General features: G+C 38.1%; 3 protein-coding genes across 11 annotated transcripts in view; 1 reads left to right on the top strand and 2 right to left on the bottom strand.

Moving 5' to 3' along the window:
- The window catches only part of LOC138880203 (secreted RxLR effector protein 161-like), a 1,943-nt gene extending 129 nt beyond the window's left edge, over positions 1–1,814 (bottom strand). Inside the window, exon 1 of the mRNA XM_070159878.1 lies at positions 1,472–1,814. Coding sequence (XP_070015979.1) covers positions 1,472–1,814 — 343 coding nt within the window. The remainder of the gene's footprint in view (positions 1–1,471) is intronic.
- A 17,903-nt stretch (positions 1,815–19,717) lies between these two features.
- Positions 19,718–40,709, top strand: LOC104215429 (putative late blight resistance protein homolog R1B-12). Of its 9 annotated transcripts, none has more exons than XR_011402656.1 (6): positions 19,762–19,951; positions 22,604–26,740; positions 26,821–27,989; positions 28,165–28,455; positions 39,698–39,763; positions 40,281–40,709. XR_011402656.1 is itself a non-coding variant. In XM_009765234.2 (6 exons), the coding sequence occupies exons 4-5, from the start codon at positions 22,656–22,658 to the stop codon at positions 27,977–27,979; spliced, it is 5,244 nt and encodes a 1,747-aa protein (XP_009763536.1). In that variant the 5' UTR covers positions 19,764–19,787; positions 20,989–21,114; positions 21,492–21,694; positions 22,604–22,655; the 3' UTR covers positions 27,980–27,989; positions 28,165–28,949. The 9 variants fall into 9 exon arrangements, 7 of the variants coding, with proteins under 7 accessions (XP_009763538.1, XP_009763534.1, XP_070014590.1 ...); XM_009765234.2 differs by lacking the exons at positions 39,698–39,763; positions 40,281–40,709 and adding exons at positions 20,989–21,114; positions 21,492–21,694 and having other exon boundaries at positions 19,764–19,787; positions 28,165–28,949; XR_708189.2 differs by lacking the exon at positions 40,281–40,709 and having other exon boundaries at positions 39,698–40,015.
- Positions 30,590–43,460, bottom strand: LOC104215428 (putative late blight resistance protein homolog R1A-4). The gene is made up of 5 exons (XM_070158490.1): positions 43,306–43,460; positions 36,578–36,633; positions 32,559–36,467; positions 31,301–32,475; positions 30,590–31,181 (listed from the first exon to the last, which is right to left on the bottom strand). The coding sequence occupies exons 3-4, from the start codon at positions 36,353–36,355 to the stop codon at positions 31,311–31,313; spliced, it is 4,962 nt and encodes a 1,653-aa protein (XP_070014591.1). The 5' UTR covers positions 36,356–36,467; positions 36,578–36,633; positions 43,306–43,460; the 3' UTR covers positions 30,590–31,181; positions 31,301–31,310.
- Positions 43,461–72,089: the final 28,629 nt, after the last annotated feature.

Genomic DNA, 72,089 nt, shown 5'->3' with positions numbered 1-72,089 from the left:
AGTCAAGTAGCTAATTTCAATTCCCCGGCAACGGCGCCAAAAATTTGTTGCGACCAAAACACTCACGAAAGTGTACGCGATAGACAAGTAATATAGTAGTAAGTAAAGTATCGTTCCCACGAGGAATTGTGATCAACTTATCGACTGATGTAAACTCAAACAATTATCAATTCAAGCTAAATTATCACAAAATATATAAAGAACCAATTTACAATTTACTTAGTAATTGCACAATAATTCAACACAAAATTACTACACCAATTTCACAATATGTTTATAACAAGTTGGATAAATATATTCCCGGGTCATGGACTTGCTAGAAATTATGCTACTATTTTAGCTTAAAATGAATTTATTGAATTATCTGGGTTATTGATTATAGGGTTAATAATATTCATAAGAATCTTTCGAGTTCTTATGAATCTATTCAAGTTAAACTAATACATATATGTCTATGGTATTAATATTAACAAAAATGCGTTTACAACTCCTATTTTTCAACCAAACAAGGCAATTAAGTATATGTTTATCTTAATTGCAAATTCTTCACCCGATGCCCGAGATTCAAAACATGTTCTATTTGATTATATATGCAACCAATAATTTCCTTTGTCAAGTTTAATTCAAGATTCGTAAATAATATTTCACTGTTAGCTACGCAGTAAAATAATTAGAAGCAGAATCAAATAAACAGCCCATAATGATAAATTCAAGATCATCAATCTAAGCTTCAAATAACATAAGTATCTAACATCCATGACCCAAGAATACTAGAGTTTTTAGCTACTCATAATCATACAAAAATCAAAAATAAAAGTCTTAAACATAATATAAACAAACAAATAGAAGAAAGTTTAGAAGAACTCTTTGAATCCTTGCTTCAAGATTGTAATCCCCTTTTTTTCTTCACTTCAAGATTGAGTCTTCTCTTCACTTTCTCTCTCTAAAATTATTTCTTCCTCTCAAAACTCTGATCTTCCTTTCAATAATGGAGCTTTACTTTATGTAAGTTGAGTGCATCCTCTCAGATTTCCCATTTTGCCCCCAAATAATTGATTTTCCGGACAGGACTAGCGCGGGAGCGCATGACCAGTGCATGACCCATGCTAGTGGGGTTTCTTTCTGTCTAAATCACTGAACTAGCGCGGGAGCGCATGACCAGTGCATGACCCGCGCTAGTGGGGTTTTTCTCTTGTTAAGATGTTGTTGCTCAAATTTTTGTCATTTGACTGCATTTTTCACTTGATTACCATCATAAATCCTCATTTGTTTATTGAACTCCTGTGAGACATTAAAGTCATGATTAGAGCCAATATTTGCATTATTTGAACATTTACAATAGTAAACCATCCTTAAGTTGAGCTAAAACATAGGCTATATTAAACAATTTAGCCTATTATCAATAAGGCCACTGAATTTTGTTTTTTAGTAGCCCATAACACAAGACATGAACCAAAAAAGTGTGTCATACCTGAGGTGCTCTTTCTATCCACAAGGAAACATGCATAATTAGCGTCAACATATCCCACTAGATTAAAATTACTACCTTTTAGATACCAAAGGCAAAGGTCAGTGGTGCCTTTCAAGTATCTCAATATTCTCTTGACATCAGTCAAGTGGGACTCCTTTGAATTTGCCTGAAATCGAGCACAAAGACCTACACTGAAAAAAATGTCAGGTCTGCTAGCATTAAGATACATTAGAGAACCAATTATTCCCCTATACAACTTCTGATCAACAGATGAACCAGGTTCATTTATATCTAACTTTGTGGCTGTTGCTACAGGAGTATGGATTTCTTTTGATTCTTCCATTTTAAACCTTTTAAGCAACTCTTCGCATATTTCTGTTGATGGATCATAGTTTTATTTGAATTTTGTTTAATTTATAGGCCTAAAAAAATATTAAGCTCACCCATCATACTTATTTCAAATTCACTCCCCATTAATTTAGCAAATTCCTTACTTAATTTATCAGTAGTTGCTCCAAAGATTATGTGATCAACATATATCTGTACTACTAGAAGGTCTTTTCCTTTTTCCTTTAAAAACAAAGTGTTATTGATTTTACCTCTCTTGTATCCATGCTCAAGCAGGAATTTTGATAATCTTTCATACCATGCTTTAGGAACCTGCTTGAGTCCATAGAGTGCTTTATCAAGTTTGTACACATAATCCGGACAATCATTACTTTCAAACCCTGGAGGTTGCTTGAAAAACACTTATTCTTTTAAATAGCCATTGAGGAAGGCACTCTTGACATCCATCTGGTGAAGAGTAAATTTCATACAAGCAGCAAATGCTATGAGTAGTCTTATTGCTTCCAACCTAGCGACTGGGGCAAAGGTTTCATCATAGTCTATGCCCTCATCTTGGCTATATCCTTGAACCACTAATCTTGCCTTGTTCCTTGTAACATTTTTATCTTCATCAAGTTTGTTTCTGAAGACTCATTTTGTGCCAATTACTGATTTGTCCTTGGGTCTTGGAACCAGATGTCAAACTTGACTCCTTTCAAACTGGTTGAGTTCATCTTGCATTGTATTTACCCAATCTGCATCCTGCAAAGCCTCACCAATATTTTTAGGTTCAATAAGAGATAAGAAAGCATCAAAAGCACAAAAATTCTTTAAAAAGATATAGTTTTAATTCCAGAGGTTGGATCATTAATTATGTTCTCAATGGGGTGAGAACTTTGGTACTTGTAATGTTTCACAACCCGGTGATTTCCTCTTGATGTTTCTCCAATGTTTTGTTGCTGAGGAACAGGCTCATGGACAAGTTCCATTGAGGTATTAGATTCAGGTCCTCTTTGATCAGTTCCCCCTGTCAGGTTTCCCTGAATAGAAGAACCTGTTCCATCTCATGTTCCTTATTCTAGTGCAGCTTCAACCTGGGTCGTGATTTCATTTAAACTTCTTACCAGCCCAATTGCTTCATCTTCGTGTTCCTGTCTCTCAGAAAGAATGTTAGTTTCATAAAAAAAACCACATGTACAGTCTCTTCTACACACATAGTTCTTTTGTTGTATACTTTATAAGCTTTACTATGTGAAGAATATCCCAAGAATACTTCCTCATCACTTCTAGGATCAAACTTACCTAGGGAGTCTTTTCCATTATTGTGCACGAAGCACTTGCATTCAAATGCCCTAAGATGGAATTTATTTGGTTTTCTCCCTTTAAGTAACTTATAGAGAGTCTTCTCTAGAAGAGGTCTAGTCATACATCTATTGATGATGTAGCATGCAGTATTTACAACTTCTGCCCAGAAACTACGGGGCTGTTTACTAGAAAAAAGCATAGTCCTAGCCATATCTTCAAGTGTCCTATTCTTTCTTTAAACCACTCCATTTTGTTGTGGAGTCCTAGGAGCAGAAAAATTATGATCTATGCCATGCACATCACAAAATTCAGCAAACTTAGCATTTTTAAATTCAGTTCTATAATCAGAACTAATTGATGCAAGTTGATTACCTAGTTGTTTCTAAGTTTTTCTAACAAAAGAAGTAAACATGTCGAATGTTTCATCTTTAGATGTTAAAAACAAAGTCCAAGCAAACCTAGAATAATCACCAACAAGCACCATCACATATCTTTTACCATATCTGCTTAGTGTTCTCATTGGACCACAGAGATCCATATGGACCAATTCCATCGATCTGGTGGTGCTTACCACTTTCTTGCATTTAAAAGAGAATCTTACCTGCTTCCCCCTTGCACAAGCCTCACAAACTGTCTTTCTTAAACTTTATGTTAGGCAGCCCTATCACTAGGTCCTTGAAGACTAATTTGTTGAGTTGACTCAGACTTGCATGTCCAAGTCTCTTGTGCCAAAGGAGAGGATCATTGTCGAGTTCATTTTTTGAAAATGTGGATAGATATACAATGTATATATATTGTTTACTCTTTTTTCTTGCAAAACAATCTTGTCAGCGGTAAGATTAATCACAAAATATTTGGTAGAGGTGAAGGCTACCATACCTCTATCACACAATTGTGATAAACTGATTAGACTGTATTTTAAGCCATCTATCAAGTAGACATTCTCAATAGAGTGAGAATCAGTCTTACCTACCTTTCCAACCCCAATGATCTCACATTTCTTCCCATTTCCAAAGGAGACATCTCCTCCTTTGAGGTCCTCAAGTAAAAGGAACTGGTTCTTACTTCCTGTCATATGCTTTGAGCAGCCACTATCTATGTACCATATTTGGCTGCTCCCTTTTACTTGGACCTACAAAAGGAAATCAGGGGTTAGTCTTAGGAACCCAAACTAGTTTGGGTCCTTTTCTATAGGCAAAAAGATGAATCAAATTCTTTTTAGCCCAACCTGGCAACCCACTTTTCCCGTGAACAAATTCTTCATTCTTTTGAGTAGCCTTTTCTTTTGCAGTACATTCACTTTTATAGTGACCAGTTTTACCACAGTGAGTGCAAATTTTGTTCTTAGGAAGTGTGAGGTACTTGCTTTTGGGATCCCACTTAGGTGCAGAGGTCTCGTAGCCAAGTCCTATCTTATTGCTACTATGGTGCTCATGTAGCCATGAAAGTGCATCGGAGGACCTATTCCAATTACAGGTTTTGTTTAGCTCGTGCTTGACCTTACTTAGATCCTTCTTTAGGACTCTTATTTGCCAATCTCTTTTGTACAACTCATCTTTTATTTTTCCTAGGTTTTGCTCTAAAGTGAGTTGTATGATCAACTTTATTTCTACTTGTTCCTAATTTTAGTTTTAGATTTTTAGATCTAAGATCTAGGATAGTGGTGTCAAGTTCAAGAACCTGGTTCTTTAACTCAGCATTTTTACTATCACTTTCACTAGCCCTAAGTTCCAAATTTTTGCACTTAGCTTTCAGAATCACACATTCCTTATACAGATGTTCCTTTTCATTGTTTATAATCTCAAATTCATCAATGAAATCTAGAAGTAAATCAGATAAACTTTCTTTAGACAAAAACTTAATCTTGTCTTTGAGATGAATTATATTTACCTCATATTCCTCATCGGATTCTCCAATTGCCATAAATGTTTGTTCATCTCCATCTTCATCCTTTGAGTCATCATCTGAGCTTTCTCCTAAGGCAACAACTATCTTTGTTGATCCTTTGTTCTTCTTGGGATGAACCTGTTCCCTCTTCCTGTTTCTTCGTTCAGCTCTTTCCTTCATCCATTCAATTTTCCAGGGAGGACAGTTTTTGATTTGGTAATCAATCTCCCCACACTTGTAGCAGCCCTCGTTGGTTTTCTTTTCAGAAACCCTTGATTTGTTGTAGCTTGCACCTTTTGAGGAACCCTTTCCTCTCATTAGGTACTCCTTGAAGTCCTTTGTGATCATAGTCATTTCATCCTCTTCTAGATCGGCACATTCAGTTATTCTGAGTGATAGGCTCTTTTCCTTCTTGAGTGCATCGATCTTCATGGTTTGCCTTCTAAGTTCATAGGTAATGAGATTTCCAATTAGCTCATCCAACCTAAGAGTGACAATGTTCTTTGATTCCTGAATGGTAGTAATTTTGCTTTCCCAAGTGATTGGTAGAACCCTTGTCAAAATTTTCTCAACTTTGTCCTCTTCAAGAATAACTTTTCCAAGAGACTTAAGTTCATTTGTTAGTGTGGTGAACCTTGTATACATCTCTTGGATAGTTTCGCCTTCCTTCATGGTGAAATTCTCATATTGAGAATACATCAGTGTTCCTCTTAACCTCTTCACTTGAGGTATTCCTTCATGAGCTACTTGCAAAATGTCCCAATTTTCTTAGTAGTGGTACAACTTTGAATTCTACTGTACTCGTATGGACCAAGTCCACACGCAAGCCATTTCTTGGTCTTAGCATTCTTTTCCCATTTCCTCAAGTCCTCAGCATTGCAGTCAGCCCTTGTTTTTGGCACATCTACTCTTTCAACATTCTTCTGCATGGTAGCCAGAGGACCATCAGTGACAATGTCCCATAGCTCATAGTCTTCTTCGATGATGTGATCTCTCATCCTATTTTTCCACCAAAAGTAGAATCGGCCATTAAAGAGTGGAGGCCTAGCAGTGGATTGCCTTTTCCAGTTTTCAGGTGGTGCACTCATCTTGATCTATTCCTAAGTTGTTAGCCTATTTAAGTATAACCCGCTCTAATACCAATTGATTTTTTAACTTCAATACCACACAAGAGGGGGTGATTAGTGTGGTGTCCAATTTTTTGCTTAAACTGATTATGGAAGGACCTGGTTCTTCTAAGTGTTCTTTAACCTACTATTACAGAAATAATAAATGCGGAAAGTAAAGAATACAAATATTTTACATGGAAAATACTTGGCTCAAAAGGTGAAAAAACCACGACCTACTTCTCAGTAGGATTTTTCCAAACTCTCCACTAAAATCACTGAGCTAAAAACTGCATTTACAAAATACTTTTGTAAACCAAGGACTAACTATAATCCCGTTGTAGCATACAACCTCTAACTGTTGCGACAACTTCAAGTTAACTCTAACTTGAATACTTTGAGTACCTATTATAATTGAATCTAGATAAAGCTGAAAGGTACAATATGAAAACACCTACTACAATTGAACTAGAATAAAAGACAGACACTTGGAACTGGTTCTTCTATCTGGTTCACGTAGCTTCAGGTTTGCACACTTGAATCACACATGAACTGCTTGCAAAAAGCCGTGCTATTTTGCTCTCAATTCACGTTTAAATTCTGCGTTTGTGCATTACCTGTAAATGAGAACATCCTACAATATATAGAATTAGTAGATGAAGAAATAACTAGAGTTCTAATGCTACTCTTCCTTGGTGGAAGAGCTCTAGTTGATCTCAACTTATAACTCCTTCCTTATCTTGGATAATGTTCTCTTTGAGTAAGGAGTCCTTCTCCTTATCAATGCAACCTTTTCGATCATGAGATATCAATTCTGTCAAGTTAGGTTTATCTCCTTCACGTGCATCCCTCGTGCTCAAATCTGCCCGTTTCTATGCTCACAAGGGATGGACCTGGTTCATGCCTGAGTTCTTTTGTCAGTCTTCAAAACTAATCTTCACTTTGGCCAACAAGGTATTTATGATATATATTACCATTGAGTCATGAAATATGCTATTTATTTTTCCTCTCTTTTTCTTTCAATTAACACAAGATTCTCTCAGTTTTCTTCTTCTTTCTCTCTCTCTTCCTTCTCTGTCTTTCTTTTAATTAACATATGATTCTCTCTCAAAATCCCAATAAAAAATTTCTTCTTTCTCTCTCGCTCTTCTTTCTCTCTGTTCGAGCAGAATACCTGCATAGTTTATACGTCAAATATTGCAATGGATTTGTACTACTTAGTTTCTACGTCAGATATTTGCAATGGATTTGCAATGCAATATTAGAAAAGAAGAGATTGCGCCTTTCTTCTACGTCGGTTATTGCAATGAATTCCTCTACACGGATACTTCAATATTTTTTACGTCGGAGAAGATTTGAGGGTCATAGTTTTTGTTCGTCTCCATTTTAAGTTTTAAAACAATGTATATAATATTTTGCTTGGTCGAAAAATACCATTTTCGACGAATTTTCTTCCCTTCTTTGCTATTTAGTCACATATAATGATACAAACACATTGTATTCTGTACAAATTCACTCAAATACATTATATTTTTTATAAGTACATTATTTTTTGCCTGTATTTATGTTTTTCGAAGGTTTTTATTTTTTTTAATAAGTTGAATACACATGTATTCATGCATGAATACATGGTATAAATATTGAAATACACTAAATACAAACATTAAAATAGAACTGAATATAAACAGTGAATACATTTCATTTTAAAATATAGTGAAATATTGTAAAATATACAAATAGAAATATAATGAATACAACCAATGAAATATACCGAATACATCAGTAATAACATGTATTAGGAATAATTAAAAATATTGTTGATACAAATTCATTTGAATACACTGAATATAAAATAGCAAATACAGTAAATACAAACATTGAATCTAATGAATGCAACAGTAAAAAAAATAAAATTGAAACGCACTAAATACAAAAGTTAAATACAACAGTTATATACAGCTGAAAAATTATTCTAATTAATTGGGTTGATAATGAAGCATGTAAGAATTAATTTTGTTGAATTATATTAATAGTATATAACGCTAACTGATATTATTTTTGTTATTAGACAGCTGGACATACTTATTTTTAAGGTGATTGTCGTTATTGTATTCATGAATACATGGCGCAAGTACATTTTAATACATACACGTACAGCTGGACTGCCCTGATTTTATAAGCTTTTTGCTGTTGTATTCATGAATACAACAGCGCAAATACATGTGAATACATGTGCGTACAGCTGGACTGCCTTGATTTTAGGCGTTTTTTGCTGATGTATTCATGAATACAACAGTGTGAATACATGCACGCACAGTTGGACTGCCTTAATTTTAGGTGGTTTTTGCTGTTGTATCCATGAATACACCAACGCAAATACATATGAATACATGAGCGTACAACTGGAGTGCCCTGATTTTAGGCACTTTTTGCTGCTGTATTCCTGAATACAGCCGCGCGAATACAGCGAATACACTATCATAACAACTGAATAGTAGCTATAGGAAGTAATTATGCAAATGGTAGCTATAGGAAGTTAATAGCTACTAAACAATAGTGGTTTATGAAAATTCCTCTAATAAGAAACTCTTTTAGCTTTTTGACTGACCAACCCACTCAAATTTGTGTGGAAAAGTTGGGATCTTTACACAAATAGCCGGACATATTCATTATTTACTTTTTTTAGTCATAGATATTGATTATACATATATAATACATAAATTATGCATATGTATTATACATTCACCGACTATTATTAATTTAAGTTGTTGGGTGGACAACTATTTGGGTTAATTCTTCGAAAGCTTTCGGCAAAAGACAAAATCGGTCCATCGGCCAAAATTAATTGTATTCGGGGCTTTTGCATCTATATTTAGTTTTGGAGTTACCATTAAACTTATACCCACTTTACACAAAAATTTACAAGTCTTCCTGCTTTACGATCAACTTCAAACTAATCCAGTCTAAAGTTGAAGAAAAAAAAGTTTGAAGTGCAGTGCATTTAAGTCTAAAGTATAAAAATTACACTTATAATTCACTTAAGGCCAAATAGGTCTGAAGTGCAACAAATATTTTCATGCACTTAAGACTAAAAAGGTTTGAAGTAAAAAAAAAAAATAGGCTCGAGATAAACTTAAGGACAAATAGGTTTGAAGTGCAACAAGCAACAAATGTTTTCATGCACTTAGGACCAAATAGGTTTGAAGTGAAACGATTACACTTAAAATGCAGTTAAGGCCAAATAGGTCTGAAGTGCAACCAATATTTTCATGCACTTACGACCAAATAGGTATGAAGTGCAAGTCGTCCATAAATAGAAATTTGTTATTCGAATTTCAACAATCCAATACACGATTCAACACCTAAATCTACTTAAAATGATCTCAAATTTGAAACATAACCTCCAAATATCACAGGGAACAAACCCCAATTATCAATTTGTCAAAATAATAATAAATCTAACAAACCCATCTTGCAATTAAGAAATTAAGAAGAAGAAACCTTAAGCAATAGCAAAGAAAGGAGCTATATAACAACTTACTATTATAGAACACCATAAATCACCTTAAAATATGTGCATAAAATACTATGTAAATTCACTGTTATCTTTGTTTTCATAGTGAAGAAGAAGGAGGAAATTTATTTTTTTAATCATTACAATCAATGAACTACACGTTAGTTTCAAAGAATTTTTTTTTAGCTATCTTGGTAGCTGGCCAGTTTCTTTCATGTTACTAGTTAGTGTCAAACGGGCAGGTCGGATCGGATGTATTTTGAGTTGAAAATGGATAATGAAAAAATGTATAAATTATCCGATCCGACTTATATTTAATACGAATAAAAAACAGGTTAATCGGCGAATAATATGGGTAACCATATTATCCATGACTTCTTGCATATAATCATTTTTGGGAGAATTTCTAGTCTCCCTAACTTGAGGAACCCCCAATTTGAGGCTTTACAAATGTAAAAGGTTAGACCCGTTGGTTATCCATTGGTTACCCATTCGTTATCCATTTTCTAAATGGATACTATGGTTCTTATCCATATTTGACCAATTTTTAAAAAGTTCATTATCCAACTCGTTTTTAGTGGACAACTATGTGAATTTGACCTTGTTTCGCGCGGTCATTAAAAATATTTTTTGAAAGGTAGAATTAGTAAATTCACCGATAAATGAAAAAGAAATAATAAGCACAAAAAAAAAAGAATTAATCCATACATTTACATCATAAATGCGTAAGAAAGTAAAACTAATATGACAATAAAAATAAAAGCTTTACTAAAAAGAAATAAAAGGAAAATATCATGATATTCTTGCTTATACACAACTGATAGTCTCAATACAATCATCTAAATCTTCCCAATTGAAGTTTTGGAAAGCTTTACCTTGGAAGCAATGTACAGTATTTGGCACCATATAGTATCTTTGTCACTTTGGTTTTTGTTATATGTTCTTTTATGTCATCTTCGAGCTAACAAATGTATACTTCGGAATTTTATCCTGTCTCATTGTCGGATGTGATTAACACTGACTCTTAATAATTTGCATTCTTTGACCTGTCCATAATTTTTAAATACCCATCAGAGAGTGCTTAAATACAACGTCACATGTATAAAAAAAATATTACCACTCATAAGCCTAAAGTGAAGAAATTTAAGAAAAATATGAACAAAGAAAAAAATAGGGAACAAGAGAATGGAGGAAGAAAAGAGATAAATTTGGAGACCCAAAAATTTCTTTTTAATTTTTATTTCATTAAAAAGAAATATGAAAAGTTGGTGTTGTAATACGTTGATTTAAGTTTTTTATTACAAGGAATGAGAAAGATTTGAGTAGAAATAGTTCTGAATTTCTATTATTTCATTTGTTTTAGTTTTCATTCTTGTTGATGCATAAATGTTAAAACAATTTTGTTGATTCAAGTGATAGTGTTATCCGAAGAATATCCATATAAAAAGCAAAGGATACAATGGAACTTTAGAGATTTGAGAGACTTTAAATATTTTCTGAGAAGTGCAAGGAAACATCAAGGAACATTTAAACAAAAAAAAATAAAAAAACTAACTCCTTCATGTCAGTCCCAAAATTCTCTTCGATTTCATAATTGTAAATTTTAAAATAGAAGTATTTCAAGTATCTAAAACATGTAGTGTACTCACTTGTCCGAAAAAAAAAAAAATTAAAGGATAGAAGTCTAACATACCTTATCGTAAATTTTTTTCGCTATAATGACTTTGACATAAAGATGGCCCAAACCATGGTAAGCAAAATAAAGTTGTTGCAAGAGAAGCCATTCCAATGCCTTGTTAAAGTGCATTCTGAGTCTAGCTCCTCTTGCATATATATCTTTCTCCAAAAGGTTTTGTAACTCTCCAAAAAAATAACTCCTTAGACATGGGGAAAGGAAAGGTTTTTTGCCTTTACTAATGTTTAATACACATTAATCATATCTTCTTTTCAAGAAGGTGACTTTTGGATTATTTAATATAGGACATAAATAAAAAAATAGGTAAAGAAAGCCAAAAAGGAGAAAAAAGATAAATAGGTTGTTTGGTCATATAGATATGCCATGTCAGCATTTCTCCCCTTATATATATATATATATATATATGATTGATTAACTGTTTTCTTTTAACCATTTTGTCACCACTAATTGTAACAATAAATAGTGATGTAGTATTATAATATTTCTAGCAGGATTATGACGTCCAGATTTATGGCCCAAGCATATAATATAACGTTTAGCAGGCTAATATTCTATAATCTCTTCCCTAATTTTCATGATCAATCACAGCAGCCATACGTTTAGTTATAAATGAACGAATGTATATACATATATTTTTGGAAGTAGAATATCTATATTTTTCGTTCAATTTATCCACAAACGACGATAAATATATGCGTTAAAACTTAAAAGTAAAACTTTTCAAATATATATTGAACTACACAGTAAAATAATTCAATACAGTTGCAGCATTTTAGCACAAAATTTTGGATATTTAATTATCTAAAAGAAAAAGATGTAAACCTATATCGCCCTTGTGATTACAAGTTATTCACTTTTGCTAGCTAAAAATGCTTCACCATTTCCTTTGAATAATTACTTGAGAATTTCCTGATCTTCCTTTTCCTATGCGATGGCTTTACTACTATCTTTCGGTAAAAAGATCATTATTTCAATACAGAACTTCGATTGGTGAATCGTTTGATGCGTTGAAAATTAGATTTTAAATGCTATAATTTTTATGTTTAAATCATAGCCAGAGTTCTTTTATATATATATATATATTGAAATTAAGTCTTGTTTCACCATAGACATCTTTTCCGGTAGAAATGACACAAGGTAGCCACTTTTAAGCATGTTGTTTAAAGTATATCCACAGTTTACAATGTATTTAAAGATTAGCCACTTTCGTTCAAACTTCAGGACACGACGTCCTAGAATTTAAGCCTTAAAGTTCAAACTTCAGGACATCGTGTCCTAAAATTAGAAAATTATGTCCAGAAATTAAAATCTTGTGTCCTGAATTTTAAATTAGTAGTTCGGAAATTCAGGACACTCAGTCTTGAATTTCAAATTAGCAGCTCAAAAATTCAGGACACTAAGTCTTGAATTTCCAAATTTAAGATACTTAGTCCTGAAGTTTGGATGAATTGGCTAATCTTTAAATACACTATAAATTGTGGATATATTTTAAATAGTGGGCTTAAAAGTGATTATTGCTGCACTTCACCCTCTTTTCCGTTAGGAATTTTTACATTCCTATGCCACATATGAAACCTTATTACTCTCAATGTTTAAGGTTTGACTTAATTACACTTAGTATACCAAATTACCAATTCTATATTATAGTGTATTTTAAGGGTACAATTAATGCAGCGTATATCCCTCCTTAATTCAAGGTACCGTATACCCCACCCCTCCCACATTTCTCTCTCCCAAACCCTCACCCTCACCCTCACCCTCACCCTCACCCACGTTTTCTTTCTCTGATAGAACAGGTGGTTATTGCTTACGTCGTCAAATCTCAGCAAAGCTGCCTAGGGAAGTCTTCAGAAAAATAATTCTTAGTTGATGATTCGTTCATATGAGGCGTTTTTGTTTCTCTCTGAGAGACTAGAAGCATTCAAGAGACGAACTGGCATAAATGCAATGATATGTAATTAGTACAATGTTCCAAATTTGCACCTGAACTATCGACTATTGCTTACTTTTACCTTCTGTTACACTTTGCCAACAAGAATGCACTTTAAGAACCACTTTGCCTTTTTTTTTTAATCAGCTGCCCTCTTTATGTGCATTTTAATCAGTCCTGCCACTATAAATGTGGCAGCGTATAGGTATTTTCGACATAATCTACAATTAGAATACAAATAATCTATAATTTATCTATAAAATATCTACAAACTGGGTACATTGAATTTTAATATCTCATTCCATTCAATTGTAGATTAATTGGTATGTTCGACATAATTGCGTTTTTTGCAGAAGATTTTGTAGAAGCTTTAGTCGTTTTGGATTTGTGAAAACAGAAAACAAAGCATCTACAATTAGAATACAAATAATCTACAATTTATCTACAAAATATCTGCAAACTGGGTACATTGCATTTTTATATCCCAATTCCCATTCAATTGTAGCATAATTGAGATTTTTGACATAATTGCGTTTTTCAGAAGATTTGTAGAATTTTTAGCCGTTTTTATTTGTGAAAACAGAAAATAAAGCATCTACAATCAGAATACAAATAATCTGTAATTTATCTACAATTTCTGCAATATGTCTTCTTCTTCTTCTTCTTCTTCTTCTTCTTCTTCTTCTTCTTCTTCTTCTTCTTCTTCTTCTTCTTCTTCTTCGAGTTTCAATCTGAAATTCAGTCAAAACCAAGTCTAATCTTCACCAAAACCCCTCAAAATTGAGATATAAACTCCAAACTATATTCCAGATTATTTTCAACAACACCAAATCCAAACAAATAATGATTTTGAAAACCCAAATTTGAATTCAAAGCTTTCAAGCTTTTTAATGGCCGTCAATGGTGGAATTGCTGCTCTCTTTTCATTTGCTTTGTATTACTGAAATTTGCGATTGAGAAATAGAGAGAGATGTAGAGAGAATGTCGACGAACTGAGCTTTTGCAGAATTGATTTCTAAAATTTGATTCGAATTTGTTGACGATTTTGTCTTTTTTTTTGAATTGTGGCTTAAGAAAAAATATCGAAGAACATAGTTTTTGTAGAAAAAAGTCTATGTAATTTGATTTTAAATTGAAGATATAGGATTTGCATTTCAAATTTGATCTGAAGGTCGCTAAATCAATTAGAATATTCTGTTCCTGATTTGTAGCGCGCCTAATTAGGAAGGAATCAACTCCTAATAATTAGTATTTAATGAATGATATAATAATTGTAGAAAAACTGTGAACATGACGGGTAAATATGAAACTATGCACATTTTTGGTAATAAAGTTTCATATATGGTATAAGAAGGAAAAAGTCTCTTTCCGTTAATATTTCCAACTCAGCCCAACCCACTTAGTACCTTTCAAATTATGTACTCTATATATATTTGGGTAAGTTATATATTTAGCATGTTGTCCAAAAATAATTACATTTGTTAGTCAAATATATAAAATATATATATTAATTATGTATAAGATATATAGTGTACTATACATTATATATTAAAAAATATAAATTTTGTCATTTATTATTATTATTTTTGAAAGCGACCATATGGTATAGTTTTCCCTATATATATTTATGTCCAAATGATAACTTTTAAATTGCTAGCTCTCGTTATCATGGAAAATAATGCGTTCAGCACTTGATATTGATAACCTTCCAATTAAACATCAAACATTTCGAAAATTTTCAGGCTTCATATCTTGGCAATAGCATGCAAGTGGGCAGTGGCATGACCTACAGAAAATGCAACTTACTGCTTTCGTCCCAATTTATTTGATAGTATTTGATTAAGAACGAAATTTAAGAAAAAAATATTTTATAATTTGTGATATAAACTATGCAATAAATATTTTTTGTGACTATAACTTATCTCATTAAAGTTAAACACAAGTAATCTAGAAGTAAATTTAATCTTACTTCTCATTAATATTGTTTAGTAGGTACGATGCGAAATACATAAATTGCTCCTTAGGTTGACACTAATTTTCATCTAGCCTCCCAATTATGCCTAGTACCAACTTTATCCAGAAGAGGACTTATGCTATACCTAGTGGTTACCGATACCCGTAAAGTTCGGCAAATATTATTGTCACACCTCCTTTTTGCGTGCCCCGCCCCGAAGGGTTAAATGCGCGAATGGAGTTTTTCCAATTTAAGTGACAATATTCGAAATGAGATTATTTATTTAATTCAGAGTCGCCACTTGGGAAAGGTTTGGCTTTCGGTGTCCCAAGTCACCGGTTTATCTTGAATCCCAAATCGAGGAAATTTTCGACTTTTCCAAATGAAGTCTGCGAACCAGAAATTCTAGGTAAGGAATTCTGTTGACCCGAGGGAAGGTGTTAGGCACCCTCGAATCCCGTGGTTCTAGCACGGTCGCTTAAATTGTTATAATGGCTAAATATCTGATTTAAATACAGGTTGTGACTTATGTGCTTTTATTAAGTTTAAACCGCTTTTATTATTATCATTTATTTTATAGAATTGCAACGTCGTGAAAATGCGTCTCGAACCACGTCACAATCAATGCACCCGTAGTTGTTAACACATTTTGACTCCGTTGAGACTTGGATTTGGGTCACATCAATGTGCACCCGATTTTAAGAATATAATTCACTTAAAGTCGCGCCTAAAGAATCTAAACGCATTATTATCTTTGGGGACGGCGGTGGAATTCACTAAACAGTCCGTCCCAAATTCTAAGTATTTATCATGATCAATTATTGAGGGCCCCGCAAATTTGCATTTTTATTCGGCGAGGCTCGTCTCATTATTTTAGAAGGGTACCCTACAGTGGCTACATTTCTACTTCGTTTATCTTTAAGGAGAAGGATGATGCCGAACTTTGCTTGTTTGAACAAATACAGACTGAATCCTTATTATGTTTGCCGAACCTAAACTCGTTTGATTACCTGATTAATTGTTCATGAGGTGAGGGTTACCTCATGCTTTGTTTTCATCGAGTGAATACGCCTATTAATTTGCTAAATGAGATTGCAACAAGCTAACAACATATATTGAGCTATGTTTAGCGACCTCCAAGTTCCATTTTAACCCTCTAACCTATTTGAAATTGATAAACGAAATCGGCTGTTTATTAGGAAAATTACTACTAAATGAACTCAAAATGACTATTAGTTTCTCTCAACAATCATCACATTATTTCGAAACAAAGAATCTATACCGAAACCCGATATAGAACTTGTATTGAAGCACATAATCTGACCGGAAAGTTAGCCTTCATAGCCAAACTCCTAACGTGACTGCGTGAGGGTTTGTTTGGGATACATTTATCCCGGACCTAGTACCATAGATTTGTCAATCCAGTGGTTTAAGTAAAATACATACAAGTACTTACCATGACTCTATGTTATACAATTATAACTAAACCAAACAAGTGTTATACTGAACTGAATGTATACTACATCGAACATGCTGTCATACTGTCATTACTGTTGAGCCATGCTATCTAACAGTTCATCTTAAACAGAATGTATGCTAGTTTATACAGAATATTTGCAGTTTACAGTAAAACACAGGCCCAACTAACATTCGAACTATCTTTTACACCAATGCTATAACATAAACTGGTGTTCCTTTCTTTATTTCTGCTTCAACTTCAAACTTTCAACAAATACATGGTTCAAAGGTTGTGTACCTGGGAATATTTGCAATTGAAGAAGAGGCCAATCAGTAGAGTAGTAATGAACAAATACAGCAGCAGCAATAGCACTAACAGTAGCAGCAGGGCAGTGTAGCAAAGCACCAAGAAACAGAAGAGCAGCAACCACAACTCACAAAACAAATGGAGTGAGATCAACCCCAACTAAACCAAACTATTGAGTAGAACAAACAACAAACAAAGCAGACTCAGTTGTGAGAAAATCAGTGTTTGCACAGAAAAGGTCCAGATTTAGTGAAGTCAGAAACAAAAGAAAGGAAGCAACTTCTGATTTTGTATGTCTGAGTTATCAGACAAAAATTCTTTTCCAGTTTTTTTTTTGTTTCCAAAAAAAATTGAACTCTCAGGTGTTCCCTCTTAGTATCTCTTTATATGTCTTTCCAGCTCTCTCTTTCAAACTCTTCACTGTGTGTGTATATTCTTTCAGCTCCTAAGGTTCGATGTCTCTCCTGTTTTTCTAATTCTGTATCTCTCCCTTTATAAGCCTCAGAACTATCTCTTTTAAAAGCCTGTTTTCAGAATATCACAGTACCTCTCCCATGTGCCTTCCATTTCAATTCCAACTTTAGCTAATTAAGTATTAAACCCCATCAACATTCCCTGACAGATTTCACTTTTAAAAGGTTTAAATACTTCTTTAAACTAAAGCCAGGCATGTGCAGTATAATATATCTGACAGCATATGCTGTCAAATTGTTTAAAACTTGAAAGCCTTCTTATGTAGAAAAACAGGCTGTGCACAAGGCACATGAGGTGCACTAATGCACATGCTATGCACGAGTGCACATGCCTTCCAATTCAGAATTTAAGCACTACTGATCCAATTCAACAGCTATAAGTAAACAAAAACTGGTTCTTAATTGATCCAGGCAAATGTTCATCAGAAGCAAATCGATTTACTTTGTTCAGACAGTTGAAACTAATTGACGACACATGTCGACTCGACTATATTAGCATTAACATACACAATCGTAGCCAAAAATCAGACATTTAAACAGTATCGATACATGGTTCGAATTATACTGACTAAGCAGAAATACACTCGAGGAGTCAACTAGTCAGTCCAAACTTGAAAATCAGCTACTTGCACAACATATACATTATCAGAACAAATGGAAAGACTCACTCAAACAAATAGAAGTTCAGGCAAAGTGGACAAACCAAAGTTGGTAAAATTAAAACAAATATGAACAGACTTTTAAAACAAATCAACGGACTAAAACAAAAATAAAGAAAAGAAGAACAAGACTCACCTCAAATCTTTGAAAAATCAAAACCTTGACTTGGATTTGGACCAACCTTTCTTAAGGCTGAATGGACTTTAAACGAAGTGCTTCTCAGATGAGAAACACTTTGATTAAAGTCCATTAGACCTTAATCTCTTCGGTTGAACCAGTGAAGGAGGAACAAAACTTTCAAACTTAGATCTGGGATTCAGGCTTCCCTGATCAGATTCGGACCAAACCAAGTATGGTTTGGTCACGAGGGGGTCTGGGGAGTGTCTGGTATGAATTTGAAGCAGATCGGTGTAGATCAGGTTCCGACTCGAATCTTCAAATGAAGATTCGAGAAGGTGGGATAAGATTCGAAGCATGGGGTTGATAGATTTGGGTTCAGGATGGCATGGGGGTTCTATGGTGTTCAGGGGAAGGTCACCGGCGTTCATGCCGCCGACTTTCATGGCGAGAGTACGCAGGGGCGGCTAGGGTTTTAGGGTTGTTTGTTTGGGGACGAAGGTTGGGGTTCAGATAGGGGGGGCAGGGTAGGATTATGGCCTTATATAGTTAATGGGTGGATTGATCTCGACCGTTAGATCAATCTAGATCTACGGTCTGGATCTGATAGCTTAAGTGGAACGGTGTCGTTTCAAGGGTAAAGGGTTGGGGTCGGTCCGGGTGAGACGGGTCGGGTTTATTGATGGGTTATGGGGAATTGATCTTGGCCGTTGATCACTCTGAGATCAACGGCCCAGATCAGGCATGACTCAAACGACGTCGTTTGGACGTCCTGGGCATCAGGTGGCCTGGACCGGGCAGGCCTGGGTCTTGGGCTGTTTGTTTGGGCCAATTTTGTTAAAATTGGCCCAAGTCCGGAAGGGAAGGGGTCCTTTCTTTATTTTTTTTTTTATTTATTTCCTTTTTCTTATTTATTTTAAAACAAAACTAAGCCAAAAAATCAAATTAAAATTAAATACACACTCAATACAATTATTTGCACACACACTAAAATATTTCAAAACAGGTAAAGTCAAACCAAATAAAATCACGGACGAAGATGTCTATTCATGATTTTCTATTTAACGACCGGATTACGGTTCGAATTATGCAGGACACATATATTTTTTTGAATTTTATTTTAATAAAGTAAATAAATAAAAATGGGCCGAAGTCACAAATAAATCAATAAGGTGCCGCACAGAAATCCAAAATTGTACAGCAGGGCCGATTATTATTTTTTTATTTCTTTTTGGAGCGATTGTCGTGCGAAAACAAAAATCACGTGCTCACAATTATATATATATATATATATATATATATATATATATATATATATATATATATATATATATTTTTTTTTTTTTTTTTTAAAAATAGTGATATATTAATAGTGGACGCCCTAAACCACATATTTTGGTTGACTTCAACCTTCATATTTTGGGTACGCCGGTGACTTTATCATCTTTCACGTGCATGAAATGGAACAGGAATGCAGTAAAAAAAATGGTAAAACCAACCAATATATTACACAAGAAATCAGGCAGCGCAAATCTCGATTTGTCGACAGACGACCACTCTTCAAGTCTTCGTTCTTATTTTGGTACAAACTGAGCTTTTTCTCTATGATTTTAATGTGAATTAAATAATACAGTACTACCCCTTTCCCCACATTCCCAACCAAATAAAGAAGAAAAATACTAGCAAACTGAATACCAAAGGTTAGCTTTGCTTTAGTTGCATACTCCAGGTTTCTACCGAATCAAAGTAAGTTACTGTATATTAATTATTGCAGTATCTTTTTTCTTTTGTTGATAAAGAGAAAATTAACTAGTTAATTCTTCAATGTAATACAAATTACTATGTCTGTACGTTTTTGTTGATTATAGATATAGATTTAGTTGAAAATACTTGTCCCCTTTAGTTGGAAAAGCATGCTTTCAACCATAGCAAATGTCAATTGAATCCTAGCCTTTATAAAGAAAATAATCGATTAGGCATTGATTATAGCTCAATATACATATTCTAAGTCTCTCGAGCCGAGGGTCTTTCGGAAACATCCTCTTTGCCCTTCAGGATAGGGGTAAGGGGTGCGTACCCATTATCTCCGACTGGGTTGTTGTTGTTGTTGTTAGAGGCGGAGCTAGGATTTGAAGTTTATGGGTTCAGGGTTCTAATCCTTTTAAGTTACTGACTTCTAAATTAATAATTCATACATATTTAATAGATTTTTAAGACAAATACATGGATTGAACCAAACGACTGGGTTTGGGCGAACCAGAAAAATCCAGCATTACATCAAGATCATTAGAAAATTCAGTATTACACCAAATTTTTAAACTTTGGATGCATCTGTTCTCTAATTCTCAATCGTTTAAATTCATTCTAAACTTAAAATTCCAATCATTACCATCCCAAAAATGTGCTATGACACAATATTTTTTTTAAGACTATGCTATATAGATCAGGAAAAACATCCCTCAAAGCTTGTTCGCCATGCCAATCTATCTTGTCATAGTTTTATTCTTTGCCCATAAGTTTTTAATAAACTTCCATTGTGCAGAACCATGTGGGACTGAAATCGGAATTATGTTCCCATAGTTCTTGAGCCCATATTAAAGCTTGATAACCTCCTTCCATTGATCCTTCTTAGGATCATTCAAATCTCCAATGCCATTTGAATAACAAACTTCTATTATGAACCCCAAACTCCTTACAACCAAGCCTCCTCCTTCCTTACTCAACATAACTTTCTACCATTTCACCAAATGAATTTTCTTAGTTTCTTGATTACCTTCCCACAGAAAATTGCGCCTGATTCTGTTTAGATGCTCTTCCACCCTGGCTGGAGTAGGTATCGTTGAAATTAAATATATCGACATTCCATCAAGTACATTATTCACCAATGTCAACCTTCCAACAAAGGAGAGGTATTGTCTCTTCCATGTACTCAGTTTTTTCTCGCGCTTTTCAATTATTCCTTTCCAGATGTTGATGTCATTATATTTTTCACCAAGTGGTAGTCCCAGATAGGTGGCGGGGAGAGTCTCCAGCTTACATCCCAGTGTATCAGCAAGAGTTTGAACGTTATGATCAGCAGTAATTGAGAACAGACTGCCTTTCCTCATATTTATATGAAGGCCTGAAATAAATTCAAATGCAATTAGTAGTCATCTAATCGTCTCACTTTATTCGCCGACTCCATCACTAAATTTGGACCCAATAGCTTGATCTCACCAGCCTCAAAGAAACGTACAAAGCCTCAAAGGGCACCATCTGTATGCTAACTTGGTAGTCATTATTGTAGGTGAAATTTATCAAGAGCAAGTATCCACTCCAATCGTCCCCAAGGTTGATGACATATGCTTCTTACTTATCTTCTAGGATCTCTATGGTTCGATCAAACTGTCCATCTACTAAAAGCTAAAAGTCGTACTTAGATGAATCGTGCAGCCAAGGCGTCCTAGGATGTCCACCACTAGTGAGACATGAACTGCAGGCCTATGTGAGGTATTGAAACCCCATGATAACCCTATTCCCCTTCCATTTGGTATCTCAATGTGCTGGTGTAACACTGCTGGCTTTTGGTGCTCAACTTTGATTTGTTGACGAGGCATATACACAGACACAAATTTTGCTATATATTTCTTCATTCCTTTCCAGCATTATATTTGTTATAGATCTTAGAACATTTCGGTACAACATGGATGTAATGTACACTTAGAGTAGTGTGCCTTTGCTGATACAATCCTCCTCAACTCATCTGTAATAGGTCACATAAATAATTCTTGAGTCACACAGTACCCTCATTGTCTAGTGTAAAGTCCTTGCCTTTACCTGGTTAACGTCTTCCTTGACTTTGCTTAGCTAAGAAACACTATGCCGGCTAGCCTCATTATATGTGATAGCGACGTATATGTGATAGCGACGTTCCTACTTTCCAACTCTGGACCTGATTCCTCTATTCCCATGTTGCGAATTTCCTCCTTGATAGATACCATCGGCTCATTTTAGATTTGGTTCCATAGTTGGTTAACTGAAGTTTTCAAGTTTGGTTTTTGGAAGAACAAAAATTATGCGTGATTGGCTTAGCATTGAAAGAAATGGTGTTTAACAAGACACTTTTTTTGACTACTTTATAAGTTATGGCAAATAGATCATAATGGAGATTTTCATCCCTCAGTTGCTCTTTGGAAATTGGAAAACAAATAGTTGTGAGGTCTCAAATGTTTGTTTGTCTGGTGTATAATTGCAATGTCGAGGCCCTTAATCGATGCATCTGTAAAGAATAATATGGGTAACATTAGAAATTATCAATAGTGGAGTATTCACTGTTTACTGGGTTATGGAATCAATAAAATGCATGAATTATGTTTGTGTCAAAACTGCTCTGAAGATATTGATTTTCATTACTTGCAGGATAATATTACGTTTCAAACATTTTTGACAAAACTAAAAAGGTGGAAAGTAGATGGCCGCGAAGTGTTCAATGGTGCATGATGATGTGTACGATCTGAAGAAGAGGGAGGATTTGGATAGTTGGACGATTGATCAATTGGATGATGCTTCAACACGCCTAGTACGCGTAGAGTTATTTCTCCGGAAACTTGAGGAGGTTCACCCTAAGAACACGATATCTGCACAACTAGGGGCCCTATTTGTAAAAGCTCATAAAGGCTTTTCTGAGATACCTCCTCACATAAAGGATCAACATCGAAGGCGTTACACCATCAGAACATTAATCTCAGATGTGCTTGGAAAATTTAAACTGGTTAACACAGCTGAGCCACTCAAAGCTTCAGAAGCGTCAAGATCAACTAGCCAAATAATTTCAGATGTGCTGGAAATAATTAAACTGGAGAATATTGCTAAGCGAATGGAAGCTTCAAAGCCATCAAGATCATCTTGCCGAATCTCTACGGAGATGGTGAGGTTTGTCAGAACTGTGCTTGATTGTACAGCATCGTGCCTCTATCGTGTACACCATCGTGCCCCCGAGTCTGTGCTTAAAAAGAAGCTGCCATATCTACGTGTCTTCTTAACGTTAACTGCTGAGCGGTGCATTGAGCATGAAAGTATGAAGGATTTCTTCACCCATGTTGAGGATGTAGCTTACACTGCAGCAAACCTTTGTTTGTCAGAGTTTGATTCCAATAGGGATTCCAAGTTCTCTAAATTGCTGAAAAGGATAAGTCCCTTTAGGCCTAAAATAAAGCAGATTTATCTGAGTGTCTTGATAGGGTCAAAGTCATCAAGATCAGAGACTACAATGAATGCCAATTATATGTCTGATTTTCTTAAAGCTCTCCAAGAGGATCTGCAAGAGTTACTAAACCATGATGCCAGGTTGAAAATTGCCTTTGATGATCCAATTCCGTGGCTACAACAGGGACTTTCTTACCTTTCTGGATTTCTACTGAACATAGCATCAAAATGCACTCCACTCAAAGAACTCAATTCTCTTCAATCACATGTCGAAGCTCTGGCCATTGAGACAGCAATTCTGATCTACTCCTCCTATGATGAGGAGATGGATAAGACTACTGAAATAGACCATGTGCTTTTTCATTTGCAGCCTAAGTTTAACCATGTCAAGATAGAAGTCGATCTCATTCAGCTACTAAACTGTCAAGCCACCATAATAGCTCCTCTAAAAGATCTTACTGACTATGTATGGGGAGAACTGATATACTTGGGAACTTTTATCATGGATTCATTGGAGCAGTGCAAAGAGCATACTAAGATAGCTGATTTTGTGACCCTTATTCAATCTGTGACCAGCCAAGCATGTTCGGTCATTAATTCTCTTTTTCATTACTCAGAGCAAGAAGACTTGGCCAGGGAAATTAACTACTCGCATTTTCAATTGCTTCTTAAGTTCAAGTTTATTAAGGCAGCGATTGCACAGATGTGTTCCAACATTTCTGCATCATCAACACTGGACCACCCTACAATCGATCTGTGGAACTTTCTTCCTATTAACTTTGAGATCATTGATTCCTATTTCAACATGCTAAAATCCTCAAAGATATCATCCTCATATGTCCCCACAGTTGATGAGGTTTTTATGGGGTTTCATGAATATGTTTTTGGCAATCTACTCCTGAAGGATGAAACTTATTTGACAGTTACTGTTGGAAATGAGGTTAAAAAGTTTTTCTATGGGTTGTTGCTCCTAGTAACATATCTTTTTGATCCTCTAGCTCAGAGTATTGGATGCATGAAGCAGAATGATCTCTTGACAGGATTTGGAACTACTGTAATTGAGGCTGAATCCGCTATCTGTTTAAATTATCAAGATGTTGCGGATAGCATCAAAAGTGGAAAGGTCAATCTCGTTCTTCAGTTTTTGACTATTGCTTTCAAGCTTATAGAGTCTGAGGGAATTTTGACAGATATACTGAAGCACAAAGCCACTTTGAAAGCTCAAATTTTTGATCTGATTGAAAGTGCTCATGAAGAGCTTATTTCCGTTAGAGCTTTTCTCATGGATGTTTTTGCGCAACACACAAAGCTTAATGAATTGCATGATCTCTTAATGCGTGCTGAAGTGACTGCCCACAAGTTAGTGCAAATCAGTAGTTCTTGTTATGAAAGTTTCATGGACGGAAGAAGCATTGAGAAAATGAGGCTTTCGTTATCTGATTTGCAACAAGAGATTGAGTCTGTCAAAGTAGACTTCAGAATAATATGCTTTCAACTTATGGATGCATCACCTTGCAACATGACAGATGGAGAAGGCCTTATTAATTTCTTAGTAAGCCACCAGGACTGGCTGCTCAAGTGTGATGCTTGTTCAATCCCTTTTCTGAAGAATCAGATCCCAATAGTCATAGGCGAACTAGTATATTTGGGCTCTTTTCTTGCAGATATCATACAGTATCTCGATATGCATCAAGAGCTCAAAGACCTCGTGAAGCGTGTTCAAGATAGAAAGTATGTTTGTCTCTTCCCCATCAGGGATTATATCCCTGCTTGTTATTATATGTTATATCTCTCTGATATCAAGCAATTGCTCAAGTTTGTTGAGGCAGAGGTCAAAACTATTTGTCTAGAAGTTCCAGATTCTTCAAGTTATAGCTTTCCCACGACAAACGGATTAGGATTTCTAAGTTGTTTCTTAGACAAATTGGATGAGCTGTTAAATTCTAAACTGGATCCAATTATCGACTTAAAGCTTCACATTCGATTAGTCAAGAAGGGCTTATTGTGTCTGAGATCGTTGACTGATCATTTCACAGAAAGTAATGATGAGCATGATGAAGTTTATAGTCTTATAACAAGTGTTACTGAAGTGGCATACAAGGCAGAGTATGTCATTGACTCGTGCTTGACCTTTTCTCATCCACTTTGGTACAAAGTTCTTTTGATTTCTGAAGTTGTTGAGAATATTAAGCTTGTAAATAAAGAAGTTAGTGAGACTTGTGAAAGAGAGAAGAATGATGAGATAGTGCCCGAAGTTGCAAAGACCTCCACTAATATTTTGCCATCTTTATCTGCTAATACTTCAACAGCAAATAAAGAGATGGAGGGATTTCAGAATGCGATGAACGTATTAAAGAATCAGCTATTGGAAGGATCACCTCAGTTAGATGTTATCTCATTGGTTGGCGTGCCTGGCATCGGTAAGACTACTCTTGCCAAAAGGATTTACAATGATCCAATGGTCACCTCTCACTTTGATGTCCGTGCTCAATGTCGTGTGACTCAAGTATATTCATGGAGAGATTTGTTGCTTACCATTTTGAATGATGTGCTTGAGCCTGTTGATCGCGATGAAAAAGAAGATGGCAGATTAGCTGATGAGCTGCATCGATTCTTGTTGACCAAGAGATTCTTGGTTCTCATTGATGACGTGTGGGACAATGAAGTGTGGGACAATTTCCATATGTGCTTCAAAGATGCTCAGAATGGAAGTAGAATTATTCTAACTACCCAGCTGAATGACATTGCAATTTATGCTAAGTGTGAAAGTGAACCCCATCATCTCCGTTTATTTAGTGATGATGAGAGTTGGACATTATTACAGAAAGAGGTGTTTCAAGGGGAGAGCTGTCCACCTGAACTTGTTGATGTGGGGTTCCGAATAGCAAAATGTTGTGGAGGGTTGCCTCTCTTCATTGTATTAGTTGCTGGTGTTCTGAAAGAGAAAAAGAAGAAAGCAGAATTGTGGAAAGAAATAGAAGAAAGTCTAGGTTCGCAGAATATTGGTAGCTTGGAAGAGACCATGTCTATTATTGGCTTCAGTTACAAGAATTTACCGCACCATTTGAAACCTTGTTTTCTCTATTTTGGAGGCTTTTTGAAGGGCAAGGATATTCATGTCTCAAAACTGATTCGTATTTGGATAGCTGAGGGATTTGTGCAGGCAAATACGGGAAAAAGACCAGAAGATGCTGCACAAGGTTACTTAGAAGATCTTATTAGTAGAAATTTAGTGATGGACGTGGAGAAGAGACGCAATGGCAAGCTAAAGACATGCCGCATTCATGATCTGTTGCATAGATTCTGCTTAGAAAAGGCCAAAAAAGAGAATTTCTTTCTCCGTATTAATAGGTATAACTGTATAAGACCTGCACTAATTCTATTCTATTATTTAATCCTAACTCTATATTTTATTGCTTTTCTTTAATCAGATTCAGTGAAGAGGATATATTTCCCGAAAAGCCCAAGGAATATCGGTTGTTTGTTCATTCTTATGAGGATCAGATTGATTTGTGGCAGCCATCTCGCTCAAATGTTCGCTCGTTACTATTCAATGTGATTAATCCAGATAACTTTTTATGGCCGCGTGATATCTCCTTCATCTTTGACAACTTCAAACTTGTTAAAGTGTTGGATTTGGAATCGTTCAACATTGGCGGTACTTTTCCCAGTGCTATACAATCTTTAATTCATTTGAGGTACTTCGCTGCTCAAACTAGTGGAAACTCAATTCCTTCATCTATAGCTAAGCTTTGGAATCTTGAAACTTTTGTGGTTAAAGGATTGGGAGTGGAGGTGATATTACCTAGTTCACTTCTGAAGATGGTTAAATTGAGGCATATACATGTAAAGCATCGTGCTTCATTTAGTTTATATGAGAACATGGGTGAATCTCTTGCTAACTCTCAATTAGATAATTTGGAAACCTTTTCCACTCCACGTCTCTCTTATGGTGAAGATACAGAGATGATATTGAGAAAGATGCCAAAATTGAGAAAGCTGAGTTGCATATTTTCGGGAACATTTGGTTATTCAAAGATACTGAAGCGGAGGTCTGTTCTATTTCCCAGATTAGAGTTCCTAAACCACCTTGAATCCCTCAAGCTTATCTCTAACAGCTGTCCAGCTAAACTTCCCCATGTCTTCAGTTTCCCCTCAAGACTAAGGGAATTGACTTTGTCAAAGTTTCGTCTACCTTGGTACCAAATCTCGACCATTGCAGAACTGCCAAACTTGGAGATTTTAAAGTTACTTCTCAGAGCCTTTGAAGGGGATGAATGGGAGGTGAAAGATTCAGAGTTCCCTGAACTCAAATACTTAGAGTTGGATGACCTAAACATTGCACGATGGTCTGTCTCCGAGGATGCTTTTCCTATGCTTGAGCATTTGGTTTTAACGAAATGTAAAAAGCTTAAGGAAATCCCTTCTCAATTTGACAACGCTATATCTCTAAGAAGAATTGAAGTAAATTGGTGCAGCTGGCCCAATTCAGCACAGGAAATTCAAAGAACGCATCATGAAGACATGACAAATGATGCATTAACAATTGCAGTACACCCTCCAGATTGGACTAGAGGATCATCTCCTTGATTCTTATCTGGTATGTCCTTTCCGTGTTCATCTGAGTACAATTCCACTCATTAGTTTTACTCTTACATTATAACAGTTATACTTATTTCAGTTACCTGCTCTTATTCAAAAGAAGAAAAAGAACAAGTTATCTGCTATATTCTTGAATGTCACGAGGCTGCTTACGAGGTGTTTTCCTGCTGTAGTCTCACAGATTATAGACAAAAACATAGCTGGTTATCTGTGGCAAGGGCTGGTAGTCTCTGTAGCACAGTGGACAAAAAATGAAAAGTTCCAGTGCCGAGAATGTAATCCAGCATATCCAAGCGAAGTTTTTGAACTGCATGATTACAGGCAACAGAGGACACATTCTGATCTTTCAGTCAACTGAACCGTGTGAAGAATCAGATCCAGGCACAGCAAAGTGCTTATGATTATAATCAACTGAACTGTTAGCTTGTTGGGCAAGAAGAGAACTCAAGAAAGAACAGAATAAGGTATGGAACACTATACTAGCATGCATTTTGTGGACACATTGGAAAGAAAGGAATAAATGATGTTTCAATTGTAAAGATCAAAACTGCCTGCATTTTTTTTTCTTGCTTTTCTCCTAGTGTAAATGATGCTGAACCGCTTCTAGATTTTGTTAGTCCTCTGCATAGCTAGAAGAGAACATACTTTTGCTTTTCGGATCACAACACCATCTTAGTGCTGCTTTACATCAATAAATTTGCACTTACCATTTCCAAAAAAAAATTATTCCAGTTCACTAAGCATGTTACAACTTACATGGTAGCTTCGCTAGCTAGTGAACGAAGCGAAGTCAACTATTCTGTTACACCAACTGTGTTTGCATAACGGTTCTGAGGAAAAAAGCACGACGGTCATCAGGCCACCATGATCTGATTTATTTTGATACAAGTACTCTCTGTAAGATATGTATATATAATGGCAAGAAAATCTGATCCCATTTGCCTCATACATTCAGTGTTTGTTTGACGTACGTTAGGCCTACATTTCATTGAATTTTTGTAACAAGTTTGTTTGAAGGGGAGCCTTAGCGTAACTGGTAAAGTTGCTGTCATGTGACCAGGAGGTCACGGGTTCGATCCGTGGAAACAGTCTATTGCAAAAATATAGGGTAAGACTGCGTACGATAGACCCTTGTGGTCCGGCCCTTCCCCGAACCCCGCGTATAGCGGGAGCTTAGTGCACTGGGATTTTTTTTTTTTGACAGAAGGTGGTTTTTATAACCATAATCAAATTTCAAAATACATGCTGCATTAGTAGTGACTTTGTAGGTAAGTTCACCAAAGAGGACAATTCACTTATCAGACCTTTATGATCATAATTTATTTTTGACTGTAGTTATCCCTAGCCTAACCAGTTATGTTACCTGTCAAATAAAAAGTCCAAAACTGAAATCACAATTCACAATTGTGTTTCTGTTAAGTGTTTTAAAACTTTGCTATAAAACTGATAAATTTTCAGGTTTCTATTTTTATCATATCAGCTATGTTGTAAACAACAACAACAACAATAACAACTCAGTATAATCTCACTTAGTGGGGTTTGTGGAGGGTAGTGTACAACAATAACAACAACTCAGTATAATCCCACTTAGTGGGGTCTGTGGAGGGTAGTGTGTAGGCAGACCTTACCCCTACCCTGGGGTAGAGAGGCTGTTTCCAAATAAACCCTCAGCATCCTTCCCTCGGCATCCTTCCCACCTTGCTCTTGAGGAGACTCGAACTCACAACCTCTTGGTTGGAAGTGGAGGTTGCTTACCATCAGAGCAACCCCTCTTGTCTCACCTCTGTTGTAAACTAAAAATAAATTGCAACTAAGATGTTAAGTTAGGCTTGTTTCCCCACCTCTCGGGAAAGAAAGATGAGAATAAGTGTATCATATGGAAATGGTACAAACAAATCTTGTAAACAGGTCAGTTTGTTCAATTATCTTTAGGATTTATATAGACAAATCGATCAATTATCCAGACCCAGTTATCTTTCACTTAGTGCGGATGGTGGTGAAAGATCAAAACAATCTTTAATATTTTTTAAATTCTTTAACATAATCAATATTCATAATTTTAAAAAACATAAACTTTTTTTAAAAAAAAATTATAATTTACTACTCAAATATATTTTTTATACATATATATTCTACTTATGTACATAAACATATTGACAAGAGGGGTTGCTCTGATGGTAAGCAACCTCCACTTCCAACCATGAAGTTGTGAGTTCGAGTTTCCCCAAGAGCAAGGTGGGAAGTTTAATGGAGGGAAGGATGTCGAGTTTCTATTGGAAACAGCATCTCTACCCCAGGGCAGGGGTAAAATCTGCATACACACTACCCTTCCCAGACCCTACTAAGTGGGATTATGTTGTTGTTGTACATAAACATATGTACATATGTATCTAACAAGGTTTGTTACAAGTGACACCAATAGGGGCGGATCTATGTAGAAGGGTGGGGTGGATGCCTCGTTGAAATTTTGTATGTTTATGTACTTTTTTCTTTTTAATTCTCAAAAAAAGTGTTAAACCAATCGAAATTTCTACTATGTGTAATTCATTTAGATCCATAAAAGTGGTTAAACCAAAAAAAAAAAAAAGATCCGTAAAGTAAGAAAAACAATGATTTATTAACTGTGCAGGAGAAAAAAATACTGCATGTAAACTGCAGTTTATTAGGTAGCTACCAATAACAATCATTTCAAATTTCCAATAGTTCAAAAAGATTCCAAAATAAAGAACAAACAGTAGCAACAACAATATAATATGAAGAAATAGTATAATATCTAATATAAAGAACCAGGGATAAGAAAAATACAAAGATAGTAAGAGACGACTACCTATCAACCTTCCATCCCAATTCTCGACCTTCACTGTTCTCTATTACGGGTCATGTCCTCCGTAAGTTGAAGCAATTACATATCCTGCCTAATCACCTTACCCCAATACTTCTTCAGCCTATTCCTGGCCTTCCTTAGATCCCCCATGGTCAACCTCTCACACCTCCTGATCGGGTCATTTATGGCTCTCCTCTTTACGTGGCCGAACCATCTCAACCTCGATTCCCACAGTTTATCCTCCACCGAGGCCACCAGAAAATTCACAAGATAGATAAAGGGTGTATCGACTCTGCAGACTTAGTGCAGCACTCATCAATCCTTGAACAAGTCTTAGCACTCAGATTCAATGATATAGCAGATAACCTGTTTTTTTTAAGAGCGGGTAACTGAAATAAGTATAATCGTAACAAATAAACATTTTCTGGTGCAAAAGGAAAATGAACGAGTGAAAATGTACTCAGATGAACACGGAGAGAACATACCAGATAAGAGTCAAGGAGACGACCCTCTAGTCCAATCTGGAGGGTGTATTGTAACTGTGAACGCATCATTTGACAAGTCTTCCTGCTGTGTTCTTTGAATTTCCATGGCTGAATTGGCAACAGACCAGCTGCACCAATTTACTTCAATTCTTCTTAGAGATATAGCGTAATCAAATTGAGAGGGGATTTCTTTAAGCTGCTTACATTTTTTCAAAACAAAATGTTCAAGCATAGGAAAAGCATCCTCGGAAACAGACCACTGTGTAATATTGAGGTCGTCCAATTCTAAGTATTTGAGTTCAGGGAACTCTGAATCTTTCACTTCCCATTCATCCCCTTCAAATGCTCTGAGAAATAACTTCAGGATCTCCAAGTTAGGCAGTTCTGCAATGGTCGAGATTTGGTTCCAAGGTAGACGAAACTTTGACAGAGTCAATTCCCTTAGTCTTGAGGGGAAACTGAAGACATGTGGAAGTTTAGCTGGACAACTGTTGGAAACAAGCTTGAGGGATTCAAGGTGACTTAGGAACTCCAATCTAGGAAAAAGAACACACTTTCCTGTTACTATCTTGGAATAACCAAATGTTCCCGAAAATATGCAACTCAGCTTTCTCAATTTTGGCATCTTTCTCAATATCATCTCTGTATCTTCACCATAAAAGAGATGTGGAGTGGAAAAGGTTTCCAGATTATCTAATTGTGAGTCAGCAAGTGATTCACCCATGTTCTCATATAAACTAAATGAAGCACGATCTTTTACATGTATATGCCTCAATTTAACCATCTTCAGAAGTGAACTAGGTAATATCACCTCCACTCCCAATCCTTTAACCACAAAAGTTTCAAGATTCCAAAGCTTAGATATAGATGAAGGAATTGAGTTTCCATCAGTTTGAGCAGCAAAGTACCTCAAATGAATTAAAGATTGTATCTCACTGGGAAAAGTACCACCAATGTTGAAGGATTCCAAATTCAACACTTTAACAAGTTTGAAGCTGTTAAAGATGAAGGAGATATCACGCGGCCATAAAAAGTTACCTGGGTCAATCACATTGAATAGTAAAGAGCGAACGTTTGAATGAGATGGCTGCCACAGATCAACCTGATCCTCATAAGAGTGAACAAACAACCGATATTCCTTAGGCTTTTCGGGAAATGTATCCTCTCCACTGAATCTGATTTTAAAAAAAAACAATGAAATTGCGAGTTAAGATAAAAACAATAGAATAGAATTAGTGCAGTTCTTATACAGTTATACCTATTAATACGGAGAAAGAAATTCTCTTGTTTGGCCTTTTCCAAGCAGAATTTATGCAACAGATCATGAATGCGACACATTTTCAGCTTGCCATTGGGTCTCTTCCCCACGTCCATCACTAAATTTCTACTAATAAGATCTTCCAAGAAACCTTGCGCAACATCTTCTGGACCTTCTTCCATATTTGCCTGTACAAACTCCTCAGCTACCCAAAACCTTGTCAATTTTGAGACATGAATATCCTTGCCCTTCAAAAAGCCTCCAAAATACAGAAAACAAGGTTTCAAATGGTGTGGTAAATTCTTGTAACTGAATCCAATCACAGACATGGTCTCTTCCAAGCTACCAATATTCTGTGAACCTAGACTTTCTTCTATTACTTTCCACAATTCTGCTTTCTTCCTTTTCTCTTTCAGAACACCAGCAACTAATACAATGAAGAGAGGCAACCCTCCACAACATTTTGCTATTCGAAACCCCACATCAACAAGTTCAGGTGGACAGCTCTCCTCTTGAAATACCTCTTTCTTTAATAATGTCCAGCTCTCATCATCACTGAATAGACGAAGATGATAGGGTTCACTTTCGCATTTAGCATAAATTGCAATGTTGCTCAGCCGGGTTGTTAGAATAACTCTACTCCTGTTACGAGCACCTTTGAAGCACATATGTAAATTGTCCCACACTTCATTGTCCCACACGTCATCAATGAGAACTAAGAATCTCTTGGTCAACAAGAATCGACGCAGCTCAACAGCTAATTCACCATCTTCTTTTTCATTACGATCAGCAGGTTCAAGCACACCATTCAAAATGGTTAGCAACAAATCTCTCCATGAATATACTTGAGTCACACGACACTGCGCACGTACATCAAAGTGGGAGGTGACTATTGGATCATTATAAATCTTCTCGGCAATAGTAGTCTTACCGATTCCAGGCATGCCGACCAATGAGATAACGTCTAGATGAGGTGATCCTTTCACTAGCTGATCCTTTAGTATGTTCTTCGCCTCCTGAAATCCTTCCATTTCTTCATTTGCTCTTGGAGTATTAGCGGATAAATCTGGCAACAGACTAGTGGAGATCTTTGCAACTTCCGGCACTGTCTCGTCAATCTTCTTTCTTTCACAAGTCTCACTAACAACATCATTTACAAGCTTAATATTCTGAACAACTTCAGAAATCCAAAGAACTTTGTACCAGAGTGGATGAGAACAAGTCAAGCACAAGTCAGTGACATACTCTGCCTTGTATGCCATTTCAGTAACACTAGTATAAACTTCATCATGCTCATAGTCGCTTTCTGCAAAATGATCGGTCAACGATCTTAGACACAATAAGCCCTCCTTGACTGATCCAATCTGAAGCTTTAGGTCGATAATTAAATCGTTCTTAGAACCTAACAGCTCCTCCAATTTGCCTAAGAAACAATTGAGAAATCCTAATCCATTTGTCCTGGGGAAGCTATAATTTGATGAATCTGGGACTTTGAGACAAATCATTTTGACCTCTGCCTCAACAAACTTGAGCAATTGCTTGACATCAGAGAGATATAACATGTAATACCAAGCAGGTCTATAATCACTGATGGGGAAGAGACAGACATACTTTCTATCTTGAACATGTTTCAGGAGCTCTTTGAGCTTGTGATCCATATCTCGATACTGTACAATATCTGCAAGAAAAGAGCCCAAATACACTAGTTTGTCTTTGACCAATGGGATCTGATTCTTCAGAAAGGGGATTGAACAAGCATCACAGTTGAGCAGCCCGTCCTGGTGGTTTAATAAGAAATTAATAAGGCTTTCTCCATCTTTCATTTTCCAAGGTGATGAATCCAGATGTTGAAAGCATACTTTTCTGAACTCTACCTTGACAGACTCGATCTCTTGAAGCAAATCGGATAACGAAAGCCTCATCCTCTCAGTGCTGCTTCCATCCATGAAACTTTCACAACAAGAACCACTGATTTGTGCTAACTTGTGGGCAGTCGCTTCAGCATGAAGTAAGAGACCATGCAATTCATTAAGCTCTGTATGTTGCGAGAGAACATCCATGAGAAAAGCTCTAAGGAAAACAAGGTCTTCATGAGCACTTCCAATCAGATCCAAAATTTCAGCTTTCAGAGTAGCTTTGTGCTTTCGTAGATCCATTAAACTTCCCTCAGACTCGATAAGCTTGAAAGCAATGGTCAAAAATTGAAGAACAAGATTGACCTTCCTACTTTTGTTGCTATCCACAGCATCCTCATAAATTAAGCAGATCGCAGATTCAGCCACAAGTACTATAGTTCCGAATCCTGTCAATAGATCATTCTGCTTCATGCATCCAATGCTCTGAACTAGAGGATCAAAAAGATACGTTACTAGGAGCAGCAACCCATGGAAAAACTTTTTAACCTCATTCGCAACAGTAAATGTCAAATAAGTTTCATCCTTCAGGAGTAGATTGCCAAGAATATATTCATGAAATCCCATCAAAAACTTATCAATCGTGGGCATATATGAGGACGATGTCTTTGAGGATTTTAGCATGCTGAAATAGGAATCAATGACCTCAAAGTTAATAGGAAGAAAGTTAAGCAGATTTATCGTAGGATGGTCCTGTGTTGATGATGCAGTAATGCTGGGACACATTTGTCTAATCGCTGCCTTAATAAACTTGAACTTAAGAAGCAATTGGAAATGCAAGGGACTAATTTTCATGGCCAAGTCTTCGTGGTCTGAGTCATGAGAAAAAGAATTAATGACTGACCATGCTTGGCTGGTCACAGATTGAATAAGAGTCAAAAGATCAGTTATCTTAGTATGCTCTTTGCACTGCTCCAATGAATCCATGAGAAAAATTCTCGATAATATTAGCTCTTCCCGAACATAGTCAATCAGTTCATATAGAGGAGCTAATATGGCTTCACCGTTTAGCTTCTGAATCAGATGGATTTCTAGCTTGACATGATTGAACTTCAGTTGGAAAAAAAAAGATGCATGGTCCATTTCAGTAGTCTTCATGTCCATTTCCTCATCATAGCAGGAGGAGTAGATCACTGTTGCTGCCTCAATGGCCAGAGCTTCAATATGTGATTGAAGAGAATTGAATTCTTCGAGTGGAATGCATTCTGATACTATGCTGTGGAGAAATCCAGAAAGGGAAGAAAGTCCTTGTTGGAGGCACGGAATTTGATCAACAAAGATAATTTTCAAGCTGGCATTGCGGCTTAGCAGCTCCTCCAGATCCTCTTGGAGACCATTAACAAAATCAGACATACTTTCAGCGTTCATTGTATTCTCTGATCGCGATGACTTTGACCCTATCAAGACTCTCAGATAAAGCTGCCTCAGTTCAGGCCTAAAAGGACTTAACCTTTCCAGCAATTTAGAGAATTCAAAATCTAACACACGTGCCCGATCACCATCTTCCACATTGTAGGCTAGCCCTAAGAAATATAGGTGCGCTGCAGTGTAAGCTACATCCTCAACATGGATGAAGAGATTCGTCGTACTCTCATGCTCAATGCACAGCTTTGCAATTGAAGATAATAAGACACGTAAATATCTCAGCTTCTTGTCAAGCACAGACGGGAAAAGGTCACGATACTGTAGATAATCAAGCAAAGTATCGGCAAAATCCAACATCTTCCTAGTGATCATTGGGATAGATGCTCTTGATGGATTTGAAGCTTTGATTTGCTCAGCAATATTCTCCAGCTTGATTATTTCCAGCACCTCCGCAATCATTTGGCTAGTGGATCTTGACGCCTCTGAAGCTTTAGTTATTTTCAGCAGCTTTGAGATCATGGTGTAACACCTCCCGTGTTGATCCTTGTCAGGAAATCCTTCAAGAGCTTTTACAAATAGTGCCTCTAGTTGGGCAGATATTGAGTTCTCAGGATGAACCCTCTCCAGTTGCCTGAGAAATGAAGCTACACTTAGTAGGCGCTTTGAAGCATTGTTCAATTGACTAATCATCTCACTATCTAAATCCTCCGTCATCTTCAGATTGTACAAGTCAAAAGACACCTTGGAACACTTCTGAGCCATCTACTTAATTTCAGTTGTTGATTCCTAATTTTATCCTGCAAGTAATGAAAATCAACATCTTCAGAGCAGTTTTGACACGAACATAGTTCATGCATTTTACTGATTCCATAGCAAGCTAAACAGTGAACACTATACTATTTACAGTTTCTACTTTTACTCATATTATTCTTTAACGAGCGCATCATTAAGGGCCAGTTAGACGTTGCAAGTATACACCATTAAACAAACATGTGATACCTTCACAGTTATTTGTTTTCCAAAGAGAAAATGAGGGATGAAAATCTCCATTATAATCTATTTGCCTCAATTGCATGTGGCTGCTAAAATACTCAAAAAAGCATGGGGGAACAAGCCTACAGTAATATATGTATATGCTATGATCAGTGGCGGATGTATGATTTTATACAAGGGGATTAAAAAATGTCACACTTGAGATTCGAACCGATTACCTAAAGCAATTTATAAATCCAATCTGCCGCTTTACTAGATTTTCCCTCATTTGAAGGGGAACCTTGGAGCAACAGTAAAGTTGTCTCCATGTAACCTGTAGGCCACGGAGTCGAGCCGTGGAATCAGTCACTGATACTTGCATCAGAGTAAGCTGCCTACATGTAACGACCCGGCCGGTCGTCATGAGTTACCGCTCCGTTTCCCCCATTTCTGCTTCTTATTGTCTTGTTCAGCTGTATTATGTGATATTGGGTTAGTTGATTCGGATTCGGAGAGGTTTTGGAAAGGAATGAGACTAGTCTCTTTTGAGTAAGCTTAGGTTGGAAAAGTCAACCGGATGTTGACTTATGTGAAAAAGGGCTCGGATGTGAATTCCGATGGTTCGGATAGCTTCGGGAGGTGATTTGGGATTTAGGAACGTGATCGGAATGTGTTTTGGAGGTCCAGAGTAGATTTAGGCTTGAATTGGCGAAATTGTAATTTTGGCGTTTTCCGGTTCATAATGGAGATTTTGATACAGGGGTCTGAATGGAATTCTGAAAGTTGGAGTAGGTCCGTTATGTCATTTGTGATGTGTGTGCAAAATTTCAGGTCATTCAGACGAGGTTTGATAGACTTTTTGATCGAAAGCGGAATTTGGAAATTTTTGGAATTCTTAGGCTTGAATCCGATGTTAATTTGATGTTTTGATGTTGTGTTGAGCGTTCCGAAGGTTGAAACAAGTTTGAATGATGTTATGGGGTATGTTGGCATGTTTGGTTGAGGTCCCGAGGGCCTCGGGTGAGTTCCGGATGCTCAACGGATCAATTTTTGGACTTTGGACTTGCCAGATTTTCTGGTGTTGTTGTAGAAAATTCTTGTTCATCGTGTTCGCGGTGGGGTCCCGCGTTCGCGAAGAGTAAATGGGGAAGCTGAGGAATTTGTTCTATGTGTTCGCGAGGTAGAGGATGCGAACACGGAGGTTGAGTAAAGTGTTCTATGCGTTCACGCTCAATGGGCCGCGTTCGCGAAGGGCATTTTTGGAGGCAGGCGAGATTAGCCTACGCGAACGCGAGAGGACTGCCGAGTTCGCGTAGAAGGAATAACTGGGCAGTCAGATTATATTTAAAAATCGAGGGTTTAAGTCCAATATCGCAAAAACCATTAGAGAGCTCGGGAGAAGGTGAAATTTGAGGAGATTTTTAGTGGAGTAATTGGGGTAAGTATTCTTCACTTATATTTGGTTTAATTACATGATTTAGTCTTGAATTTCATCAATTAATTTGAGGAATTAGAGTGAAAATTGAGGAAAAATGGAAGAAAAGTTTGAGAGTTCCTTTGGGGATTTGAATGGGCAATTGAGGTCGGATTTTGATGAATTTGTTATGGGTAGACTCGTGGGAGGATAAGGATTCCGTTGATGTGACTTTTATCGAATTTCGAGACATGGGCCCGGGGGTCGGGTTGGACCAATTTCGGGATTTTTGGTATAATTTGATTATTTTCGCATGGGCTTCGTTCTCTTAGCATATATTGATGCTGTAATTCTGATTTTGGATAGATTCTACGCGACTTGAGGACGAGGCGAGAGGCAAGGGCGTCATAGAGTAGTATTTCATCCGGTTTGAGGTAAGTAACCATTGTAAATCTGGACCTGAGGGCATGAAACCCCGGTATTTTGTATTCTTTTGATAAATGAGGTGACGCACATGCTAGGTGACGAGCGGGTGGGCGTGCAACGGTAGGGATTGTGACTTGGTCCGTCCCGTAGCGACTATTAAGCTGCGTATTTGATTTGAAATCTTAGGATATCCCATATTTCAGAGATTGATACTATATGTTGGGTTGTACGCCATGTTTGGGGCCTTGTGACGACCTGTTTAGACCATTAGGGATAATTTTACTACTTTCCTCACTCTATTTGTTTTGAAAGCATATCCTCAGTCATGTTTTACCTGTTTATTGTTTAAATCCGGTTTCATCACTCTACTTCTTAATATATGAAATTGTTTGGACTGAGTTCCCTGATTTCCACTAATATGCCCGAGTGGCTGTGAGGTTAATGACTGAGAGAGGTTAAGGACCTAATGGTGAGGATTATATATTTATTATGGATCAGGCTGCACGTCGTAGCGATATACATATGGATCGGGTTGCACGCCGCAACGATATATATATTGGATGGGGCTGCGCGCCACAGCGATATGACGTTTGGGCTGTAGGAGCCCCTCCAGAGTCTGTACACCCCCAGTGAGCGTAGTCGACTATAAACTATGGATCGGGCTACATGCCGCATCGGTTGTTATGAGATATTATTGAGCCGGAGTGCTGAGTGTGAGTACTGTTTGACGAGAGCTGAGTCACGAGTAACTGAGAGGCTTGCCCGAGAGGCTATATTTATGAGTGATACCTGGCCCGAAGGGTTTGTTTATGACTTTTGCTGTTTTCACTCTTCTTTTATACTGAGCCTCTGTTGAAAAATGTTGAATAAATGATTTCAAAGCATTTTAATTGAAACTGAAGTTTTACGAGATAACTGATTATGGCACGGTTGGTTTTGACTTGATATTTCTGTTGAAAACTCTTATATGGTTTTAAATTGCTCGTCACTGCACTCAGACCTTATTTACTTTAGTTACTTACTGATTACTCCCTACACCTTGTGTGCAGATCCAAGTGCCCGAGCAGCAGAGTAAGAGCTTCCAGCACTCTCAGAGCTTTACCGGAGTCTGCAAGGTAGCTGCACGGCGTTCGCAGCCCTGCTTTCCTCCTTCCTATCTTAGTATTCTGCTATTTCAGACTTATGATGTATTATTCAGTCAGTTTGAGTTGTATTTAGAGGCCTAGTGACACCGGATTGTTGGGCTGTGTTGGTATTATGTACTGGTTTTTCTGCATATTCTGTTTTACTCATCTATTTCATATGACGAATTTGAGACTTATTCGATACTAGAAAATAATTTTTATAAAAGATTTCGTTATGGTAAATATTTGGTTGGCTTGCCTAGTACTGTGATAGGCGCCATCACGATTGTGGTATTTGGGGTTGTGACAAGTTGGTATTAGAGCCTAGGTTACATAGGTCTCACGAGTCATGAGCCGGTTTAGTAGAGTCTCGCGGATCGGTATAGAGACGTTTATATTTATCCTCGGGAGACTGCAGAACCTTTAGGAAAACTTCACATTCTTGAATTCATGTCGTGCGAATCTGTTGATTCTAGCACTAAACTTCTGTTATTCTATTCTCTCACAGATGGTGAGGACACGTGCTACCGGTCAGGACGGACGACCATCAGTACCACCAGTTGGGGCCATTAGAGTTCGAGGACGCGATTGAGGCCGTGGTAGGGGCAGGCGTTTAGCCCGTACAACAGCTAGGGCAGCACCTGCAAATCCACCAGCCACCCCAGTTCAGGATCAGGTCCCAGTTGCGGACGCTCCAGCAGCACCAGCTCAGGCACCGGTTGTGCCTATTGTGATTCCAGGTCTTCAGGAGGCTTTAGCTCAGATTCTATCAGTATGTACTGGCCTGGCTCAGGCGGTCTCAGTTACTACGGCCGCAGCTACTTCTCAGGTCGGGGGAGGTACTCAGACTCCCGTTGCTCGCACACCTGAGCAGGTTGTGCAAGGACTTCAGACACCGGGGGCACCTCTAGCCCAGCCGGTTGCACCAGCTCAGGAGTATGTGGTACCAGTTAGGAAAATATGTATATGCTATGATCAGTGGCGGAGGCATGATTTTATATAAGGAGATTAAAAAATGTTACACTTGAGATTTGAACCAATTACCTGAAGCAATTTAAGAATCCAATCTGCTGCTCTACTAGATTTTCCCTCATTCGAATGGGAGCCTTGGAGCAAAGGTAAAGTTGTCTCCATGTAATGAGCCTCTGATGCTTGCATCAAAGTAAGTTGCTTACATCACATCCTTTTAGGGTGCGGCCCTTCTCGGGACCCTGAGTGAACGCATAATACTTTGTGCACTGGACTGCTATTTAGGAATTCATTTGAACCCCGTTTCTCCAAGGTGGACTTAGGCTTCATTTGTTTTTTTGAAGATTAAGGGGGTGTTTGGCAAAGCTTATAAGCTGATCAAACTGGCTTATAAGCACTTTTTGGTTTATCTACACGTTTGGTAAACACCCAAAGTGCTTATAAGCTAAAAACAATCATAAGTCATAAGTTGGTCACCCCCAACTTATGACTTTTCAGTTTATAAGCACTTTTAGTTTGACCAAGACTTTTATTAGTTTATCCTTAATAATATTTTTCCCAAAATAAATTTCCTAACTTTCTCTTCATTCCATATTCGTTGTTCATCCTTTTCATTACAAAGAAACTTTTAAATTCATAATCTTTTGTAAAGTTATTAAGGATATTTTAGTCATTTAAATAAAAGAACAGCTTATCAGCACCTTTCTGTCAAACACATTAACTGCTTATTATCAGTTTCAGCACGTCCAAACACTTAAATACTTATTTAAAAAATCAGTTTCAGCACTTAAAAATGCTTTTCAACACGTCAAGCTTATCAGTTATTTACAATCAGCTAATCCAAACGTGCTCTAAGACGTCTGAATCTCAATACACATATGAATGCCAAGATGTGTATTAAGATTAAGATATCTAAATCTAAATACACATCTGAATTAAGATGTGTATTAAGATCTGAATATTAAATGATTAAAACTATTTGATTTTTAACATCTGAATATATAAATTTATCTTTATTTGAAAATTAATAAACATAAAATTCAAATGAAATACTAATTAATCTAATATTCTATCAATGCAATATATAATTTTTTTAAAATATGGTAGTTGCTGGTGGCGATGGCTAACGGTGGTGTTTATGAATTCCAACTAGAGGCGGTGGTTGGTGGTAGTTTTGGTTGATGGTGGTGGTTCATGGTAGTAGCTAGTGGTGATTAGTAGTGACGGCGATTATAATTGAGGATGGTGGTGATGGGTGGTGGTGATAGTTGTGATTGAGGAAGGTGGTAGTGGGTGATGGTAGTTTATAATGAAGGGCAGTGCCGACTATGCTTGTTGATAGCTAAGTTGCTCGGACTCGGATGTGATTATCCGATACGGGGACGGATCTGAGTACCGGATTCAGCAAAATCTAAATTTTAAGATTCGGGGGTGCGAATCCGGATATGGATACGGATGCGGGAATTCGGCTAATAAAAAATAGAGCTATAAAAATATTGTAAATTTTGAGAGATATTCTGTGAAAAACTTAGATGAATATTGTAGAATTCAACCTTTCATTCTCCGAGATGGACATTATTCTTTCATTCTCCTTAATCTGTTTTAATTTTGATTTTGAGAAAACAAAATCTCAATTTTTCTCCCACATTTGTCGAAGGACTCCGGTCAAAGTATCCGAAGTCAGTTGACCGTATCCGGGACGTATCCCGCTCTCGCTCCCATCCCCGTCCCAGGACAGCGACGACACCAAAATCAAAGAGTCCGTTCAACTTAGGTTGATGGTGATCTGATGGTTAGTTGTGATAGCTGAGGTGGATGAATGTTGGTTGTGTTAGAGAATGATGATGCTAGGAGTGGTGGGGATGGTAGGTGGTGGTAGTCGATAACGGTAGCGGCTATGATTGAGGGTAACGATGGTGGTGATAGCGGTTGAGTATGGTGGTGGTGGCGGCGGCGGTATAGTGGTAGTTGATAATGGTAGGTGGTTACGGCAGTTAATAATGAATATGGATGATAACTTTTTAATGAAATTAAGTCTTTGTTGAAGATCTTAATCATCCAGGCATATTCAAACCCATTAAGTGGTTGTGAAGTAAAAAAAGTAAACACTTAATGATTAAGATATGCATAATTAAGACTCACTTTAAAAACAAACGCAAATTTAGACCTCTCAATTAAGTGCAAACAAATGAGGCCTTAAAATCTGTACATTGAGCTATAATTGACGCCTAAATTGATTAATTCTTGACAAAGGTATGATCCAATTGACATTTGCTACGGTTGAAAGCGTGATTTTTCAACTAATGGGAACAAGCTTTTTCAACTAATCACTTTGCAGTTGGCACACCCAAATCTATAGCCGTAATTTGTATTACATTGAAGAATTAACTAGCTAATTTTCCCTTTATCAGCAAAAGAAAAAAGAAACTGCATTAATTAATGTACAGTAACTTACTTTGATTCGGTAGAAAACTTAAGCCCAGTATCGATCTTTGTTAAAAAGCTAACATTTGATATTATGTGCCATTACAATAATTGTAAGCAAATGCACTATGGGAACTTACTTTGTCCAAAGCTGGAAATAAATATAACTTCGAACCCAAACGCCAAACACCTTTGTACAGTACCTGAAAGCCAAATGCACAGTAAACAGAAACCTGGAGTCTGCAACTAAAGCAAAAGGATGGAGGATAAAAAGCTAACCTTTGGTATTCAGTTTGCTATTTTTTTTTTAGGTTGGGAATGTGGGGAAAGGGGTCGTACTGAACTATTTAATGCACATTAAAATCATTGAGAGAAAGGAGCCCAGTTTACAATAAAAGTAAGGAAGACTTGAGCAATGGTCGTCTGTCGACAAATCGAGATCTGCGCTGCCTGATTTCTTGTACATATATTGAATGGTTTTGTTCACTTTTTTATTGCATTCCTTTTCCATTTCATGTTGGTGAAAGATGATAAAGTCACCCGCCGACCCAAAATTTGAAGGTTGGGGTCAACCAAAATTTATTTTGTATACCGGTCCGGGTGTTCATTATTAATATATTACTATTTTCTAAAGATATATACATATATACATGAAATATTTATCGAATTTTACAGGCGTCGGTAACCCCTCTCGATATAGCATTGTTTGACCAAAAGATATTGAAACATTTTTTATTAAATCAATTAATGAGGACGAAGAGGTAAATTTTAGTCAAACATAAAAAACTCCAGATCTATAAACGAATCAGAAAATAATGTATAAGATGAAATAGGCGTGATCAATCTTATTGAGGTTTTTCGTTTCTTCTCCCATTGATTGATGGAGATGATTGTTGTATATTATCAATGAAAAAATCTTTTCCCTTCTTTTCATGAAAAGAATTACAGAGGAGAGGAAAACGAGAAAAAGCCCACCCCTCCCCCCACCCCTTCTAGGAAGATTCCCTCCCTATATATAGTCATGGAGTCTTTGCTATGTTTTTGGGCCAAAGCGCCTTCATACCACGCCTGTTTTCGTCATTCCCTAAGTATTGTTCTTCGATTTAGTAGACACTGTGAGTACGGGGTTTGGAGCAAGTCACAACGACTTTCCTTACCCCGCCGTTTGGTCGGGGTCCTGTTTGGGTCGACCACTGCGGTCAAATTTTGACCAATACAGTTAGTCCCTCCGTCTGTCAGGATCATCTCTAGTCGGGCCTAGTAGACGGATTATGATGATCGCTTATCTAAGAGAAATCTGACTATACCTCTTAGGTATGATTTTCAGATTCAAGTAGCATAATGGCACCCTGTCGATATCTTTGAATCGTTGCGGCCGTTTCAAAATCGAAACATCATTTAACTTGAAATGTTGTTCGTGGTTGCCGCCATTATGACACACGTTCCTAGGGGATTGAACCGTTTTATGCCCCATCAGCTTCGATTGGCAATTCTTGGGTTTCGTGCTTGGGAAATTTATGTCTCTTATAAATAGGAGGAATACACCATTCGATTGACATACTTCCTTGCCTTCACTTGAAAGAACTTTGCGAATTTTCTTTTTTCCCGATACTTTAGTTTTTCGATTTTTTCTGGTTAGCCAGAAACTTCCATCTCTCCTTTTCTTTATTCCTTTGCTTTACCAAATTGATACAAATGGCTCGTGATTCTTCTCACACTGAACTTCCTGCCACAACTTCGGTGCCGGAAAGTGATGTTTTTGCCACTGGAGGAGTAGAAGTGGCAGAAGATGAGGAGGTCCCGTTGGTGGTTGAGATCTTGCCTCGCCCTGGGAAAGCATGGAACGATTTCCACAATCCTACCGAGGAGGAATCGGAGCCTGCTTCCTCCGTCATAACTGAGGAAGGGATTGCAGAATTGAAGACTAGGTCGGGAATTCCTCACTACGTCGAAATACTGTCGGCGGTGGGGAACGACATAGTCCATTTGACTATCCAGGGTATGGCGCATTCTACGCCTACCCTTTTATTGTTGGGTATACCTTCCTTTCCCTCTCTTGGTGGTGGATTTTTGCTGCTTTTATGAGGTGTGCCTGGCTCAGCTTACGCCGTATCTGTACAAATTGTTCCTCATGCTGCTCAAGTTTGCGGAGCTCGCCGGTCATGAGATCACTTTGGGGCACATGCTCAATATCTTCTCCCCTCAACTCATTCGTGGCGCGATGATTCACATGCGCCACCGCGGTGAAGATGGACGACAGAGCCAATCGTCGCTTCTATGAGAATTACTTTTATGTGTGGACCGAACACCTTGTGGCGGATCCTAAGGGGTTCCTTGAGAAATGGAACTTCGCACGTAAATTCCTATACTTTTGTCCGGAATGATACCCGACTGCTTTCCTTTGGGCAGTACTAAACTGTTTGTTTTTACAGCTGCAAAGCTGCCTCCTACACCTGTTGATGGTATCTACAAGTGGGTGAATGCCATCATTACTCACACGACGGAGGTCCGCATATGGTCGTCCTTCTATGAGAAATATGGACACAAGCCCCTCACTGGTGAGTAATATCATTTTCGTTCGCGATTCTTCCCTCTTCCTTTTGTACTTTGTTTCTAATGTGATGTTCGTCGATGTCAGGAAGAGTGCGAAAAGTGTGGGCTTCTCCACTAGCTTTTCGTCATCCTACATCTGCTCTCCCTACCCCCGTATCTACTACCCGACCTTCGTTGAGGGCTGCCTCAGTTGAATCTACGGCTGTGGCTATACGCACAACGGCCACCCCTCGAACTAGGACTCCGACCCCGGTCACTTACCCAGCGGAGAAATCTTCCAGTGCCGCAGAAGGAGAGGGGCTGTCAAAGATGCGGCGAGTAGAGTCTGAAGCGGCTCCTGCGACCGTGATAAATCAAGAGGAAAACCTTCCCTTGACGGGGTCCGAGGCAGGATTTGATGCCATTCCACCCGTAGAGATAGAGTCAGTCATTGTGTCTGCCCCATCGACGGAGATCCCGACCGCTATGATAGACCAGTAGCCTGCCGCGATGGGGGATCAGACTCCTAAGACCATGATTGTTGCTTTGGACAGGCCTTTGTCTTTGGTGTTGGGTCGTGCTTCCTTATCGGCCGCAGAAAAGGGGAAGGTGTCGTGGTCGACGACTATGAATCTGAGTCTAATCTTGATCCTGATGATGTTAGGATGTTTGAAGAGGGTCTTACCCATTCGGTGGTTCATGCGGGAGGTCTGTCCCGTATCCTTAAGATCTCATCGGATATCAATCTCCTAGAGGACACATGTTATGCCCATAATATTACGTCGATATTACGACTCGCAGTATTATATTACGACGATGTTATGCTCTGCAGTAATATATTACGATGATGTTACCCTCTGCAGTATTATATTACGATGATGTTATGCCTTGCAGTATTATATTACGATGATGTCATGCTTCGCACTATTAAGTTACGGCAGTGTTGCACCCAGTAGTATTACATTACGATGATATTACGCTTCGCAATATTAAGTTACGACGATGTTGCACCATGTAGTATTGTACGTTAAATTAGTCGTAAGGTAATTGACATCAGTCCAAGTAAAAGATTATTTGGAGATTATAAGGATTATGCTATTTTACAAGTGATGAGTAAATTCATGAAGGTGAAAGGAGAAGCAAGTCAAAGAAAATGAATTTTCGTCAAAGTTGAGCATTTTTGGGGGTAAAATACGGCCTGAGCTAAAATACCCGGTATTTATGGACTAGTGTCATACAAGGTACTACATGACCGTAAGGTGTACAAGGTATGTTAAAAAAGAGTAGTATTTGTCACACCTCCTTTTTCCGCCCTCGCGAGGGTACAGGAGTTTTTTCCAATTAAAGGACAGTCGAAACGGGATTTATTTCTTTATTTCAGAGTCGCCACTTGGGAGATTTAGGGTGTCCCAAGTCACCTATTTTAATCCCGAATCGAGGAAAAGAATGACTCTGTATTACAGTCTGCGCACCAGAAATCCGGATAAGGAATTCTGTTAACCCGGGAGAAGGTGTTAGGCATTCCCGAGTTCCGTGGTTCTAGCACGGTCGCTTAACTGTTATATTCGGCTTGATTATCTAATATAATACGTATTATAAACTTATGTGCAAATTTTATCCCTTAGCCGCTTTTATTATTCTTTTTATTTATTGTTAGTATTTTACGAAAAATTGCAACATTGTGAAAACGTATTTCAAATCACGTCGCAATCAATTGCACCCGTGGTTATCGACACATTTCGACTCCGTTGAGATTTAGATTTGGGTTACATAAATGCACACCCGTATTTAAGGAAATAACATTATTAAATACGCGTCTAGAGCGACTAGCGTGTCATTATTTTGGGTAGGGCCGTGAAATTTGCTAAAACGGCTCCTCCCTAATTCTAAGCAATTAACTGTACATTTATTGAGGGCCCCGAAATCTATACATTTCATTAAGCGAGGCTCATCTCATTTATTTTAAATGGACAAATCTTAAAGCGACTACATTTTTTCTATAAAAATTAGTCTCTAAAATAAAGAAAGAAAAATCCTAATTAATTACTAGCTTTTATAATTTTAAGAAAACATGACATGCTAATTGCTTGGTTAATACAAATATTGATGAAAAAAAATTTACTCTTAATTTCGAAATTTAAAATAAAATAAAAATTCAACAACTAATATTCAAAATAAACAAATATAGCTAGATTAAAACTCAGCATTGTTATTATTATTTTTTAAAAAAAATATTATTGAGATTAATTATTCACAATCATTTGAAACTAGATTTAACCATAATTACTAAAGCTTATTAGAAAGTTTATTAGACTTAAACGTTCTTCTAATCTTGCTTAAGCTCAAGTCATGCCTTAATGCCTAATTTACGATGTTTAATTTAAATTCATGTTTTAACTAAATTTAGCTACTTGTTCATGATCAACCTACAATCTTGAAGCCTTCATAGCTAGTGAATTAACCTGTTTTGCCGAACTGATTTATTACAGACTAACTTATGATATTATTTTCTTATTCCAGCTATTATTTAGTAATTCATGAAATAGCTTAAATACAATCAACAAAAGAAACAAAGAAAAAAAACGAAATTAAAACTTCAAATTTTCATTCTTCATATGTATTCATGCTTCATATTTCGGATTACAATAACCAGCTTTTCAGTTGTGTACCTGATATTGGAAGCAAAAGAAAATGAATATGAGTATCAGCAGCAGCAGTAAAATCAGTACAACACAGCAACAATAGCCCAGCAACAGTAACAAACCAGTGGAGTAGTAATCCAAAAAAAAACAAAATCTTCCAGCTTTGATGAAACAACAATTAATTCTGATTTCAAACAACAAAAGAAAGCAGAATATTTTTTTTAGTTTTTATTTTTATTTTTTGAAAGCTTAAATATTTTTCGGAATTTTCTATCTCTTAAATGTTCAGCCCTTTTCTCTCTCTTATTTTCAGATTTGTTTCTCTCTCTCGTATCTGTGTATTTTTTCTCTATCTCTCTGTCTATATTTTTTGATTTCAAGACCTCACATATATAACCCATCCCATAAACCTTTCAATTAATTAAAATCCATACTTTTCTCTACCCAACCCATTATCTTTCCACTCATCCCCATTACATTAAATAAACATATCACACCACCCCATTTCATTTTGTCCCCCATGCTTCATTTAAAATAATGCAAGATTCCCCTTTAAATTAAATCTTGTCCCCCCTTTATATTAAATAATCATATCACAACCCACCCCATTTCATTTTGTCCCCCATGCTTCAAATAAACAATTACAAAATGTACAATTCCTAAACTACCCCTTCCGACCTTACTGAAATTACCAAACTACCCCTGAACGTATTACAAATTTACCAAACTACCCATCAGCTATAACACATCAATTAATCAAACTTAACCAAAATATAGACAATATGATCAATTTCTAACAATGTTCAAACAACAATATGAACACGGATGAACATCATAACAACAATATCACATGAACATGATTTTAACAACATTTCAACAACAAATCACATGAACACAAATTGAACAACCAAGAACAACTAAAATTTGATTGAACAATATTTTTAGCAACAACAAACCTATTTTTCGGATTTAAACAACAACAATCAAACAAGTATATTTAGATTCTTAAATTCAATAATATTGAACTTAAAATCAACTCTAACAACATTACAACAAACAATTCTTATATTAAACTTTAAACAAGATTATGAGACCAATTCAAGAAATAATCACAAATGATAAACAAGAAATAAGAAAATCAAACTATACAAATTTCGGATTCAAGATCAATCAAATAAAGTATGAACATGAATGAAAAGATTCAACCACAATAACAAACTTTATTCAAATTTCGAATTGAACTTAAACAAAACAAATAAACATATTCAAATCACTAATCTTCAAATAATCAATTAATCTTTCTTAATTAAATCCAACAAAAAAAATATAACAAAGATACATGATCATGAATGAAATCTATATTAAACAAACAACGGATTCAAGCGATTTAAACTAAATCTAACAATATTAAACCTAAACTAACAATTCCTTTTTTTGCAAAAATTAAATTAACATGAAATAAACTGAAAATCAATTAATTAAATTTTCATTTGAATCTGAAAATTAAACCAACCAAACATATAAACAAACTAAAAAAAATTATTTCAATGATGAACAAACAAAACAAGAATTGAATCATTTATCGATTTTGGATCCGAAAAATATCAAACAAATTACGGGCAAAAAATGAAACTCAAAAACCCACTAACCGGATCGAAACAATGACGAACTTGAACGGAAACAAATCTGCCCGGAAACAAATATCGCACCAAAATCATTTGACGCCGAAGACGATCACGAACGGACAAACGAAGAGCTTGAAGGAGAGGTAGCAGACAACCGTGAAAGCGATGCCGGACGGGGCAGCAGCAATGCAAAACGTGAGCAGCAGTAGATGCTGGACGAAGCAGTCACGCAGCATCATGAAGTGAGGAAGAAGAAGAAGCAACGATCAACGTGAACTTGAAGAAGAAGAAACACTCGCGATCTTGAAGAAGAAGAAGAAACACGGGCGGCGGGTGTGTGTGTGTTGTGTTGCCGTGGTTGTGTGTGTGTATGTGAAGGAGAAGAGGTGGGGGAAGGGCAGCCATGGATGGGGTGTTTGGATGCTTGAAGAAGAAGAAGAAAAGAGAGAAAGAGAAGGGGGGGGGGGGGCGGATGAGAGAGAGGGATTTTTTAGGGTTTTCTTCCTTTTCTCTTTTTTTTGTTTTGTTTTGTTTTGCTTTGTTTTTTTTTTGAAATGCAAGATAGGGGGTGTTGGGTTATGGACCGGGTTGACCCGGTTTGAAATGGACTGGGTCGTTTGGGAAGATTGGGCCATTTTTTGGGCCTGTGGCTTGAAATCGAAGAAGAGGCCCAATTCCGACTTTCTTTATATTTTCGCTCTCTTTTCTTCTTTTTATTTCTCTAAAACTAAATTATAAAAATACTTAAATTATTATTAAGAACTAAATTAAGTTATAAAAGTGCAAATTAACTTCCAATAACAATTAACGCACAATTAAGTAATAATTAAGCATAAAATTGTATATTTGGACATTAAATGCTAAAAATGCAAACGATGCCTATTTTTGTAAATTTTTATTTTTTTGTAAACAAACTTAATTACTAACAAATTATAGAATTAAATCCTACATACAAAATGCGATATATTTTTGTATTTTTTATTAATTTAGCAAATAAACATGCACAGACAAATACAAATAATTATTCAAAATATCACAAAATATCACAAAATTGCACACCAAGGAAAATTATTTTATTTTTGAATTTTTGGGGAGTAATTCTCATATTGGGCAAAAATCACGTGCTTACAGCTGCCCCTCTTTGCCCGAAGACACGTAGGGTTTTCGTGCAAAGATAAAGCGAGCGATTTTTGCCCATCCGAGTACTCCGTGTGAAGCATTTTTGAAAAAGATTTGACCGAACCTTTGCTTCAAAGGTTTCCTACATATCCTGGGCTAAACAGGAATCAGGTCAATGTAGTTCGGGAAGTTTTTGGTAGCTGGGACTACCGTGGGACTGCATTGTTACTGTTGTTGCATGCTATTACTACTGCTTACCGATCTCCTTGTTACACCTTGCTTAAAAGAAAACAAGAAGCTAGGCTATACTGCAATTTTTCTTGTTGCCTTGCTTTCTTGTCTGCTTGCATTTTTTCCGGTGCTTTTCTTCCGATGCTTTTCTTCCTTTCGACACAAGCACTTGAGTTTTTGCTGGGACCTCTTATTGCAACCTTCTGCTTCCTGATGCTGGGGATTTTTATTGTTTTCTGCTGGGGATTCCTGTTGTAACCCTCTGTTTTATTGTCCTGTGACTTGATCTTGAAATGTATGCCTCTGTTCGATGGGCGGGCTCCCAACTTTAATACTTGAAAATTAATGCTGAATGTGTTCCTCTGTTATATGGGCGGGCTCCCAACTTCAACACTTGAAATGAAAAGACTGAAATGTATGCCTCTGTTATCTGGGTGGGCTCCCAACTTCAACGCTTGAAATATAAAGACTGAAATGTATTCCTCTGTTCTATGGGCGGGCTCCCAACTTCAACACTTGAAATAAAAAGACTGAATGTATGCCTCTGCTATCTGGGCGGGCTCCCAACTTCAACGCTTGGAATGTAAAGACTGAAATATATGCCTCTATTATCTGGGCGGGCTCCCAACTTCAATGCTTGAAATGAAAAGACTGAAATGTATGCCTCTGTTCTATGGGCGGGCTCCCAACTTCAACTCCTGAAATGTAATATCTCTATTCTCCAGGCAGACTTCTGACTTTTAAAATTTAAACTATGTGTCTCTGTTCTTCAGGCGGACTCCTTACACCAAACTTGAAAAGTATGTCTCTGTTCTCCAGGCGGACTCCTGACTTTTAAAATTTAAGCTGTATGTCTCCGTTCTTCAGGCGGACTCCTGACGTCAAACTTGAAAAGTACGTCTCTGTTCTCCAGGCGGACTCCTGATTGCTAAATTTGAAATGAATGTCTCTATTCTCCAGGCGGACTCCTGACTTTTAAAATTTAAACTGTATGTCTCCGTTCTTCAGGCGGACTCCTGACTTTTAAAATTTAAACTGTATGTCTCCGTTCTTCAGGCGGACTCCTGACGTCAAACTTGAAAAATACGTCTCTGTTCTCCAGGCGGACTCCTGACGTCAAACTTGAAAAATACGTCTCTGTTCTCCAGGCGGACTCCTGACGTCAAACTTGAAAAATACGTCTCTGTTCTCCAGGCGGACTCCTGACAACTTGCATTTATCCTAATTAGTGCTTGTTTTTCCCTCCTGGAGAATTCCTCTTCAACAACTAATTTTTCTCCCCCTGCTTAATCAAAGAAAATTTCGTCAGTTTAAAACAGTGGTTAGTTGATGGCATTCTTGCTGAAAAATCCTTCCACTGCCTTGCTTTGTGTTGACTAATTTCCACACACTGACCCTGAACTGCTTGACTTTCTGACCAACTTTTAAATTTCCCAACCTCTGGCGACCTAAATGCTTTACACCCCTGCTGTTATTTCACTTTTCTGACCTTTTATTTGAGCTTTCGCCTTTCCCACGACATTTCCCAATCATTTCACCGATGAAACTTCCGTTAATTCCCTGTATTCCACTTGACATTAAGTTGTTTTTGACATGCTCTGACCACGTTGTGCTTTACAATTCTAGAAGCTGGTAGTGAACTTTGAAGTCCTTTCTGCTTGCATCGAACAAAACTGGCACTGAAACATCTCAGCTAGATAAAAACCCTCAAAAGAAAAATGAAATGATTTTTGAGTTAAGGATAAGAAGAATCCAAAACCAGATGACTGTTTGAAAAGAGAAAGAAAAGAAACTTATCTGAACGAGACAACTAGTACCAATGGTCAAGACATGCATTTTGGATTAATCAGCCCAATCTGTCCAAACAAACAACTCTCAATTGCCGTACCTCATTGCCCAGAACTTCCATCACTTGTTTGATTTATCTAGACCTTAACCTTGTTTCCCTGCGGTACCGCGAAACGGTTTCTATCAACATACCTTTCTCAGTTTTCCATTTCTTATCTCACCTTCGCCTTGAGGTGCCCGTAAAGGTTTTCACCAACAAGACTCTCTCATTTATTTTTCTCTCAGCTCCCGTCGCCTTACGGTGCCCGTGAGGGTTTTCACCCATAAGACTCTCTCATTTATTTTTGTTCTTCTTGCTCGAACCAGAGTGTTGCCCCTATCGTGGGTTATTCCTACCTGTTCATCTTGGCATTTCTCAAAACTGATCATAAGGTCTTTCTTCGGTCCGTAATGTAGGCTTTTGGATTGATTTAGAAAGAAAGGTATAAAAGGCTCAAAACAATTCCAATGGGTTCAAATTACAACTTTCGGAATCCAACTTTCATAACAATCACCACTTCTGCCCCAGTTTCTTGCTTGGGGATTTTTGGATTTCTATTTGGTATGACTGAACCTTGGAGTAAGGCTGCCTACGTACCCTTTCGGGATCAAGTCAAACGTAGTTCACTTCATAGAGACTACGTTGTTATGTTTTCTCTTCTTTCCCTTTTTTTTCATTTTTCCTTCTTTTTTTTTTTTTTTTTTTTTTTTTTTCTTTTCTCTTTTTTTTCTTTTCTTTCCTTTTTTTCCTTTATGTTCGACACTTGTGTTCTCTGATAATGCTGATGATTCCGAAAGAGGTGCATGAAAAATAAGTAAGGCTCGAAGGGGATAACAAGGGATATGAGTGTTTGGATAGCAGAACAAAATGCCTTCATCATTTCAATCTTTAAGATATGCCAAATACGAACAGATACATTTAGAAAAATAAAGAAATCATACATAATATCTCTTGACCGCATCGGAATTGATGGTCATTTCTACACATTTTCCTTCCGCATCTGTCAAATACAATGCTCCATTAGACAACACTCTGGTTACTACAAATGGTCCTTGCCAGTTTGGGGCAAATTTTCCTTTTGCCTCAGACCAATGAGGCAAGATCCGCCTCAGTACTAATTGCCCTACTTCAAATTTCCTTGGACGTACTTTTTTGTTGTATGCTCTTGCCATTCTTCGTTGGTACAGTTGGCCATGACACACTGATGCCAATCTTTTCTCATCGATCAAACTCAACTGCTCAAGACGGCTTTTCACCCATTCATCATCATTGATTTCAGCCTCTGCAATGATTCGCAGAGATGGGATTTCCACTTCTGCGGGTATTACCGCCTCGGTACCATATACCAATGAGTAAGGAGTCGCCCCTACCGAGGTACGCATGGTGGTGCGATATCCTAACAATGCAAAAGGCAATTTCTCGTGCCATTGTCTAGATCCTTCAACCATCTTCCGGAGTATTTTCTTTATGTTCTTATTGGCCGCTTCAACCGCACCATTTGCCTTGGGACGGTACGGAGTAGAGTGCCTGTGAGCAATCTTAAACTGCTCACATGTCTCCTTCATCAAATGACTATTAAGATTAGCCCCATTATCTGTGATGATTACCTTTGGGATCCCAAACCGACATATGATATTTGCATGCACGAAGTCAACTACAGCCTTCTTGGTCACAGACTTGAATGTCTTCGCTTCCACCCATTTGGTAAAATAATCTATAGCTACCAAGATAAATCTGTGCCCATTTGATGCTGCTGGATCAATTGGCCCAATAACATCCATGCCCCATGCAACAAAAGGCCATGGCGCGGACATCGTATGTAATTCTGATGGTGGAGCATGAATCAAATCTCCATGTATTTGGCATTGATGACACTTACGCACAAAACTTATACAATCTCGCTCCATCGTGAGCCAATAATAACCTGCTCGAAGAATTTTCTTTGCTAGAACATACCCACTCATATGCGGTCCGCAAACTCCGGAATGCACCTCAGTCATGATAGTTGTGGCCTGCCGTGCATCTATACATCTCAACAAACCGAGCTCTGGCGTTCTTTTGTACAGTACTCCTCCACTAAGGAAAAACCCACTTGCCAACCGTCGAATTGTTCTTTTCTGATCACCGGTGGCCTGCGTTGGATACACTCCCGCTTTGATGTACTCTTTGATATCATGGAACCATGGCTCTCCATCGATTTCCTCTTCTATCATATTGCAGTAAGCATGTTGATCATGGACTTGAATCTGCAATGGATCAACATAGGCCTTATCTGGATGGTGCAACATTGATGCCAAAGTAGCCAAAGCGTCAGCAACCTCATTATGAATCCTTGGAATGTGTCTGAATTCTATGGCCTGAAAACGCTGGCAAAGCTCATGCAGACATTGTCGATACGGTATAAGCTTCAAGTCCCGTGTTTCCCATTCCCCTTGAATCTGGTGTACCAGTAAGTCCGAGTCACCCATGACCAAGACTTCCTGTACACCCATATCCACAGCTAATCTCAATCCCAATATACACGCCTCATATTCTGCCATGTTGTTTGTACAGTAGAAACGAAGCCGAGCTGTAACAGGGTAATGCTGACCTGTTTCCGAAATAAGTACTGCTCCTATTCCCACACCCTTCATATTTGCAGCCCCATCAAAGAAAAGTTTCCATCCCGACTTCTCAGCTTGTTCTAATTCTTCAATGTGCATTATCTCTTCATCAGGGAAATAAGTTTTCAAAGGCTCATAATCTTCATCAACGGGGTTCTCAGCCAAGTGATCGGCTAATGCCTGTGCTTTCATGGCAGTCCGTGTCACATAGACAATGTCGAACTCTGTAAGTAAGATCTGCCACTTTGCAAGCCTTCCTGTGGGCATGGGTTTCTGGAAAATATACTTCAACGGGTCCAAGCGAGATATAAGGTAAGTGGTGTAAGATGACAAGTAATGTTTCAATTTCTGTGCCACCCAAGTTAGGGCACAACATGTCCTTTCCAGATGAGTATACTTGACCTCGTAAGATGTGAACTTCTTACTGAGATAGTAGATAGCCTGCTCCTTTCTGCCCGTAACATCATGCTGCCCCAGTACACAGCCGAATGAACTGTCCACAACTGTCAGATATAGAATCAAAGGTCTCCCTGGTTCTGGTGGGACCAGCACGGGTGGGTTTGACAAATACCTCTTTATCTTATCAAAAGCCTCCTGGCATTCATCAGTCCATTTGACCGCGGCATCTTTCTTTAACAATTTGAAAATTGGTTCACACGTTGCCGTGAGCTGAGCAATGAACCTGCTGATATAGTTCAGTCTTCCCAACAAACTCATCACCTCGGTTTTGTTTCTTGGAGGTGTCAACTCCTGAATAGCTTTGATCTTTGACGGGTCTAATTCAATACCCCTCCGGCTAACTATAAATCCCAACAACTTCCCAGATGGCACCCCGAAAGCACATTTCGCAGGATTGAGCTTAAGATTGTATCTGCGAAGCCTTTGAAAGAATTTTCTCAAATCTCTGGCATGGTCAGATTGCTGTCTAGACTTAACGATCACATCATCCACGTATACCTCAATTTCTTTATGTATCATATCATGGAAGATAGTTGTCATGGCCCTCATATAAGTTGCCCCAGCATTTTTCAAACCAAACGGCATGACCCGATAACAATACGTTCCTCACGGCGTGATGAATGCCGTCTTTTCTGCATCTTCCTTATCCATTAGAATCTGATGATAACCCGCATAACAATCCACAAAAGAGCCAATATCATGTTTGGCACAATTGTCGATCAGTATATGGATGTTGGGCAATGGGAAATTATCTTTTGGGCTTGCTTTGTTAAGGTCTCGATAATCGACGCACACCCTGGTCTTGCCATCTTTCTTTGGCACAGGCACGACATTGGCTAACCAAGTGGGGTACCGTGTAACCTGAATGACCCTTGCCTCAAACTGCTTGGAGATCTCTTCTTTGATCTTCACACTTATGTCTGTTTTGAACTTTCTCAACTTCTGCTTGACAGGGAGGAGTGCTGGATCAGTGGGCAATTTATGAACCACCAAATCGGTGCTTAGACCCGGCATATCATCATATGACCATGCAAAAACGTCTTTGTACTCATGCAATACTTTAATTATCTCCTCCTTGAGTTGTGGATCCAAATGAACACTTATTTTAGTTTCCCGTACGTTATCTTGGTCCCCTAGATTAACTGCTTCTGTGTCATTTAGGTTAGGTTTGGGTTTTTCTTCAAAGTGGCTTAATTCTTTACTAATTTCCTCATAAGCTTCATCATTATTACAATCCATCCCATCATCACACTCGACCTCTTGTATTATTACTTCTGAATTAGATTGGCTTTTAAAGCTGGGCCGAAGATTCCTCATGCATGTCATGTCATTGATATCAGCATAAAGAGAACTGTACAAAGAAAAGAAACGAAAATGGAAAGAGAATTAGGGACGAAGAAAATTGCATTTCATTAAACGTAAAGACAACAAGGTTTTAACTCATCCAAACGGACGGAACATAACAACTGGATTACAAACCCTGGAATAATCCAGGTGACAAAAAGGAAAACAAAACCCACTACCACGACTCCCTCCGAACTGGAAGAGGAGTAGCTTCCCAATTGCTGATGTTAGCACGTGGTCCGATGTACTGTATGTCTGCTCTGCTTGACCCTTCCCCGGCCTCAACCATGTTTACTTCAACAAATACTTTCTCAAACACCTTATCCAAATTCCCATCCGCCTCAACTAACGAACCCGATATCTTTGCCAATGACTGTTTCTTGATATTCGGCCTGACGAAGGACCTGGACAATCGAGGAATTGGTTTAGGGAGCACCCAAGCTTTCTTCTTCAATTTACGGGCCTTTCTGATATCTGCCGCTGTTGGTTTGAACCCTAACCCGAAGGTGTCCAAATTTTTGGGCAAAGACACAGGTTGAGTAATGCCCTGCAGTTCAACCCCCAAACCCTTCCCGGGCACGAACCCGTTATTCAACATTTCTGACACTACCATGACGGTCGTAGCTGACACCCTAGGACATGGCATGCTTTTACCCTCAAGCAACCTGCTCACCGGAACCGTGTCGAGGATCTGATACACCCATGGCCCCTTATCATCTTCGGTCTCTATAAAGGGTACAATGGCATCATTCACGGCGCATGTGGGATCTTCCCCATGTAACACAATTTCTTGTCTGTCCCACTCGAATTTGATCATTTGGTGCAGTGTGGAGGGCACGGCTTTTGCCGCATGAATCCACGGTCGACCCAACAAAAGATTATAGGATACTGCAGCATCCAACACCTGAAATTCCATCGTGAACTCGACTGGGCCAATAGTCAATTCGAGTACAATATCCCCTACTGTGTTTGTTCCCCCTCCATCGAACCCTCGAACACAAATGCTATTTTTGCGGATTCTATCCTCATCAATCTTTAACTTGTTCAATGTGGATAACGTGCAAATATTAGCGCTCGACCCGTTATCGATTAGTGCCCGAGTAACCATTGAACCTTCACATTTGACCGTCAAATAGAGAGCCTTGTTGTGTTCTGTGCCTTCCATAGGCAATTCATCATCAGAAAATGCTATCCTGTTCACTTCAAAGATCTTGTTGGCAATTGTCTCTAAATGGTTTACTGAGATTTTGTCAGGCACATGAGCCTCATTCAATATCTTCATTAAAGCTCGGCAATGCTCATCAGAGTGAATTAATAATGACAACAACGAGATTTGGGCCGGTGTTTTTCTCAGTTGATCAACAATGGAATAATCTTGTCCTTTCATCTTTTTCAGAAACTCTTCTGCTTCCTCTTCCGTTACAGCTTTTTTAACTGGCACTGGATTGTCTTTTGCGCCCTTAGCTTTTCTCAACTCTTCAGGGGCGAAACAACGTCCTGACCGGGTCAGTCCCTGTGCTTCACAACTTTCTTCCTCAATTTCCTTTCCTTTGTATGTCACCACTACTTTGTCATATTTCCAGGGTACGGCTTTGCTATCAACCATGGGTAACTGGACTACCGGTTTTATGACAACCGGCTCTATATAGACTCCCTTCACGACCACCACGGGCATGGATACTGACCTTGGTACCACTATCTTGACTGGCTCCTGCTTTTTCTCGGCCACAAACGATCCCTTTCCCATTACTAGCACTGGCTTGTCTTCTACTGCTTTTAACTGAACCACTGGCCTTGCACTCACTGTCTTTTCTTTGGTTTCCGTAGAACGAATCACCATAACCACCTGCGAAGGTTTCTTAGGCTCTTCCCCCTTATGTATCAGTTCGATCATGTTGGCCTCATAATGCGCTGGTAACGGATTTTGATTGATGTTCGGGGCCTCTGGAGCCTGTACCTCAATACGACGATTATCAATGAGCTCTTGGATTGCGTTTTTCAACTTCCAACATTTTTCAGTATCGTGCCCCGGCATCCCTGAGCAATACTCGCAGCTAACAGAGTGGTCCAGGTTTCTGGGAAGAGGATTTGGTGCTTTGGATTCAACTGGGGTCAACATCCCCAACTGTTTCAATCTGTGGAAAAGAGAAGTGTAAGATTCTCCCAGCGGGGTAAATGTTTTTTTGTTTGGGGCCTTCTCATTTCTAAAAGCTTGGTTTGGGCGGAAGCTGGTTCCTGGTCTGTTAGCCCTGGGAGGTGGATAGGTGTTTTGTGGGTGTGGCTGTGTATTTTGGGGACTTGGTGTACGCCATTGCGAGTGCACTGGGGGTTGAGTGTAGGTCTGGGCATGGTGAATAGAAAATTGTGGTTCTGGTGGTGGATAATAGTGTTGCGGTGGACCATATGAGGTATATTGATAGTTTGGGTGATGGGGTCTGGGTTGGTTGTAGTAGAGTGGACGGTTATTGTGCCTGGACCAAACATTAGCTTCAACTGCAGCAACTTCTTCTTTCTTCTTCTTTCCCAGCACACCACCAGTACCGCTTTGGATGGCCTGGGTGGTTGCTTTCAAAGCCGAGTAGCTCAAGATCTTGTTAGATTTCAATCCTTCTTCAATCATGGCTCCCATCTTTACCACTTCATTAAACGACTTCCCGACAGATGTCACTAGATGACCAAAATAGGTAGGTTCCAATGTTTGCAAGAAGTAATCTACCATCTCACTTTCCCGCATGGGAGGATCAACCCTTGCAGCTTGTTCCCTCCAGCGGAAACCAAACTCTCTAAAACTTTCCCCAGGCTTCTTTTCTAGTTTCAACAATGACAGACGATCAGGGACTATTTCGAGGTTATATTGAAAATGGCCGATGAATGCCTGGGCCAAATCATCCCATGTATACCATCGGCCGGGGTCTTGCCTCGTGTACCATTCTAGCGCTGACCCGCTCAGGCTTTGCCCGAAATATGCTATCAACAACTCATCTTTTCCCCCAGCCCCTCTCATTTTGCTACAAAAACCACGCAGATGGGCTACTGGGTCACCGTGCCCCTCATATAAGTCAAACTTCGGCATTTTAAACCCCGCAGGCAACTGTACATCAGGAAAAGGGCACAAATCTTTGTATGCGACACTAACTTGGTTTCCTAAACCATGCATGTTCCTGAAGGATTGCTCCAGGCTTTTGACTTTACGAATCACCTCCTCTTGTTCTGCATTCTTAACCGGTTTCTCAACTTCTCCCGGGATTTCAAAATGGGGAGAGGAGGTATATGGCTCAGGCGCTTTGAAAGTGGGTTCGGGAGGGTAATATTGGGTGTCGTGAGCTTGGAATAGCGGCTCACTGGATGATCTATGTAGTGGAGCTGGGGGAGGTGCCACAAAGACGGGAACATTTGGTGGAGGAGGGTTTTGAGTGGGAGGTGGAGCTTGGGAATCATAAGCCTCTCTTCCCTGATAATAGTGATGGCTTGGGAAACTTGTTGAAGGACCGGGAGAGGGGTATTCCGGCGTGTGTACTGGTTGGAGGGTAGGAGTAACGGGTAGTTCTTGCCCCTTCTGGGGCTCTAGCTAAGGCTATCTGCATTTCATTCATTTCTAGCCTCATTTTTTCCATTTTCTCCAGGGCTTCCTTCAGCATCTGATTGGCCGTTTTTTCTGACTCAACGCTGTTGTCTGACCCAGTCATGCTTTCTGGTATAGGACCTTTTGATCTTGTTTGATAATGGTACGGTGCCAGTACGCTCTAACAACTAACTGATATTGGAAAAACAACAAACTTGTCAGTGTTAGAGTCTTAACAGATATTGTAATTGCACGTTAGGGGGATGCAATGCTCCTAGGCATTTAATCATTTCTAACATGCTTTTGCTCTGACCTCCTGCATCATCCCAGCTTATTTTTGCTCTGACAAATATATATTCTTCTTCTTCTTTTGATGAAAAAAAAAAATTACTCTTAATTTCGAAATTTAAAATAAAATAAAAATTCAACAACTAATATTCAAAATAAACAAATATAGCTAGATTAAAACTCAGCATTGTTATTATTATTTTAAAAAAAAAATATTATTGAGATTAATTATTCACAATCATTTGAAACTAGATTTAACCATAATTACTAAAGCTTATTAGAAAGTTTATTAGACTTAAACGTTCTTCTAATCTTGCTTAAGCTCAAGTCATGCCTTAATGCCTAATTTACGATGTTTAATTTAAATTCATGTTTTAACTAAATTTAGCTACTTGTTCATGATCAACCTACAATCTTGAAGCCTTCATAGCTAGTGAATTAACCTGTTTTGCCGAACTGATTTATTACAGACTAACTTATGATATTATTTTCTTATTCCAGCTATTATTTAGTAATTCATGAAATAGCTTAAATACAATCAACAAAAGAAACAAAGAAAAAAAAACGAAATTAAAACTTCAAATTTTCATTCTTCATATGTATTCATGCTTCATATTTCGGATTACAATAACCAGCTTTTCAGTTGTGTACCTGATATTGGAAGCAAAAGAAAATGAATATGAGTATCAGCAGCAGCAGTAAAATCAGTACAACACAGCAACAATAGCCCAGCAACAGTAACAAACCAGTGGAGTAGTAATCCAAAAAAAAAACAAAATCTTCCAGCTTTGATGAAACAACAATTAATTCTGATTTCAAACAACAAAAGAAAGCAGAATATTTTTTTTAGTTTTTATTTTTATTTTTTGAAAGCTTAAATATTTTTCGGAATTTTCTATCTCTTAAATGTTCAGCCCTTTTCTCTCTCTTATTTTCAGATTTGTTTCTCTCTCTCGTATCTGTGTATTTTTTCTCTATCTCTCTGTCTATATTTTTTGATTTCAAGACCTCACATATATAACCCATCCCATAAACCTTTCAATTAATTAAAATCCATACTTTTCTCTACCCAACCCATTATCTTTCCACTCATCCCCATTACATTAAATAAACATATCACACCACCCCATTTCATTTTGTCCCCCATGCTTCATTTAAAATAATGCAAGATTCCCCTTTAAATTAAATCTTGTCCCCCCTTTATATTAAATAATCATATCACAACCCACCCCATTTCATTTTGTCCCCCATGCTTCAAATAAACAATTACAAAATGTACAATTCCTAAACTACCCCTTCCGACCTTACTGAAATTACCAAACTACCCCTGAACGTATTACAAATTTACCAAACTACCCATCAGCTATAACACATCAATTAATCAAACTTAACCAAAATATAGACAATATGATCAATTTCTAACAATGTTCAAACAACAATATGAACACGGATGAACATCATAACAACAATATCACATGAACATGATTTTAACAACATTTCAACAACAAATCACATGAACACAAATTGAACAACCAAGAACAACTAAAATTTGATTGAACAATATTTTTAGCAACAACAAACCTATTTTTCGGATTTAAACAACAACAATCAAACAAGTATATTTAGATTCTTAAATTCAATAATATTGAACTTAAAATCAACTCTAACAACATTACAACAAACAATTCTTATATTAAACTTTAAACAAGATTATGAGACCAATTCAAGAAATAATCACAAATGATAAACAAGAAATAAGAAAATCAAACTATACAAATTTCGGATTCAAGATCAATCAAATAAAGTATGAACATGAATGAAAAGATTCAACCACAATAACAAACTTTATTCAAATTTCGAATTGAACTTAAACAAAACAAATAAACATATTCAAATCACTAATCTTCAAATAATCAATTAATCTTTCTTAATTAAATCCAACAAAAAAAATATAACAAAGATACATGATCATGAATGAAATCTATATTAAACAAACAACGGATTCAAGCGATTTAAACTAAATCTAACAATATTAAACCTAAACTAACAATTCCTTTTTTTGCAAAAATTAAATTAACATGAAATAAACTGAAAATCAATTAATTAAATTTTCATTTGAATCTGAAAATTAAACCAACCAAACATATAAACAAACTAAAAAAAATTATTTCAATGATGAACAAACATAACAAGAATTGAATCATTTATCGATTTTGGATCCGAAAAATATCAAACAAATTACGGGCAAAAAATGAAACTCAAAAACCCACTAACCGGATCGAAACAATGACGAACTTGAACGGAAACAAATCTGCCCGGAAACAAATATCGCACCAAAATCATTTGACGCCGAAGACGATCACGAACGGACAAACGAAGAGCTTGAAGGAGAGGTAGCAGACAACCGTGAAAGCGATGCCGGACGGGGCAGCAGCAATGCAAAACGTGAGCAGCAGTAGATGCTGGACGAAGCAGTCACGCAGCATCATGAAGTGAGGAAGAAGAAGAAGCAACGATCAACGTGAACTTGAAGAAGAAGAAACACTCGCGATCTTGAAGAAGAAGAAGAAACACGGGCGGCGGGTGTGTGTGTGTTGTGTTGCCGTGGTTGTGTGTGTGTATGTGAAGGAGAAGAGGTGGGGGAAGGGCAGCCATGGATGGGGTGTTTGGATGCTTGAAGAAGAAGAAGAAAAGAGAGAAAGAGAAGGGGGGGGGGGGCGGATGAGAGAGAGGGATTTTTTAGGGTTTTCTTCCTTTTCTTTTTTTTTGTTTTGTTTTGTTTTGCTTTGTTTTTTTTTTGAAATGCAAGATAGGGGGTGTTGGGTTATGGACCGGGTTGACCCGGTTTGAAATGGACTGGGTCGTTTGGGAAGATTGGGCCATTTTTTGGGCCTGTGGCTTGAAATCGAAGAAGAGGCCCAATTCCGACTTTCTTTATATTTTCGCTCTCTTTTCTTCTTTTTATTTCTCTAAAACTAAATTATAAAAATACTTAAATTATTATTAAGAACTAAATTAAGTTATAAAAGTGCAAATTAACTTCCAATAACAATTAACGCACAATTAAGTAATAATTAAGCATAAAATTGTATATTTGGACATTAAATGCTAAAAATGCAAACGATGCCTATTTTTGTAAATTTTTATTTTTTTGTAAACAAACTTAATTACTAACAAATTATAGAATTAAATCCTACATACAAAATGCGATATATTTTTGTATTTTTTATTAATTTAGCAAATAAACATGCACAGACAAATACAAATAATTATTCAAAATATCACAAAATATCACAAAATTGCACACCAAGGAAAATTATTTTATTTTTGAATTTTTGGGGAGTAATTCTCATATTGGGCAAAAATCACGTGCTTACAGCTGCCCCTCTTTGCCCGAAGACACGTAGGGTTTTCGTGCAAAGATAAAGCGAGCGATTTTTGCCCATCCGAGTACTCCGTGTGAAGCATTTTTGAAAAAGATTTGACCGAACCTTTGCTTCAAAGGTTTCCTACATATCCTGGGCTAAACAGGAATCAGGTCAATGTAGTTCGGGAAGTTTTTGGTAGCTGGGACTACCGTGGGACTGCATTGTTACTGTTGTTGCATGCTATTACTACTGCTTACCGATCTCCTTGTTACACCTTGCTTAAAAGAAAACAAGAAGCTAGGCTATACTGCAATTTTTCTTGTTGCCTTGCTTTCTTGTCTGCTTGCATTTTTTCCGGTGCTTTTCTTCCGATGCTTTTCTTCCTTTCGACACAAGCACTTGAGTTTTTGCTGGGACCTCTTATTGCAACCTTCTGCTTCCTGATGCTGGGGATTTTTATTGTTTTCTGCTGGGGATTCCTGTTGTAACCCTCTGTTTTATTGTCCTGTGACTTGATCTTGAAATGTATGCCTCTGTTCGATGGGCGGGCTCCCAACTTTAATACTTGAAAATTAATGCTGAATGTGTTCCTCTGTTATATGGGCGGGCTCCCAACTTCAACACTTGAAATGAAAAGACTGAAATGTATGCCTCTGTTATCTGGGTGGGCTCCCAACTTCAACGCTTGAAATATAAAGACTGAAATGTATTCCTCTGTTCTATGGGCGGGCTCCCAACTTCAACACTTGAAATAAAAAGACTGAATGTATGCCTCTGCTATCTGGGCGGGCTCCCAACTTCAACGCTTGGAATGTAAAGACTGAAATATATGCCTCTATTATCTGGGCGGGCTCCCAACTTCAATGCTTGAAATGAAAAGACTGAAATGTATGCCTCTGTTCTATGGGCGGGCTCCCAACTTCAACTCCTGAAATGTAATATCTCTATTCTCCAGGCAGACTTCTGACTTTTAAAATTTAAACTATGTGTCTCTGTTCTTCAGGCGGACTCCTTACACCAAACTTGAAAAGTATGTCTCTGTTCTCCAGGCGGACTCCTGACTTTTAAAATTTAAGCTGTATGTCTCCGTTCTTCAGGCGGACTCCTGACGTCAAACTTGAAAAGTACGTCTCTGTTCTCCAGGCGGACTCCTGATTGCTAAATTTGAAATGAATGTCTCTATTCTCCAGGCGGACTCCTGACTTTTAAAATTTAAACTGTATGTCTCCGTTCTTCAGGCGGACTCCTGACTTTTAAAATTTAAACTGTATGTCTCCGTTCTTCAGGCGGACTCCTGACGTCAAACTTGAAAAATACGTCTCTGTTCTCCAGGCGGACTCCTGACGTCAAACTTGAAAAATACGTCTCTGTTCTCCAGGCGGACTCCTGACGTCAAACTTGAAAAATACGTCTCTGTTCTCCAGGCGGACTCCTGACAACTTGCATTTATCCTAATTAGTGCTTGTTTTTCCCTCCTGGAGAATTCCTCTTCAACAACTAATTTTTCTCCCCCTGCTTAATCAAAGAAAATTTCGTCAGTTTAAAACAGTGGTTAGTTGATGGCATTCTTGCTGAAAAATCCTTCCACTGCCTTGCTTTGTGTTGACTAATTTCCACACACTGACCCTGAACTGCTTGACTTTCTGACCAACTTTTAAATTTCCCAACCTCTGGCGACCTAAATGCTTTACACCCCTGCTGTTATTTCACTTTTCTGACCTTTTATTTGAGCTTTCGCCTTTCCCACGACATTTCCCAATCATTTCACCGATGAAACTTCCGTTAATTCCCTGTATTCCACTTGACATTAAGTTGTTTTTGACATGCTCTGACCACGTTGTGCTTTACAATTCTAGAAGCTGGTAGTGAACTTTGAAGTCCTTTCTGCTTGCATCGAACAAAACTGGCACTGAAACATCTCAGCTAGATAAAAACCCTCAAAAGAAAAATGAAATGATTTTTGAGTTAAGGATAAGAAGAATCCAAAACCAGATGACTGTTTGAAAAGAGAAAGAAAAGAAACTTATCTGAACGAGACAACTAGTACCAATGGTCAAGACATGCATTTTGGATTAATCAGCCCAATCTGTCCAAACAAACAACTCTCAATTGCCGTACCTCATTGCCCAGAACTTCCATCACTTGTTTGATTTATCTAGACCTTAACCTTGTTTCCCTGCGGTACCGCGAAACGGTTTCTATCAACATACCTTTCTCAGTTTTCCATTTCTTATCTCACCTTCGCCTTGAGGTGCCCGTAAAGGTTTTCACCAACAAGACTCTCTCATTTATTTTTCTCTCAGCTCCCGTCGCCTTACGGTGCCCGTGAGGGTTTTCACCCATAAGACTCTCTCATTTATTTTTGTTCTTCTTGCTCGAACCAGAGTGTTGCCCCTATCGTGGGTTATTCCTACCTGTTCATCTTGGCATTTCTCAAAACTGATCATAAGGTCTTTCTTCGGTCCGTAATGTAGGCTTTTGGATTGATTTAGAAAGAAAGGTATAAAAGGCTCAAAACAATTCCAATGGGTTCAAATTACAACTTTCGGAATCCAACTTTCATAACAATCACCACTTCTGCCCCAGTTTCTTGCTTGGGGATTTTTGGATTTCTATTTGGTATGACTGAACCTTGGAGTAAGGCTGCCTACGTACCCTTTCGGGATCAAGTCAAACGTAGTTCACTTCATAGAGACTACGTTGTTATGTTTTCTCTTCTTTCCCTTTTTTTTCATTTTTCCTTCTTTTCTTTTCTTCTTTTCTTTTTTTTTTCTCTCTTTTTTTTCTTTTCTTTCCTTTTTTTTCCTTTATGTTCGACACTTGTGTTCTCTGATAATGCCGATGATTCCGAAAGAGGTGCATGAAAAATAAGTAAGGCTCGAAGGGGATAACAAGGGATATGAGTGTTTGGATAGCAGAACAAAATGCCTTCATCATTTCAATCTTTAAGATATGCCAAATACGAACAGATACATTTAGAAAAATAAAGAAATCATACATAATATCTCTTGACCGCATCGGAATTGATGGTCATTTCTACACATTTTCCTTCCGCATCTGTCAAATACAATGCTCCATTAGACAACACTCTGGTTACTACAAATGGTCCTTGCCAGTTTGGGGCAAATTTTCCTTTTGCCTCAGACCAATGAGGCAAGATCCGCCTCAGTACTAATTGCCCTACTTCAAATTTCCTTGGACGTACTTTTTTGTTGTATGCTCTTGCCATTCTTCGTTGGTACAGTTGGCCATGACACACTGATGCCAATCTTTTCTCATCGATCAAACTCAACTGCTCAAGACGGCTTTTCACCCATTCATCATCATTGATTTCAGCCTCTGCAATGATTCGCAGAGATGGGATTTCCACTTCTGCGGGTATTACCGCCTCGGTACCATATACCAATGAGTAAGGAGTCGCCCCTACCGAGGTACGCATGGTGGTGCGATATCCTAACAATGCAAAAGGCAATTTCTCGTGCCATTGTCTAGATCCTTCAACCATCTTCCGGAGTATTTTCTTTATGTTCTTATTGGCCGCTTCAACCGCACCATTTGCCTTGGGACGGTACGGAGTAGAGTGCCTGTGAGCAATCTTAAACTGCTCACATGTCTCCTTCATCAAATGACTATTAAGATTAGCCCCATTATCTGTGATGATTACCTTTGGGATCCCAAACCGACATATGATATTTGCATGCACGAAGTCAACTACAGCCTTCTTGGTCACAGACTTGAATGTCTTCGCTTCCACCCATTTGGTAAAATAATCTATAGCTACCAAGATAAATCTGTGCCCATTTGATGCTGCTGGATCAATTGGCCCAATAACATCCATGCCCCATGCAACAAAAGGCCATGGCGCGGACATCGTATGTAATTCTGATGGTGGAGCATGAATCAAATCTCCATGTATTTGGCATTGATGACACTTACGCACAAAACTTATACAATCTCGCTCCATCGTGAGCCAATAATAACCTGCTCGAAGAATTTTCTTTGCTAGAACATACCCACTCATATGCGGTCCGCAAACTCCGGAATGCACCTCAGTCATGATAGTTGTGGCCTGCCGTGCATCTATACATCTCAACAAACCGAGCTCTGGCGTTCTTTTGTACAGTACTCCTCCACTAAGGAAAAACCCACTTGCCAACCGTCGAATTGTTCTTTTCTGATCACCGGTGGCCTGCGTTGGATACACTCCCGCTTTGATGTACTCTTTGATATCATGGAACCATGGCTCTCCATCGATTTCCTCTTCTATCATATTGCAGTAAGCATGTTGATCACGGACTTGAATCTGCAATGGATCAACATAGGCCTTATCTGGATGGTGCAACATTGATGCCAAAGTAGCCAAAGCGTCAGCAACCTCATTATGAATCCTTGGAATGTGTCTGAATTCTATGGCCTGAAAACGCTGGCAAAGCTCATGCAGACATTGTCGATACGGTATAAGCTTCAAGTCCCGTGTTTCCCATTCCCCTTGAATCTGGTGTACCAGTAAGTCCGAGTCACCCATGACCAAGACTTCCTGTACACCCATATCCACAGCTAATCTCAATCCCAATATACACGCCTCATATTCTGCCATGTTGTTTGTACAGTAGAAACGAAGCCGAGCTGTAACAGGGTAATGCTGACCTGTTTCCGAAATAAGTACTGCTCCTATTCCCACACCCTTCATATTTGCAGCCCCATCAAAGAAAAGTTTCCATCCCGACTTCTCAGCTTGTTCTAATTCTTCAATGTGCATTATCTCTTCATCAGGGAAATAAGTTTTCAAAGGCTCATAATCTTCATCAACGGGGTTCTCAGCCAAGTGATCGGCTAATGCCTGTGCTTTCATGGCAGTCCGTGTCACATAGACAATGTCGAACTCTGTAAGTAAGATCTGCCACTTTGCAAGCCTTCCTGTGGGCATGGGTTTCTGGAAAATATACTTCAACGGGTCCAAGCGAGATATAAGGTAAGTGGTGTAAGATGACAAGTAATGTTTCAATTTCTGTGCCACCCAAGTTAGGGCACAACATGTCCTTTCCAGATGAGTATACTTGACCTCGTAAGATGTGAACTTCTTACTGAGATAGTAGATAGCCTGCTCCTTTCTGCCCGTAACATCATGCTGCCCCAGTACACAGCCGAATGAACTGTCCACAACTGTCAGATATAGAATCAAAGGTCTCCCTGGTTCTGGTGGGACCAGCACGGGTGGGTTTGACAAATACCTCTTTATCTTATCAAAAGCCTCCTGGCATTCATCAGTCCATTTGACCGCGGCATCTTTCTTTAACAATTTGAAAATTGGTTCACACGTTGCCGTGAGCTGAGCAATGAACCTGCTGATATAGTTCAGTCTTCCCAACAAACTCATCACCTCGGTTTTGTTTCTTGGAGGTGTCAACTCCTGAATAGCTTTGATCTTTGACGGGTCTAATTCAATACCCCTCCGGCTAACTATAAATCCCAACAACTTCCCAGATGGCACCCCGAAAGCACATTTCGCAGGATTGAGCTTAAGATTGTATCTGCGAAGCCTTTGAAAGAATTTTCTCAAATCTCTGGCATGGTCAGATTGCTGTCTAGACTTAACGATCACATCATCCACGTATACCTCAATTTCTTTATGTATCATATCATGGAAGATAGTTGTCATGGCCCTCATATAAGTTGCCCCAGCATTTTTCAAACCAAACGGCATGACCCGATAACAATACGTTCCTCACGGCGTGATGAATGCCGTCTTTTCTGCATCTTCCTTATCCATTAGAATCTGATGATAACCCGCATAACAATCCACAAAAGAGCCAATATCATGTTTGGCACAATTGTCGATCAGTATATGGATGTTGGGCAATGGGAAATTATCTTTTGGGCTTGCTTTGTTAAGGTCTCGATAATCGACGCACACCCTGGTCTTGCCATCTTTCTTTGGCACAGGCACGACATTGGCTAACCAAGTGGGGTACCGTGTAACCTGAATGACCCTTGCCTCAAACTGCTTGGAGATCTCTTCTTTGATCTTCACACTTATGTCTGTTTTGAACTTTCTCAACTTCTGCTTGACAGGGAGGAGTGCTGGATCAGTGGGCAATTTATGAACCACCAAATCGGTGCTTAGACCCGGCATATCATCATATGACCATGCAAAAACGTCTTTGTACTCATGCAATACTTTAATTATCTCCTCCTTGAGTTGTGGATCCAAATGAACACTTATTTTAGTTTCCCGTACGTTATCTTGGTCCCCTAGATTAACTGCTTCTGTGTCATTTAGGTTAGGTTTGGGTTTTTCTTCAAAGTGGCTTAATTCTTTACTAATTTCCTCATAAGCTTCATCATTATTACAATCCATCCCATCATCACACTCGACCTCTTGTATTATTACTTCTGAATTAGATTGGCTTTTAAAGCTGGGCCGAAGATTCCTCATGCATGTCATGTCATTGATATCAGCATAAAGAGAACTGTACAAAGAAAAGAAACGAAAATGGAAAGAGAATTAGGGACGAAGAAAATTGCATTTCATTAAACGTAAAGACAACAAGGTTTTAACTCATCCAAACGGACGGAACATAACAACTGGATTACAAACCCTGGAATAATCCAGGTGACAAAAAGGAAAACAAAACCCACTACCACGACTCCCTCCGAACTGGAAGAGGAGTAGCTTCCCAATTGCTGATGTTAGCACGTGGTCCGATGTACTGTATGTCTGCTCTGCTTGACCCTTCCCCGGCCTCAACCATGTTTACTTCAACAAATACTTTCTCAAACACCTTATCCAAATTCCCATCCGCCTCAACTAACGAACCCGATATCTTTGCCAATGACTGTTTCTTGATATTCGGCCTGACGAAGGACCTGGACAATCGAGGAATTGGTTTAGGGAGCACCCAAGCTTTCTTCTTCAATTTACGGGCCTTTCTGATATCTGCCGCTGTTGGTTTGAACCCTAACCCGAAGGTGTCCAAATTTTTGGGCAAAGACACAGGTTGAGTAATGCCCTGCAGTTCAACCCCCAAACCCTTCCCGGGCACGAACCCGTTATTCAACATTTCTGACACTACCATGACGGTCGTAGCTGACACCCTAGGACATGGCATGCTTTTACCCTCAAGCAACCTGCTCACCGGAACCGTGTCGAGGATCTGATACACCCATGGCCCCTTATCATCTTCGGTCTCTATAAAGGGTACAATGGCATCATTCACGGCGCATGTGGGATCTTCCCCATGTAACACAATTTCTTGTCTGTCCCACTCGAATTTGATCATTTGGTGCAGTGTGGAGGGCACGGCTTTTGCCGCATGAATCCAC

Source organism: Nicotiana sylvestris, chromosome 10, assembly GCF_000393655.2.
Source record: "Nicotiana sylvestris chromosome 10, ASM39365v2, whole genome shotgun sequence".
NCBI classification, from domain to species: domain Eukaryota; kingdom Viridiplantae; phylum Streptophyta; class Magnoliopsida; order Solanales; family Solanaceae; genus Nicotiana; species Nicotiana sylvestris.
The sequence above is the reverse complement of the archived record's forward strand: the minus strand, read 5'-3'. Positions and strand labels throughout refer to the sequence as shown.

Excerpts from the sequence above, each read along its gene's own strand:
- LOC104215429 (XM_070158489.1), top strand. The coding sequence starts at position 22,656 with ATGGCCGCGAAGTGTTCAATGGTGCATGATGATGTGTACGATCTGAAG. Across the intron at positions 26,741-26,820 it reads TTCTTTCTCCGTATTAATAG|ATTCAGTGAAGAGGATATAT; the intron begins GTATAACTGTAT and ends TTCTTTAATCAG.
- LOC104215428 (XM_070158490.1), bottom strand. The coding sequence starts at position 36,355 with ATGATCTCAAAGCTGCTGAAAATAACTAAAGCTTCAGAGGCGTCAAGA. Across the intron at positions 32,476-32,558 it reads TTCTTTCTCCGTATTAATAG|ATTCAGTGGAGAGGATACAT; the intron begins GTATAACTGTAT and ends TTTTAAAATCAG.